The following is a 72089-nucleotide window of genomic DNA, read 5'->3' as shown; positions in this document are numbered from 1 at the left end:
GTGGGAAAAGCATGGTATCTGGGCCAGAGTGCAGGAAACAGTCCCTAATGGCTTCCCTTGGCTAGGAGAGGGAGTTCCCTGGCCCTTGCACTTCCCTAATGAGGTGATGCCCAGCCCTGCTTTGGCTCGCCCTCCTTGGGCTGCACCCACTGTCCAACCAGTCCCAATGAGATGAACCAGGTACCTGAGTTGGAAATGCGGAGATCACCAACCTTCTGTGTCAATCTCACTGGGATCTGTGCACTGGAGCTGTTTCTACTTGGCCATCTTGCCCAGGCCACTCACCACAATCTTGTTATAACTTAACCTCAAAAACTATATCCCATTATTTTCACTGCATTCTGTTTTTTAGAAGTTACTCAGTAAATGCAGCCCATACTCAAGGCAGGGTGCATAATACAAGAATGTGAACATCAGGAGGCAGAGATCACCAGGGACTATGTTAAAAACTGCCTACCACAGTGAGGTTATGCCATCTCGTCAAGAAGGACACACACACACACACACACACACACACACACACACACACACATAGTCTACTCCCAGAATCACAGCTTTGGGTGTTGAGAAAGATCAGGGTCATCACTGATAAGTTACTATAAATGTCAGAGTGGGAAAAGATCTTAGGCCTTATCTGAGTCAGCCCTCTCACCTTACATGTGAGAAAGCCTAAACCCAGAGTAGTTAGGGGGCCTGCCCAAGGTTGTGCATTAACTTGTCATCAGTCTCCAGGCGAAATCCAGGCTGACTCCTGATCCATTTCTCTTTTCCTTAATTTTCCACTTCATCATGAGCAAGGACATTACATTTTACAAAAGATAGAAATAAGTAGTGAATCATATCATTAGTAGTGAATCATATCATTAATGAATCATATCATTAGAGTTTAAAGACATTGTTTTTAAAAGGTGACAAATTGGTAAGTAGATATCCTTGGTTACTCTCCCTCTAATCATTGTTCTTCTACTGCCTTCTTTTCTTAACTGGATGAGAAAGTAGAACAAGAGTTTGCTTTACAGATAAACCAAGAAAGTTTCATACCCACCAATGTAAGTGAAGCATCATTTCTTACAAAAGCACACCACTTTTAAAATTATAATATGGAAAACTTGAGAATTTGTCTAGAATCCAGAGCATCATTTTTTAAGTGCCGATTTGCATGGTAGCAATTTACAAAAGTTTTGTAATTTGTGAGGCAAATTTTTTCATCCATGAGAATGCCTTGATTCATGAGCCATTCCAATTTAATTTCACCATCAACTATCTTTTAACCCCATGTGTATGGTTAACTGAGGGGTCAGTTGATCACATAACAGCTAACTGGCCCAAAAGTCATTCTTGGGTTTGGCTGATAGAAAATGAGCTATTGCTTTTTTTCTCTCTTGTGTGTTAAGTGCAGCACAAAGTATTCATGACACTGCTGGAAGGTGCAGTAAGTTAATAAATCATACGAATGGCTCAATTCTAGTTGCTCATACCCATGAAACCTGTACTGCTGTGGTTGATGGTAGGGCTAGAGAGAATAAAGTGAACTTGGTATCAGAAGCTGTGTGACTGCCTTGGAACCTTCCAGCTCTTATGGCTGTTTTTATTCTGATATATGACATTTCCTTTTCAACTATAATCCTGCTACTATGTTCTTTAGTGTAAAGGTGGAAGGATAATTAAACCTAAAACAAAATAGTCTTACTGTCAGCCAGTTGAGCACACACACACTCTTAGAGAACGTTCAGACTTTTTTTACTTCTAGTCCTATAAAAAGTTCCTAACTATGTCAAGTTAGGAACAGGTTGACATCTCTAGTCTGCTCAGTATGTTTCCAAGCTCTGTGCTTGGTACAGGATCTTGGTTCTAGTCTCTTGAGGAGACCCTTTCAGCTAACCTCCCATTCTAAGATTCTCCTTCCTCCCTCCCTCTCATAACCTCTACCTCCACTACAGCCCTTTTAACCACCTTTCCTTCACTTCCAAGTTCTGCCACTCCTGTGTCTTACCTTCATGTGAGTTAGAAGTCATCTGGTGTCTTTCTCTGGGACCCATCAGTGGATACACCGGGGAGGGGGTCAATTCATATCCTTACATATCCAATTCATAAAGGAGATGTGAGAAGCCCTCAGATGAAGTATCTGAATGACAACTAGCCCTTTTTAGCTATCATGGTTAAACCACAGCCAGAACACCCTATACAATTCATTTTAACAAGAATATCTCCTTCCTAGCACTGTGCTGCAGTCTAACAGTTCACCTATCACCATGGGCTTTGTAAGTGATGGTCTTTATTTGGGGACAAACAGAAGAGATTTTTAAAAAGTCTCCAAGATTCAAGGCTACTGATTCACTTATATCCTGATAAGCTACATTCAGTAAGAGAGGATTCGTTTTCAGGGAAGTACAGAGGGAAGGGTAATATTCAGGGGTGGATAGACAGGGGGAAAGAAATAGAAGCAGCTCCTGTCACATCTCTAGTTTTCTCAGCATCCCCTCCCCGCCATTGCCTTTATAAGCAAAGGGGAAAAGAAAGAAAATTAGACTACAAGCTACTCAAAGGATGAATCAAAATTGACCTCTCCAGTAAGGATAAAATTAATCAAAAGTTCTTCAAATGCCCAGAACACTGACCCCTCTCATTCCTGGTTTTGAAGAGAATGAGCACAAGAGAAAGATTATACTCACTACAGAAAATAAACTATATATTTTTTATATGTCTAAGGTTAATGAATAAATTCTAAATGAAAAGAATGCTGTATGAGGAGGAGGAGGCAGACTCTGTGACAATAAGGAGAGATTTCCCCAAGGAAACCTTTGGAATGACCTTTCAAAATAAAAGAAATTTTACAAATTAGCTGGGCATGATGGCATGTGCCTCTGGTCCGGCCCCCCCCCCCCCGCCCACCCAGCTACTTGGGAGACTGAGGCAGAAGGATTGCTGGAGTTCAGGAGGTTGAGGCTGCAGCAAGCCATGATCTTATCATTGCACTCCAGCCTGAGCAACACAGTGAGACCCCTTCTCAAAACACGATAAATGGATGTTATCTGTTCATAGACTCTAGACATAAAAGAACACGAACTGTATTAAGGATGTGTTACAGTCGTATATGCAATTCTGAGCCAGCAGAAGTACTTTCTCTTTAAAAAAAAAAAAAAAAGGGTTGCATTGAAATTTTCCTTAAACTACACTTAGGGCTATGCCTAATTGATATATCTATATGGCAGATAAAATTGAGTGGGAACTCTCCCTATCCTTCCAATACTACATTGCAATAAGCTTGAAACCAAGAAAGAAAATCTTCAGGTGCCATAAGTAATAAACTAAAAGTTAGAGGTGGAAAAAGAAGTTGGATCCAAACAGCTCATCAAGTATCAGATTGGCTCATAATATATTGGGCTGAAATCTTAAAACTCTGAGAAAGGGATTCCAGCCCCAGTTTCCACGTGTGCTTGGACCTAAAACTGCACTACCTGAATAAAGCTGGGAGTCACTAAGTGCGTACTCCATTCAGAAATGCCAAATGGAAATACTCTGTCCACTGATCCAAAGAAAATGGAAGGACTCTTTCCATTTACCTGGGACTCTGTGAATAAAATAAGAGTCACTATAAATATCGGAAACCCAAGTCTGAGTCTTACGAGTGAAGAATCTGAATTCATACTCCCTGTAAAATGCGAGCGTTCAAGGCCAATAAATTAGCATGAAAAGTGGTCCTGAGCTGGCGACAACTCACTGTTCCCCTGGTTAACCTTCTCCACAGAAACTAGAGACAATTCAATAAAAGGATGCTTCTATGGCCCAGCTGGGAATAACTGCTGCTGATTGTATACTCAAAAGTTATACACCACACCAGCAAGGAGGTACTGAGTCAGCAAATCGGAGAATTTGCAATTTAAAAAAAAAACCTCTCAATAAGGGAATAGTTTTTGAGAAATTCCAAAATAAAGACTTTCAAAATGTTCACAGAAAACTCAAGGAATAGAAGAAAACCATAAAGCAAAACAGTATGAAACAGTTTGAAAAACTGTGCTTTAAAAACAGAGGACAGGTTGAAGGGTTCAACCCAAGAAGCAGAACCAGTAGGAGATACAATTTTAAGAGCTTCTAAATACACACACATACACACACACACAGAATGGGCCTGGATTAGCAAGGCTGAAATCACAGGAAAGAAAGGGAAGATTGGGGTAGGCTGGAACCCATGCTCATGTGCAAAGTGGTTGCCCAGAAATGGCATTCTCTCCTCCTCTCTTCTGGTACCCCCTCCCTTTCCTCTCATTTTCTCTTTCTTTCTCTCACCCTCCCTCCTTCTCTCTTTCAGAAACCTCAACCCTGCTTTCAATGATTTCCAATTTCATATTTCTTCTACCTTAATTACATACTCTCAATATCCATTCTCACATATATTCTCCAGATTTCTACCTGTATAAATTGAAAAAAATCATATAGTTCTTTATGTGTATATTGCACCTCCAAATGAGAGGAGGATGGAAATAATAGTTAACTTTATACTTGGTAAATATGTACTAAAATGTTGAAGCACACAAATAAGGGGCCCTGAACTTCAGCTTCATTTGCATCATAGAAAAATGTACCTCTCTATCTTAGGAAAAAATAAGATTATGACAGTGACATGCTCTTTAGGGGTAGGGGCAGGGAATAATGGGATACTGAGAATCCAATTCAGGCAGGTGTATTTTCCTGTATCTAAGGCAAATAAAAGGTAAGGGAAACCATTAAATGAATATAAAAACTATGTACAACTTTCAAACCAGAAGAAAGGAAAAAAATAGAATGAATCCAGTCCTGTTTAGATAGAAAATAATAATGACTCGACATAGGTCATTCACTGATTCACACATTTACTCACTCAGCAGTTTTACTGAGTATCAGTTAGATCTCAGGCACAATGTCCCTGTTCATATTCATAGTGGAATATTCAGTAAATGCCTGTTTTCTTAGTCTAGGAATAATTAGAAATAATTTTCTCCTAGTTTTTAAGTCTCTTGGTCTATTTTGTCATCTTTTTATCAATTTGACATTTGCTCTTATCAAATGAACGGTATTTTTAACAGTTGACCTATTCTATAAACTCATAGCCCATTCTGGCCTTCTCCTTCCCAAAACTCTCATTTGTTCCAAGGTTTAATTGTGTAAAATAAAAATGAACCAAAAGGACCCACGCTCAATAGCTGTGTAGCACAAGGCAATGTATTTCTTCAACTCAAGCACAACTTCCCAAGGATGTCTGTTAAGAATCACTGCTGCTGCTGCTGCTTCTTTATGTAGGTGGGTTTAAACTGTAGAATTCAGAAAATGAGAAACTGGTACTGAAACTTAGAAAATATTTGGTCAAAGTACTTTTCCCATTTCCTGAACCAAGATTATATTAAAAAGTTACAGCATTTTGAAATAAGAGAAGCACAAGAGATTATCTTTTCTAATCTTCTCATCTCAGACATGAGAAAAGTAAAGCTCAAGGAGGTTAAAATGGTTCCCATCAGATTATAGAGCCAGTTCGTGGAAGAGGTTCATCCTCCTCATGAATGACTTGAATCCTACTGTATAGAAGTCTACAATGCAAGGTGAAAGACACATTCTTGCAGTGTTTGCACAAAGTGATATTGCTCAACTGAGTTTCACTTTTCATTTTCTTTGCTTTAAGATATAAATGAAGGCCAAGTGCAGCAGCTTATGCCTATAATCCCAGCACTTCGGGGGGTTGAAGCAAGTGGATCACTTGAGTCCAGGAGTTCAAGATTAGCCTGGGAAACATAGTGAGACCACATCTCTACAAAATTAGCTGGGCATGGTCACACATGAGTAGCTTGTAGTCCCAGCTACTCAGGAGGCTGAGATGGGAGGATTGCCTGAGCCTGGGAGGTGGAGGCTGCAGTGAGCTGAGATTGTGCCACTGCACTCCAGCCTGGGCAAGAGAAGGAGACCCTGTTCCAAAAAATAAATAATATAAATGAAGTAATACATCAATAAATGACTCATGGGGAATGTATTTCATTTGCATAGGGCTATTCAAGGACAGCAAATGATGTCTGCTCTGTAGTTAGGGGCTGAGCCCAGGAAGAATCAAGATAATAGTATAGAATACTAGGAAAACGCTGTTCTAACCTAAGGAACAGCAAACACACTCTTCTTTATGCTCCAAGCCAACCACAGGTGCTGTATGGAAAAGTGTTCTGGGAGCAGAACCAGAAGAACTAGGATATAGGCCATTTTTAACACCCCAAATATTGACTTCGTCTATGAACTCTACCATTATGTTGTCAAAAAGAAGAAAACATAATAAACAAGAAAACAGTGGTTGGGTGGCCCCTTTCATGTTGTTTTCTTTAGACAAGCCAATCATCTCACCTCTCTACACCTTATTTTCTTACCTAATTGAAGGTATTGAACTAGGTCAAGGAAGTAAACATAATTTTCCTCCAGAGCCTGGCAGATAAAAGGTGTAAGTGAAAGAGGGATAGCCTTGGTGGAAAGCAGTAGTTTCTTGGGGCCTATGGCACAATTGGGGAATGCAAGCTTTTGTAAAACAAACAAACAAACAAAAAATCCAAATTATAAATAAAAACACCTATGACAGCCGAATAGTGGCTCCTGGATGACACTCTCTCTAATGATTCATAAAAGGTACAGCCTCAAGTTTGCACCTACATTTAAGTTGCAGATGAAGATAACTCTCTACCAGACTCTTGTTTCTGAGAAAAATCATGTACTTCAAATACAGGGTTCGGAGAGCTAGTAAGAGTCAGAGGTGACATTCGGGGGATTGGTGCAGAGTGAAGACAGGAGAAAGACCCTGTGGAAGGATGGTGGTGGCTTAAGGCAGACAACTGGTAATAGTTAATCCAATCTACAAATGCCCCTCCAGAAGCTCATGAGTTCCTCTGGAAGTGACAGTGCAATCTAAGGAGACTCCTGAGAGATGGAGCACACTCAGAGACCCCAAGTCTTCTGCTCATGCCACTTTCTTGAATTACCAGTTCTTCCAGATATATTTTCCTTCTCCTTTTGCAGATTGATTCTAAAGAAGACCTGCTGCTTACTCGGTTGCAATGGGTCACGGCCACTACTTCTGCCAAGAGGACATTTTCTCTCTTCTTGAATCTTGGGGGGGTCCCAACCAAACACTGCATGTTTGCACTCATAAGTGGAAGTTGAACAATGGGAACACATGGACACAGGGAGGGGAACATCACACACCAGGGCCTGTCAGGGGGTGGGTGGCAAAGGAAGGGAGAGCATTAGGACAAACACGTAATGCATTTGGGGCTTAAAACCTAAATGACGGGTTGATAGGTACACAAAATCAGCATGGCACATGTATACTTATGTAACAAACCTGCACGTTCAGCACATGTGTCCCAGAACTTAGAGTAAAATGTTTTAAAAAGTGATACTGTATGGCTTCTAAGTGTAGGCCTTAAGAGGCCTTGTCACTTGCATGTTCACCTAAGCTGCCATGCTGGAGAGACAAGTCAAGGAGAGCTGAGATCCCCAGGCGATAGCTAGAATCTAGACCCCAGAACGTGAGTGCAGCTATCTTGAACATTCTAGACCCAACCAGCTTCCGGCTGAATATAGCCACGTTGAGTGGGCCCAGAGAAAGCAGAAAAACTGCCCAGCTGAACCCAGCCAACACAGAGTTGTGAGAAATATTAAATCCTGATTGTCTTAAGCCACTACTTTTCGGTTACGTAGTCGTAGATTACTAAAACCGAGATACAAAGTTATGGCCATTCAGAACCACAGGATTCTTAGGCTAAATCTCTGACTTTATAAAAGTCAGACTCTACAAGGCTGTGGAGAAAAAGAAATGCTTATACATTTTTGGTGGGAGTGTAGATTAGTTCAACCATTGTGGAAGACAGTGTGACAATTCCTCAAAGACCTAAAAACAAAGTTACCATTTGACCCAGCAATCCCATTATTGGATATATACCCGGAAGGATAAACATTGTTCTATTATAAAGACACATGTATATGTATGTTCATTGCAGTACTTCACAATAGCAAAGACATGGAATCAATCTAAACGCCCATCAGTGACAGACTGGATAAAGAAAATGTGGTACATATATACCATGGAATACCATGTAGCCTTCAAAAAGAATGTTATCGTGCCCTTTGCGGGGACATGGATGGAGCTAGAGGCCATTAACCTTAGCAAACTAACACGGGAACAAAAAGCCAAATATTGCATATTTTCACTTAGAAGTGGGAGCTAAGTGATGAGAACAAATGGACACATTGAGGGGAACAACACACACTGGGGACATCAGAGGGCCAAGCATGGGAGGAGGAAGCAGATCAGGAAAAATAACTAATGAAGACTGGGCTTAACACCTGGATGATGAAATAATCTATACAACCTCCACCCCTGCACCATGACACAAGTTTATCTATGTAACAAACCTGTACATGTATCCCTGAACTTAAAATAAATATTTAAAAAAAAGAAGAAGTAATAGTCAAGCCCCAGTGGAGCACTCAGAATTGGAGCTCGTTTTTTGGAAAGGCTGCCTTCAGTGGCACCTAATAGGCAGTCCCACCATCCTTATAGGATGGTATTCACCTGAGAGTTTGAGAGCTGAAAACAGTTATCAATAGCATTAAGTGGGAGCCCCTTGTTTAACAGAATCTAAGGCCAGAGAAGTTAAGGAGATAGCTCAGAGTCACACAGCCATCTAGTGGCCAAACTGGGACTTGAATTCAAGACTCGTGAGTTTTAATCTAGTGCAAAATAGTAGTCCCAGAAGAAATGGTTGACAAATATTTGGGCAAAATATAGTGTAATATGGCATAGAAAGCACAGGTTTTGGTGTCAAAATATCTGGATCTAAGTTTTGAATCCTACGTATATTTCTTTGATGACCTCTTTAAGCTGATTTCCCATCTGGTAGGCCTTCCCACGGCTGAATTATGCAAGTGCTTTACAAACTGCTAAAAGTACCCCACAGATATTAATTGGAACTGTTAATAGAAATGTAGCCTGTTCTTATGACTTTCACTGCTTCCTTTGACTCCAAGGAGAATTTTCTGAGTTGACTTGGATTTGAGATCCACCTCTATTGTGAAAATCAGACTAGAGATTACTTGAAAGCAAGCATGAGGCTGGATGCCTTACCTAGGAGCCTTTCCCTGGATTCCCATGGTAAATATTAGGACTGCTGAGGATGACCTGTGAGCTGGGAGAGGTAGGCAGTCCACGAGTCCTGAGTCAGTTCCATACAACTCAGTGCCACACTCTACCCCACACTGGGGCACTTTTTTTTTTTTTTTTTTTCTCAAGACATAGTATCCCTGTGTCGCCAGGCTGGAGTTAGTGGCACGATCTCGGCTCACTGCAACCTCCGCCTCCTGGGTTCAAGCGATTCTCCTGCCTCAGCCTCCCGAGTACCTGAGATTACAGTTGCCTGACACCACACCCAGCTAATTTTTTGTATTTTTAGTAAAGACGGGGTTTCACCGTGTTAGCCAGGATGGTCTCAATCTCCTGACCTTGTGATCCATCTGCCTCGGCCTCCCAAAGTGCTGGGATTACAGGGGTGAGCCACTGCGTCTGGTCTGGTGCACTCTTAAGGTAGTGTTAGCCCCTAATTGCCCCGGGTATCTAGGTTAGACAAGATCCAAGACATGATTCCAAGCTTCACAGCAGGTTCCAAAGATGTGGGCCATGTGCTGCTTCTAGACTGTGCAGACACACATACAGCCCCTGTCTATCACTGCCATGGGCCCTGGGACATGAGAAGAGTGGTTCCCACCAAGACATACATTTCAAAACCATGACTGAGCTTGCCTTTGTCCCAGGAACCAGAAAACATCAATTTCCCCAGGCAAGGAGAAAAGGGTGTTTGCTGTGTACCCTGACAATCACCCCTTATTTCCAAGTCAGAATTAATATCCAAATCTTATGGGATGAGACACACTAATTTCTCCAATGGAAAATATGTAACATCCATATCCAAATCATACCCCTGCCCTCACTCCAGTCTATTTCTGCAGCCATTCTGATTTCTACTTCCCAACTGTGCACGTTCTTTGTGCCCCAGCAACCTGACATGGTTTTTGTTTGAGTGAGATATTATTGCTTCACTTCATTCACCCTGAGGTTCACCCCACAGAAAATGTAAATTTGCAAGTCAGGATCAGAAGCAGTGGCTGTACCACCAGTGCTGTGTGCATGTGGGAGAGGCAGATGGGGTCTAGTGTCAGGAGGAGAGGTCCCAGGAATACAAGAGGCTGAAAGCTTAGGCCAAGAACACATCACAATCCACAGTCAACAAGGACAGCTTCGGGAGGCACTAGGAGTGAATCCCAGGCAAAACAAAAAAAAAAAAAAAAGGACTTATTTGCTAGAAATGCGGAGTTATGGGGAGCAGCAAAAGACAAGGCATGACCAGCAAGGTCGGGCAAGGCTGTGGCAAGCAAAGCCAGGTGCAGAAACATCTGATTTGGGGATTTGGGTTCCAGGCCTAATGCCCACTTCCAACAGCCCCTTGCCTTCATCTTCTAACCTACCATAACAACTAAATTACTTAATGTACAGTCTTCCCTTGTTAAAATTAAAATCTCCATAAGGCACATATTTTTGTCTATTTTATTTAGTAATAAATATCCTCCAGCTCCTAGACTAGTAGGTGACTATGAATATTTGTTAATAAATAAACAGATTCAATAACATGTAGCAGGTTGAAAGGGAAAATAACAACAATGTCCTTTTATCTCATTGATAGAGTCTTTAATTTTACTGTGAAAACTAACTGAAAAGCAACAAAACACCATTTCTTCTAAATGGTTGGACATTGCATTCCAATACGTTTGTAGATGGTAGCTATAACTTTAAAAATTGGAAAGGATGATGTCTGGTTTCTCTGAAACAGAGCTTGGGTTAAACATTTCGGTGGTTTGGTGATGAGGGATAAGAAGAGTGAGATGGCAAAGAGGGAAAGCTCTTATTAGGGGGCCACACCGAGGTCTCCACTGTCAACCATGAGGTCCCAATTCCATACGGCCCTTAGAGAATCATTCTGAATGCCTCCCAGAATAGTCTACCCCAAGAATAAGGAAACAGAGTTTACCCCCGACTTCTATCCCTATTAGTTGCCTGCCCTCAAGGGTGTTAACATGCCTCCCACCAACACATACACACATGCAGGACGTAGCACTTACAGGCTATGCTTGTACACTGACCCAGCAGACTCCCCTGGTAATGGAATCAGTGCAAGGTGACTCTGCAGTCACAGGAAACTGTTCACTGCAGTTGCCATCAAAATCAGATGTGACCAGGGGCTGCAATGGAGGGCATCCAGGTGTCTGCTACATCAGTTCATCATGTCCTTTGCTCTTTCCCTATCAATCAGCGCATTCTTTCTCTAAGCATAGCAGCCCAAAGGGATTTCTCCTAGCTTTATCTAGGATATTTCTGTATCCCTTATATTTTTATATTTGCATTCAGCTAAAAGTTAGATCACTGGTTCTCAATGTAGGAAGAGACGTAGTTTTACTCTCTAGTGAACATTTGGCAAAGCTTGGATCTACGATTTGGCTGTCACAATTGTGGGGAAGGCACTCCTGGCATCTAATAGAGAGCAGGAAGTTGCTAAACATCCACAATGCACAAGACGATCTCCCACAATGTAGTATTATCCAGCCCAAGAGATTAATAATAGTAAAGTTAAAAATCCTGAGTTAGATCAATCAAGGAGGGATCCAGGAAACCATGGAAAAAGAAGTTCCCATTCAAATGCTCCAGTCCTGTAACCCTGAGTAGCTTTGGGCAGCAAAACCACATAATCTTATGCTCTGGATGAGTTTGGTGTTGAGTTTGTCCATTGTGTCTGTTTGCCAGTGCCCTTCCCTAAGTTAATGAGAAGTTTCACTGCTGCCCCAAAGATGGAAACATTAAAATCATGCAGAATAGTTTAGATAGTTTATTCTAACTGGGAAAGCCATGGGCTGAAGAAATGATCTTCTTGAAAGGCAGAAATATTACTGAACCTGTTACTGGCTTAGGACTGAGCAAGAAAAACCCCAGATGTTGCCTAAGCAAATCCCTTAGACTGGTCTGAAAAGAAGTTTTCTATGTAAAATAATAAAGATGTTTCACAAATGTTTATCTATTTTGCCATTTAAAAGATTATCGTGTATTTTGATATGGCCTCCATTAATTTTAGCACTAGCAATGTTCTGTCTTTTATAAAATAATAGAAGGTTTTCATGATTCTCCACCCACCTCCTACCACCAATTTTAAAAATACATTACTGATCTGGAGAACCAAGAGTCTGATGATCACTGGCTATGTCAACTTGATCAGCTTGGGAACTACATTTCCCAAAATGCCCTTTCTTGTATGGCTTCAGTTCAGAGTTGGAAAAAAGAGAAATATATGTGAAATTCAGAAGGCAGAAGTAAAACTGCAGTCATTATTCTCTGAAAGTATTTTTTGGTCAGGTGTGTGTACAGACAGACACAGAGGTGCCAGCAGGTCCCCACCTGTCCTCGCTTTACACATCCTGTTATTCTTCCTGACTGATGGCTCTTCTGATCAATAGTGCCCCCAGACCCACTACTCCCAAATGCTTGGCTAAGACATACAGAGAGGATGCCTCCCACAGACCTCTCTGTGCACTTTCTCCTTTGGCAGCTGCAAGTATTTGACATCTCAGTGTTGCCTGGTTGGTGATCCTTCCCTGATCCTTCCAAACCTGCATTTCTGTATCTCCGCCATAATTATGTAAGGTCTAATTCCTGTAATAAATCACTTGTCCCAACATTTTCAAGGAGCTCTATTCTCCTGCCTAAATCTTGACTGAAAGTTATTGACACCAGAAATGGTTCCAGGAGAACAGAATGGTGAGGACAGGAATCTGGAACTGGTTATCGAATCTGGTAAGATTTAAAGGTATCAGTGGTCATGTTTCCATTGGTAAAAGGTACACATATAATCCATGGAATGCAGTGACAAAATACTTATCTAAATTTCTGTCTCTAGTCACCTGAAGTCAAAGTCAAGTCTCTACAGGAAAGGAGACTTCTGGTGGCCAAGTAGTTGCTGCTATTAAACATTTCAGTGGAAATCTAGTCTAAGGACTACAGCATTGGTTGATTGCTTCTAAGATAGCTAGCAAGCTCAGAGAAAAAAAGAAAATGATGAGCTTAGGGCTTTACATTGCCAGCTAAAGATCTGTACAGATTATCAGAAAACTCCTATAACTGCTCTGAAAGACACCATATATCCTATAGCCCAGGGGTGAGACTTCTGAGAGCCAAGCCTAGAGGCTAATACTGCAGGTAGGGTGCCTTCCTAAATGCACTAACCTAGACACCAATAAATAGCGTCATCTTGGCCAGGTGCGATGGCTCACGCCTATCATCCCAGCACTTTGGGAGGCAGAGATGGGTGGATCACAAGGTCAAGAGATCGAGACCATCTTGATCAACATGGTGAAACCCCGTCTCTACTAAAAATACAAAAAAATTAGCTGAGTGTGGTGGCGCGTGCCTGTAGTCCCAGCTACTCGGGAGGCTGAGGCAGGAGAATTGCTTGAACCCAGGAGGTGGAGGTTGTGGTGAGCCGGAATTGCACCATTGCACTCCAGCCTGGGTAACAAGAGCGAAACTCTGTCTCAAAAAAAAAAAAAAAAAAAATAGCATCATCTTCTCATAGAGAGGATGTTCCTTATCTGGGAAGCAGGAGGTGAAAGTGGGAGCAGCTATTCTCACTATTAGATTTAAATAACCCACATAAGGAATTTTTGCTGCTTATGTTAATGCTGCAACTTTAGACTTAATGGTTCTGTAAGACATCCTGCCCCAGAGCAAAATAGTTTCACCAGTAAACACAGTAAATATTTCATAAAATTGGATGCTGAGCTTTCCCTTTAGTCAATTTGGGTTCCTCATGCCAATGAGCCAACAGTCAGCTCTGAGAGGCTGATCTTTATGGGTCACATTAGATGGGTCTCCTTGCCATTCGGCTTCCAGGTGAGTTTGGCTAATGGGAGGCACTGACAGAGTCAAAGGATAGAGAGAGAGACCGAGATATTTGTTCCCCTATCACCCCGCTCCCTGCTGGGTCATGGGTTGCCAGTGGTTGTATTCCTCTGCCAAAGACTGAAAAAGCTCCTGTCAGGTGGACCTCTCCTATAGGAGAGATCTATATCTATTCCTCTGATCCTTCAGGCCCAGAAGTAGTAATGGCTTCCCGCCATTAACCTGACCAACACATACAAGAAAGTTGAGGATTTCCAAGGAAAATGGTTGCTAGGAGGCAGGACTAACTTGCAGCTCCCACTCGGACAGATGGAACAGTGTGTGGAGGCTCACATCATGAACTTTTGCTCCAAGAACTACCACAAAAACGGACCAGAAAAACCAAAATAATTCACACACCCTTTGAAAAAAAGTGGTTTGGTGCTGCAAGCTCCATGAAACAGCTGAAAAACGGAGTGCCTAAGAGTGAATGGGGAAGGTCTGCCTCCAAACACATCCTCACTGGGAAACCTGAAATTTCCCTATCATGCGAGGAGGATCTAACCTTACCTAGAGCTGAAATTAATTTAGAAAGCCAAGCAAAATAGAAAGGTAGAAGCAGCAGCAGGAAGAGCCCCATGGGCACTACCAGTCCCCAGGGAAGCCATTTCCGACTTTGTCTCACAAAGGTCCTTGGGGAGGGCTGCCAGTGGAATTAGGGGAGGACCAAAGGGAGAACGAAACTTCCAGCTGAACTTTGTAATACTTTCCCCCAAATGCAGTCTTCCCTCAGCAGAATTCTAGGGTGGGGTGAGAGTCCACCCAGGAAAGAATGGGGAGTGCAGATACCAGCACAGAAGCTGCAGCAGACAGGGAAGGGTGGGGCCTGAAATCCCAGCTTGCTTTCTCAGTGGTGAGGCTTGTAGCCTGGGACAAGATTTCAGCCGTGCCCACTGGCTGCCTGGATATAAACGTGATGCTGGTGATGGAGTAAGACTAGCCTTTACTCTCTTGGGAGCTCTATGACCCCACCCATCACCTTAGAAACCCAAATACTTGTCCAGAAGACTTTAAGGCAAGCTTGTATCCCCTCTGCTATACTACTGCTACTGATGCTCTCTTGAAAGCACCACCCCCTGGCTAAAGGCCAACTAACTCAAGTCACTATAGCAACTCATAACAGAACAACACTTCTCCAAGAAAAGAGAAAACAACAGCTAATCCCACTGCCTGTAACATCTTGGCTAACCAGAGGTCCTGAATCCCTCCACATAACAACTTCACTGCTAATACAACCAGCATTAAAAAAAAAAAAACCAGTGCACCAAACACAACTACAACCAAGGATCCTTACAGAGTTCATTTCACTGCCCTGCTACCTCCACTAGAGCAGGTGCTAGTATCCACAGCTAAGAGACCTGAAGATGAATCACGTCACAGGACTCTTTAGACACTCCTCAGTACCAGTCTGGAGCCCAGTAGCTTCACTGGGAGACTAGACCCAGAAGAGCAATAACAATCACTGCAGTCTGGCTCTCAGGAAGCCCCATCCTTAGGGGAAGGGAAAGAGCACCATATCAAGGGATTAACCCATGGGACAAAAGAATCTTAACAGCAGTTGTTGAATCCCAAATCTTTCCTCTGACTGAGTTTACTGAAATGAGAAGGAACCAATTCTAGTAATGGCAAAACATGGCTCTTTAATACCCCAAAAAGATAATAGCTCACGAGCAATTGATCCAAACCAAGAAGAAATCTCTGAATTGCAAGAAAAATAATTCAGAAGGTCAACCTATGGAAATACAAAGAATTCACAAGGTCGATTATTAATCTACTCATGGAGGCACCAGAGAAAGGTAAAAAACAATTTAAAGAAATTTTAAAAATAATACAGGAGATGGACAAAAAAATCTCCAGAGAAATAGACAGCATCAATAAAAAACAATCAAAACTTCTGGAAATAAAAAAACATATAGAAATGCAAAATACACTGAAAAGTTTCAACAATAGAATCAAACAAGTAGAAGAAAGAACTTCAGAGCCCTAAGACAAGGCTTTGGAATTAACCCAATCCAACAAGGACAAAATAATAGTAATTTTTCAAAATGAATGAAGCCTCCAAGAAGTTTGGGATTATGTTAAGTGACCAAACCTAAGAATAATTGCTGTTCCCAAGGAAGAAGAGAAATCTAAAGGTTTGGAAAACCTATTTGAGTTAATAATCGAGGAAAACTTCCCTGGCCTTGCTAGAGATCTAGACATCCAAACACAAGAAACACAAAAAACACCTTGGAAATTCATAGCAAAAAGATCATCACCTAGACACATAGTAATCAGGTTATCTAAAGTAAAGATGAAGAAAAGAATCTTAAGAGTTGTGAGACAAAAGCATTGGGTAACCTATGAAGGGAAACCTACCAGATTAACAGCAGATTTCCCAGCAGATACCCTACAACCTAGAAGGGAGTGGGGTCCTATCTTTTGCCTCACTAAAGAAAACAATCATTAACCAAAAATCTTATATCCAGTGAAACTAAGCCTCATAAATGAAGCAAAGTTGAAGCCTTTTTCAGACAAATAAATGCTGAGAGAATTCACCACTACCAAACCAGCACTACAAGAACTGCCCAAATGAGTTCTAAACCTTAAAATAAAACCTTAAAATACACCAAAATAAAACCTCCTTAAAGCATAAATCCCACAGGGCCTATAAAACATTAACACAATGAAAAAAAAATACACAAAGGAGTTAGGCAACAACTAGCAAGATGAACAGAACAGTACCCCACATCTCAGTATGAACATTGAATGTATATGACTTAAATGTTCTACTTTAAACACACAGAATGGCAGAATGGGTAAGAATTCACCAAGAAACTATCTGCTGTCTTCAAGAGACTCACCTAATACATAAGGACTCATATAAACTTAACATAAAGTAGTGGGGGAAAAAAAGTCCATGCAAATAGAAAAAAGTGAGCAGGAGTAGCTATTCTTATATGAGACAAAACAGACTTTAAAGCAACAGCAGCAAAAAAAAAAAAAAAAAAAAAAAAAAGAAGACAAAGATGGACATTATATAATGATTAAAGGACTAGTCCAGCAGAAAAATATCACAATCTTAAGTATATATGCACCTAACACTGGAGCTCCCAAATATATAGAACAATTACTACTAGACATAAGAAATGAGATAGACAGCAACACAACAATAGTGGGGGACTTCAATATTCCACTGACAGCACCAGACAGTTCATCAAGACACAACGTTAACAAAGAAACAATGAACTTAAACTATGTCCTAGAAAAAATGGACTTTACAGATATTTACAGAACATTTTACCCAACAACTGCAGAATATACATTCTATTCATCAACATATGGAACATTCTCCAAGATAGACCATACAATAAGCCACAAAACAGGCCTTAACATATTTTTAAAAATTGAAATTATATTAAGTACTCTCTTAGACAATAGTGAAATAAAATTGGAAATCAACTCCAAAAGGAACTCTCAAAACCATGCAAATACATGGAAATTACATAATCTACTCCTGAATGACCATTGGGTCAACAATGAAATCCAGAGGAAAATTTCACAACTGTTTGAACTGAGTAACAGTGACAGAACCTACCAAAACCTCTGGGATACAGCAAAAGTGGTGCTAAGAATAAAGTTCACTGCATTAAATACCTACATCAAAAAGTCTGAAAGAACACAAAGAGACAATTTAAGGTCATACCTCAAGGGACTAGAGAAGAACAAACCAAACCCAAACCCAGCAAAATAAAAGAAACAACAAAGATCAGAGCAGAACTAAATGAAATTGAAACACACTAAAGAGACATAGGAAAAATGAAACAAAAAGCTAGTTATTGGAAAAGATAAACAAAATTGACAGGCTAGTAGCAAGATTAACCAAGAAAAGACAGAAGATCCAAATAAGCCCAATTAGAAACAAAACAGGAGGTATCACAACCAATACTACAGAAATACAAAGGATCATTCAAGGCTACTATGAACACCTTTACATGCACAAAGTAGCAAATCTAGAGGAGACTGACAAATTCCTCGAAATACACAACCCTACCAGATTATACCAAGAAGAAATAGAAACTGAACAGATGAATAACAAGCAGCAAGACTGAAATGGTAATTTTAAAATTGCCACCCCCTAAAAAATCCAGGAGCGTATGGATTCACAGCCAAAGTCTATCAGACATTCAAAAAAGAATTGGTATCAGTCCTATTGAAACTATTCCAAAAGATAGAGAAAAATGAAATCCTCCCTAAATAATTCTATGAAACCAGTATCACACTAATACCCAAACCAGGAAAAGGCACAACAACAAAAAAAAGAAACCTACAGAACAATATCCCCAGTGAACATAAATGCAAAAACCCTCAACAAAATACTAGCTAACTGAATCCAATAGCATATCAAAAAATAATCCACCATAATCAAGTAGGTTTTATACCAGGGATGTAGGGATGGTTTAACACATGCAAGTTGATAAATGTGATATACCATGTAAACAGAATCAAAAATAAAAATCACATGATCATCTGAATAGATGCAGAAAAAGCATTTAACAAAATCCAGCATCTCTTTATAATTAAAACCATCAGCAAAATCAGCATAGAAGGAACATATCTTAAGGTAGTAAAAGCCATCTATGACAAACCCACAAACAACATTACACTAAATAAGCAAAAGTTGAAAGCATTCCCCTTGACAACTGGGACAAGACAAGGAAGCCCACCCTCACCAATTTTATTCAGCGTAGTTCTAGAAGTCCTATCCAGAGCAATCAGACAAGAGAAGAAATAAAGGGCATCCAGATCAGTAAAGAGAAAGCCAAACTGTTAATGTTTGCTGATAATATGATTGCATACCTAGAAAACCTTAATAACTCATCTAAAATGCTCCTAGATCTGATCAATGAATTCAGTTAAGTTTCAGGATACAAAATCAGTGTACACAAGTCAGTACCTCTGCTGTACACCAACAATGACCAAGCCAGTACTCAGCCCCTTTTACAGTGGCTACAAATACATACATACCTACATACATACATACATACATACATACATACATACATAGGAATATACCTAACCAAAGAGGTGAAAGAAAGACAAAGAAAACTACAAAATACCACTGAAAGAAATCACAGATGACAAACAAATGGAAACACATTTTATGCTCATGGATGAGTAAAATATTGTGAAAATGACCATACTGCCAAATACAATCTACAAATTCAATGCAATTCCAATCAGAATATTTCCATCATTTTTCACAAAACTAGAAAAAATAATTCTAAAATTTATATGGTACCAGTACACAGCCAAATTGAGACTAAGCAAGAGAGCAAATCTGGAGACATCACATTATCCATCTTCAAACTATACCATAAGGCTATACTCACCAAAACAGCATGGTTCTGGTATAAAGATAGGCACATAGACCAACAAAACAGTGAATCCAGAAATAAACTCAAATAATTATAGCCAACTGATCTTCAACAAAGTAAACAAAAACAAAGTAGGGAAAAGACACCCTACCAAACAAAAGGTGCTGGGATGACTGCCAAGCATGTTGCAAAGATATGGAACCAGCTTAAATCAATGAATGGATAAAGAAAATGTGGTGTGTACCACATATCTACAACCATCTGGTCTTCGACAAACCTGACAAACACAAGCAATGGGGAAAGGATTCTCTATTTAATAAATGGTGCTGGAAAAACTGGCTAGCCATATGCAGAAAATAGAAACTGGACCCCTTAGCTATGCTTTATACAAAAATTAACTCGAGATTGATTAAAGACTTAAACATAAAACCTAAAACCATAAAAACCCTAGAAGAAACCTAGCCAATACCATTCAGGACACAGGCATAGGTGAAGACTTCATGACTAAAACACCAAAAGCAATTGCAACGAAACCTAAAATCAATGGGATCTAATGAAATCAAAGAGCTTCTGTTCAGCAAAAGAAACTGTCAATAGAGTGAAGAGGCACCTACAGAATGGGAGAAAATTTTTGTAGTCAATCTTACAAAGATCTAATATCCAAAATCTACAAAGAACTGAAACAAATTTACAAGAAAAAAAAAACCCATCAAAAAGTGTACAAAGGACATGAACAGACACTTCTCAAAAGAAGATATTTATGCAGCCAACAAACATAAGAAAAAAAGCTCATCATCACTGGTCATTAGAGAAATGCAAATCAAAACCACAATGAGATACCACTCATGCCAGCTAGAGAGTGATCATTAAAATGTCAACAACAGATGCTGGAGAGGATATGGAGAAATAGAATGCTTTTACACTGTTGGTGGGAGTGTAAATTAATCCAACCATTGTGGAAGACAGCATGGTGATTCCTCAAGGATCTAGAATCAGAAATGCCATTTGATTTTGCAATTTCATTACTGGGTATATACTCCAAGGATTATAAACCATTCTATTATAAAGACACATGCATACATATGTTTATTGTAGCACTGTTCACAACAGCAAAGACTTGGAAACAACCCAAATGCCTATCAGTAATACACTGGATAAAGAAAACATGGCACATATACACCATGGAATACAATGCAGCCATAAAAAAGAAAGAGTTCATGTCCTTTGCAGGGGCATGGATGAAGCTAGAAACCATCACCCTTAGCAAACTAACACAGGAACAGAAAACCAAATACCACATGTTCTTATTCATAAGTGGGAGTTGAACAATGAGAACACATGGACACAGGAAGGGGAACAACATACACTGGGACCTGTTGGGGGGTGGGAGAACATTAGGACAAATACCCTAATGCATGCAAGGCTTAAAACCTAGATGATGGGTTGATAGATGCAGAAAACCACCTTGCCACATGTATACCTATGTAACATACCTGCAAATTCAGCACATGTATCCCAGAATTTAAAGTAAAAGAAAAAAAGAAAATGTGACCATGGAACACTACTCAGCCATAAAAAGGAATGAAATAATGGCAATTGCAACAAACTGGATGGAGTGGGAGACCATTTTTCTTGGTGAAATCACGCAGGAATGGAAAATCAAACATTGCATGTTCTCACTTATAAGTGGAAGCTAAGCTATAAGGATGCAAATGCATAAGAATGATATAATGGACTTTGGGGACTCAGTAGGGTGAAGGGGGAAAGGGAGTGACTGCACATTGGGTATAAGACACACTTCTCAGGTGATGGGTGTACCAAAATCTCAGAAATCACCAACAAAAGAGCTTATCCATGTAACCAAACACCACTTGTTCCCCCAAAACACTATTGAAATACAATTAAAATAAAATAAAAATATATAAAGATGAGAATATGAGCAATCTCCCTGGCCAAGGATTAAAAAAAAAGGTCCAGATCTGAATCTCATTCTGGTCCCCTTATTTAATTTCCTCATTAGCTCTCCTAATTGTTGACTGCTCTGTTCTTTTTAGGTACCGAGTCATTTCAACTATGAATAATTCATTCTGATCAATAAAAGACTTTTGTGAAACAGGCAAATATTTCTCAGACTATCAAATACACACACACACACACACATATAAAAATTAGACTTCACCAAAGTTAAAAGCTAAGACCTGGCACCATAAAAACCCTAGAAGGAAATCTAGGCAAAACTATCCAGGACATAGGAGTAGGCAAGGACTTCATGAACAAAACACCAAGAGCATTGGCAACAAAAGCCAAAATAGACAAGTGGGACCTAATGAAACTCCACAGCTTCTGCACGGCAAAAGAAACAGTCACTAGAGTGGATCGGCAACCAACAGAATGGGAAAAAATTTTCGCAGTCTACCCATCTGACAAAGGGCTGATATCCAGAATTTACAAACAACTCAAGCAGATTTACAGGAAAAAAACAAACAAGCCCATTCAAAAGTGGGCAAAGGATATGAACAGATACTTTACGAAAGAAGACATATATGAGGCCAACAATCATATGAAAAAATGCTCATCGTCACTGGTCATCAGAGAGATGCAAATCAAAACCACATTGAGATACCATCTCACGCCAGTTAGAATGGCGATCATTAAAAAATCTGGAGACAACAGATGCTGGAGAGGATGTGGAGAAAAAGGAACACTTTTACACTGTTGGTGGGAGTGTAAATTAGTTCAACCATTGTGGAAGACAGTGTGGCGATTCCTCAAGGCCTTAGAAATAGAAATTCCATTTGACCCAGCAATCCCATTACTGGGTATATATCCAAAAGAATATAAATCGTTCTACTATAAGGACACATGTACACGAATGTTCATTGCAGCACTGTTTACAATAGCAAAGACCTGGAATCAACCCAAATGCCCATTGATAATAGACTGGATTGGAAAAATGTGGCACATATACACCATGGAATATTATGCAGCAATCAGAAATGATGAGTTCGTGTCGTTTGTAGGGACATGGATGAATCTGGAAAACATCATCCTCAGCAAACTGACACAAGAACAGAAAATGAAACACCGCATATTCTCACTCATAGGTGGGTGATGAAAAATGAGAACACATGGTCACAGAAAGGGGAGTACTAAACACTGGGGTCTATTGGGGGGAAAAGGGGAGGGCCAGTGGGAGGGGGAGGTGGGGAGGGATAGCCTGGGGAGAAATGCCAAATGTGGGTGAAGGGGAGAAGAAAAGCAAAGCACACTGCCATGTGTGTACCTACGCAACTGTCTTGCATGCTCTGCTCATGTAACCCAAAACCTATAATCCAATAAAAAATTTAAAAAAAAAAAAAAAAAAAAAAAAAAAAAAAAAAAAAAAGCTGTTGCTTTTCAAAGGATACTCTTAAGAAGATAAAAAGGCAAGCCACGGACTGGAGAAAATATTTGCCAAGTATACAGCTGGTTAAAGTCTTTTATCATCAAGAATACATAAAGAACACTTAGAACTCAACAGTAAGTCATGAGGTCAAGAGATAGAGACCATCCTGGTCAACATGGTCAAACCCCATCTCTACTAAAAATACAAAAAATTAGCTGGGCACGGTGGCGCGTGCCTGTAATCCCAGCTACTCAGGAGGCTGAGGCAGAATTGCCTGAACCCAGGAGGCGGAGGTTGTGGTGAGCCGAGATCACACCATTGCACTCAGCTTGGGTAACAAGAGCGAAACTCCGTCTCACAAAAAAAAAAAGAACTCAACAATAAGAAGAAAAAAACAATTTTAATGGGCAATATATTTGAAAAGATACATCACTAGAGAGGATAGATATAAAATAAGCAAATGGAAATGCAAATTAAAAATACAGTGAGATATCACTGTACACCCACTAGAATGACTAAAGTTTAAATGGCTGTAAATGCCAAGGTTGGCAAGGATGTAGAGCAATTGTAACTCTCATATATTGTTGGTGAGGATGAAAAATAGTACAACAAATGAAAAGCCAGTTGACATTTTCTTAAAAAGTTAAACATACACTCAACATATTACTCAACAATTCTTAGGCATTTACCCAAGAGAAATGAAACCTGTGTCCACACACCTTCGTGTACAGAAATGTTCATAGCAGCTCTAGTCACAGCAGCCCATGATCACAAACAACCCCAAATGACCACATTAACAGGTGAACAGATAAACAAATTATAGTATATTCATACAATGGAATGATTTAACACAAAAACCAAACAAACTACAACAAAACATGGATAAATTTCAAAAACCATTATGCTTAGCTATAGAAGAGAGACACAAAAGGATATGTACTATACGGTCCCATTTATAAGGGATGCTAGACATAACAAATCTAATCCATAGCTACAGAAAGCACATTGTCTAGGGGTGGATGTGATGGGGAGAATCATGGCTAGGATGGGGCACCGGGGTACTCTTTGGGGTGTTATAAATATTCTGTATATTGACTGAGGTGCCCATTACACAGGTGTATAAATTTGTCTAAACTTGTTGAAATGCACACTTAACATTTATAAATTTTGTTGTTTGTAAACTATGCCACAACAAAGTTGATTGGGGGAAGAAAAGCAGTAGAACAAATTGCTATAATCCTAGCATGCTCAGACACTCCTCACAAGTCATTCATTGATTGCAATTACAACTGTTCAGCAGCAGCCTCTGGAACGTGGTTATAACCAGTAAACATGCTCCCAGAAGCCAGGACATCAGTCATGCTGAAGAGATCATATTTCAACTCTTGTTTGGAGGATTTGATATATTCCCTGACCTTACATAGGCCAGTACCACTCACAACAAAGTACTTCATTCTACAGATAAAGAACTGGAGACTGATCTATTATCTTACTCTCATACAGCTTAACATCAATATAATTTTTCTTCTGTTATCAAAGTTCAAAACCCTGTGAAAGGTATTCAGGGCAAATATTACAAATGAGAAAAATCTGTTCAGATATACAAGTGGCTCATTTCCTCTAAGACAAATAATTCTAGAGAAACGACGTTCAAATTCCAGTAAATAGAGCTACAACTAAAGCTCTGTCTCTACCCGAACTTGACCAACACGTATAAGAAAAAACTTGGCAGTTCTCAAGACAGATCAGCTGCAAGAATTTCTACTTTCTGCTTGCTACATTTAGCAAATGAGCATAATCTTGAGCCAACAATTTGTCTTTAATTAAACAGGCTTTATTTTTCAGTTATTACCATTGTATCCTTATCGGGTAAAGTGATAAAGCAAAACCTCTGCTAAACAGACCATAAGGTTTGTCACTAGTCCAAGAGTGAGACACACCAACAACCTACACAACATTACCTAAGGTTTTTCTTTTTAATTTACATGGCATCTAGCTTAGGGCCAAGAAAATGTTGGTATTAAATCGGCACAGCGTGAAGGAGGATGCCATTTGAGAGAAATGGGTTGGCAGAGAAGGAGATTAAATGTATAGTGTAGACCTACTTTCCTAGCATCCAAACATCTTAAAATTCAAATAACAGATATTTTTTTTGCTTTATAATTCAGGGATATCTGATGTTCCCACTAAAAAGGCAAAGGCATTTCAAGATTATAAAGTGGTGTCTGAATCAAAGGAAAGCTTATATTCAGTATAATTTCACATCAAATATACTCTAATTCTTGGGAAAAAAATGTTTTATGACTTTTAATAAACCAGGATATTTAATTTACTAATCTAGGAGCTCCATATAAGCAGGAACTACATAATTTTCATTCTATCCCAGTAACTACCACAGTGCCAAGCACAAAATGTACATTCAATAAATTTTAGTTGAAATAAAATGAAAACATGTAATATGGTTCCATTTTTTAAAAAGAAAATGACCCCCACGTATATGTGCATATATGCATGTGAACATGAAAAAAAATGTGGCAAGATGCACACTGAACTGTCATCAAGGAATACCTCATGGATTCGAGGCAATGAGGAGAGTTTAAGTTTTTCTTTAATACATAGTACAATGATGAAGATAATAGGTTCTGAAGTCAGACTTGGTTCAAATGTCAACTCTACCCCTTCTCATGTGTGTCACCAGGCAAGTTACTTAACCTCTATACGCCTCATTCTCTCATCTGTAAATAAAGATCATATAGTTCCTCATAGTGTTAGGATGAAGATTGATACAATATACATCAAGCACTTCAGGGCGATTGACACTTAGCAAGCACTAATTGATTAATGTTAGCCATTATGAATGTTTTGATTTGTTACAGTGCTTTTGAAATAAAGGGAAAATGTTACATGACAAAAAAATATTAAAGGAACCACTTCATAAGAAGAAAAAACAAGAGAAGGGATAAAAAGAGGGGAAAGGAGAATAGGGAGGAGGAGGAAAGTAGCTATTAATTTCATCTTCAAGAAATCTCTCCTTGAGCCTTCTGAATTGGCTCTAGGTTTGAATTGGTTGCTCCATGCTTGGTACACAACTGTTATCTTGGGTTTTTCTTTCACCTTGGGAATTTCTTTTGTCTGTCTCTTATGTTAGGTTATGTTTTTCTGGGTTTCAGTTTTTTACCTTTCTTCATTTAATGTCTTATTTCAGTAGGACATATCTTCCATGACCTTCTTTAAAAGGGGTATATGAGCTATTGCATACCTAAAAATAACCTTGGTATATAGTCTCACACTAATTTATGCTAGTTTAGTTTGGTATAAAATTCTAGGTTGCAATTCCTATTCCTTTGAATTTTTAAAACATTGTTTCATTGTCTTTGGGCTTCCAACCATCCTGTAGAGAAGTTTGGTGCCTTATTTCTGTGTTTGAAACTTGAGTTTTCTCTTTGAAAGACTTTGAAATCTTTTCTTTGTCCCATATGCTCTGGAAGTTTATAGTAACTGGACTTAATGCTTTAATCTATCATGGCACTCAGTAGATCCTTTTAGTCTGGCAACTCATGTCCTTCAGTTCTGGGAAATTTTCAGTTTCTTTGATAAGTTCTTTCTCTCTATTTTTGGTACTCTCTTTTCTGGAATTGCCTATTTTCCATATTTTTCGGCTTTTTATTTTTTTTCAGAAATTTATTTCCTAAAATTTCTATTGGGCTTTTAAAAAATTCTCCTATATTATCTTTAATTTCTAAGAGCAGCTCTTTTATGTTTCTCCGTGTTCTTTTTTTAGCATAGCATCTGTATTCTTGTTTCATGGACCTAAAATATTCTCCTAAATCTTTAAGAATGTTAATAGAAGGTTGAGAATTTTTCCCCCAGTGTTGTTCTTCCTGCATGGCCTGTTTTTCCAAGCTTTTGTCTCTGGTATCAGCATCTCCTGGTCTGTTCTCTTAAGCTCGCCAGAGTCCGCAGACATTTCCTGCCACAAAGAATCTTGAGCTCTGGGGGATAGTTGGGAAAGAGAACCAAAGGTCTCAGCATGTAGTATACAAAATTACAATTGATCATATTTGGTAATCAGCGCCCACCTGAAACAGTTACTGATATTCCAAGGCCAGAAATCCACTGTTCTGGAGAATAAACCTCTAGTCGTTTTCTGGAGTGGGAAGGACTATGGATGGGTAACCAGGGTTCTAACTGCCTTTAAAAGACTTTCAAATTCTCTTTCTCATTAGCTCTTCCTTTGCTCTCACTTCTTAATGTACCCCACATAAGACTGTCTCCAGTGAGTTATTCAGAGATGTAAAAATTGGAATGCTCCTAAGATTTCTTTTGTCCTTGGCTTATGGTTTAACTTTTTCAAGTTTGCTAAATCAATTATTGCTCATTCATCTACTTTTCAACTTGTGGTTTTCTCCTTTCCCTTTTTTACATAATTTTTGCCTTTAAAAATATATCTTTACTGCCATCTTAGTGACTTTTCAGAAAGGAGCAGAGATAAAGGCATGTATACAATCTACTTTTCAACTAGAAGAAACCTATATTATTTGTAAAAGCAAAAAATTTAGCAAGATTCAGTGATGGATTTTATATAAGAGGTTAAAAAAGAAGAAGAAATCATTATATATTATTCCAAGATTTCTAGTCTGGGTCATTAGGAAAATGTAGTGTCACTTATAGAGACAGGGAAAGCTGGGAAGGGAACAGATGGGATGGGATGGTAGCAGATGGTTCTGTTGCATTTAGACATACTGAAGCTGAAGTGATTGGAAATATCCCAACAGACATTATGGAGACAATTGGAAATGCCGTGATGGAACACAAGGAATGGTGAAGGCTAGATATGTAGATTTGAAAATAAACTACATTGAGTCTATTATGGTAAGATTAGGTAAATATTGAAGAAGTGAGTGCTTAAAAAAAGCAGGGTAAAGACTCAGTGTTGAAGAATATCAAGGAATAAGAAAAAGAAATAGGAAGTGTTTCTACCAGGGAAAAATCCACATATATGGTTAGAGATGAAAAACAATCAGTACTGTGTGACAATATGGAACTCCCTAATAGTGAGTGAGCTTGGGCAGCCACCAGATCCCCAGACAGAACCTCACAATTAAGCAGGAAGCTTAAAATGGATCATTTTATGTTGCTGATCTCACATGTGGAGCTGGAGAATATGAACTCTAATGGGATCTGTGACACCAGTACACTAGAGTAAGGAAGGGCAGGTCAGAGCCTGTAACTCAAGGACAGAGCAGAGACCAAGAGCTGGTGGAGTCTATCCAGGTCAGTGTGTTGGGTAAAGAGAGGAGAGAAGTAATTGGAGGAGATTCCAATAGGTAGATACTGGATATCTCAGAGGTATAGGTACAAGATTCAGAGACACTGACACAGAGAAAATCAGGATAAATCAGAGGCAGGAAAGGAAACAAACAAAAGCAGAAGCTCAGGCAAATGAATTACTATGGTCAGAGGCAAAGCACCAGCAAAATTCACTTTTATAAATCATAAAGTGGGATCTAATAATTTCCCTATCTGGGAGGGTGCCTTAGTCTTGCATTTGAGCTAGGCTGAGCTAAAAGGTGAAAGTCCATCTCAGTATTTATCATAGGAAAACACTCATACCTTGTACAAGAAGTGTATGCAGGATGTTCACGGTGGCATTGTTTGCAATCAAAGAATTGAAAACAATGTCAATGTCCATCCATAGGGAAATAATTACATGTATCCATACTGAAATATTCCATAGCCATCCAAAAGAATGAGGTAGATTTCAATGACTGATATGGGAAGATCTCCAATATATAATGTTGAATCAAGCAGGAGAAGGGTCACAATATTATGAACTATATAAAACAGTTTATGTTTTTGAGAGAGAAAGAACAACAGGGAGAAAGAGACCTGCCAAATGCAGAAGTGTTCTGGAGAAGAGGAACCTGGAAGACCATTACACATCATTACATTTTGACATGTTGCATACTGCAAAGATACTAAGTCAGTCATCTGACCTTCAGGAGAGTGCTACCAGCTGAGCAGCAGAGGCAAGATGATGATGGGAGATTGGTGGGAGTGGTCTCTATACCTATAACTTGGACTTTAAAGATAGAAGAGGAATATCAAAGCTGGCAAGGCCTAAAGGTACAATGGACAATTCTTACGCTAAGGGAGATCTGGGTATATTTGAAGTTGAAAAAGACACTTGAAGTAAGTTATAGATGTTACGGAGAGGGCAGAGATGGCGGGCAGCTTGTAGAATGTTAGGATTTGAAAGGAACCTCAGAGCTCACTTTCTCCCCTTATTTTACACTTGAGGAAACTGAGGCCCATGGAAGTGTTGTGGGTAACATCATGGTTTTGAATCCAGACTCCATCTTTTAGTAGCTTAGAAACTGCTTTGAACCACTATTTCCACATCTTTGAAATAGGAGTGAAAGCTGACTACTTCATAGAGTTGTTAGGTTTTATTTTATTATTGTCATTGTTAAGGAACTCATAAACATCTACCATGCTAATCACTCTTCAAAGTTCTTGACACATATTAACTTAATCACTTAATTCTCAAAAAAACTGTATGGGTAAGAACTATTGTTAGTCCCTTTTTACAATCCAGAAACTGAGGCATGCAAAGACATAATTACATAGCTAGAAAGTCATGGAACCAGGATTCAAAGCAGACAGCTGGCTCCTGAGTCCAAGCTCTTCATTCTTCAGTCCACTACCTCTAATTTAGTCCATGTAAAGCATGTGCATGTGGCAAGAGGTGAAAAAAAGGGGGGAACTCATTACTAGTTACAGAAAGAGCAAAGCACTAGAATGCAGGCTTCCTGGTGACCAGGTTCATTCCTTTACACTATGCTGTATTAGTCACCTTGTTCTGAGCTATCCTGGAGAAGGAAAAATAACAAAAACAAGGCCACTGACATGGCGGAGTACATCAGGACCCAAAGTACTCAAAGTGAGGACTTCTCAAATGCAGGAACTTCACTGCCCATAGGTCAAACCCCATCCCAAGGCGTGTTCTGAGCTCTTTTGTTCTATTGGAATTAGGCTAACCCAAGTATTGCATAGGACAGGGGTATCATAAGTCAACATTTGGTAGCCTTTCTGGTCATATGGAGGTTTTTTCAATTCAATTTCCCAGTTGCAACACTATTGATTCATGCGTCTTATAGCAGCTCATGATGGGTATCCAAAAACAGAATACAACACGTCCAGGCCACGCTGGTGTTCCACTAGGTTCCATTTAGCTCAGAGCAGCTAGAAATCACCTTCATTTAATGGCTGTGAAATGTACTAGAGCACCCCTTCACCTTCTGAGGGGGTGTCCATCTTGTCAAAAGGATATCCTCATTAGCAGGCTCAGTACAAGGGCCGAAGATGGAAGTAAAGGTCACAGGGAGCAGAGGGGCTCGGGGTCAGCATAGCACAGACCAACCACGGGAAGGGTTCACCTTTCTGGGTAAGAGGCATGCTGTGTTCTTCACAACACAATTCCCCAGCACGTATTTTGAATTCTAAAGTGCAGCTTCTGCCTCCAAAGAGAATTTCTTCAAAGGTGGGGACTCAAATAGCTTCACTTGAATCTTTACAATGTATGCACCAATAAAGACATTATAGATTAACAGCTGTAAGATACAAAATGGCACTCCTCTTTGTTCTTATAATAAAACTCATGAGAAGCTTAATGAGAATTTAAGGATTTTTTTCTTTATGTTATTCTAAAGATCTAGCACTAATTAGGAACCCAGGGTTCTGTCCCTGAGCATGAGGTAGAAGAGAGGGGAGATAGGAGTAAGGTATCTATTCTTCCAATAAACACTTACAGAGGCCCATCTATGGACAGTTCTTCATTAAGTGTATGGAGGGTTGGGGTGAGAGAGAGTATAAAGATGAAAGTAGTGCATCATGCTGTTTCAGGAATTATGATTTACTACACAAGGAGGCGCAGATAGAGCTAGAGTTCTAGACTAGTCAGAGGGCCTGAGTTCATATCCTAGTGAATGCATGCTGTGTGCCTCTGGGCATATCGCTTAGTCTAAGCTTCCATTTCCTTATTGTTAAAATGGGGATAATGACAGGACTGCCATCATTGCACTGTTGAGGGAATGAAACAAAACCATGCATTAAAAAAGTTCTGCAGAGTGCCTAGTGCATAGTTTGAGCTCACTGAATGCTATTTGTTAATATTACTGTAAATAAGCACAAACAGATGAAAATCATGTTAATGGTTAATAAATAATATTAATAATGGTTAATAAAATAATCATGTTACTAAAGATACAAATTAATTCTTTGATTAGGTATACACTTTGAAGGGGTTTGGCCTCCCATAAGATTGGAAGTTTTATAAAACATTCTAAAAGAAAGGATAGCTATAAGTTCTCCAAAAATAAGGATTAATCTCCTCTTCCATGCTATCTAAACTGCAGCCCTGTTTCTGGACCACCACACATCCTGACCCCACTATGTCTTTGTGCTGATCACTCTCTCCACTCTGCATCTGACTTTATGGCCTTGTTTCCAAGGGCCTTGTATCTATCCAAATACAAAAGCAGCCTTCCTGGAGCTTCCCTTCTACCCTGACCACAGAGCTTCCCATGCCAGTTTTTCACTATTCACACTGAATTCTCCTTTTGCCTCAAAACTTTTAGGCAGAACTGGGCTTGCCCTTCAGGAAGAAATAAGATCTGGTATTTGACCAAAAGTCTAGAAAAGTGTTTCTCTCTTAGAGATGATTCCATGTGCCCTCTGATGACCCAGCAAGGTTTAGGGATGAGAGGGAAAAAATATTAGGAATCTCTTGGCCCAGCATTCATAAGCTTCAAACTCCTGCGCTTGCCATTTAGGGCAGCCACAATTATTATTATTATTGGTTGCATCTTTCTTTTTCAAATGAAGGGGTCCACAAACTGTTTCCTTAGACCTGGATGTCAAGGAAATGTAGTGATGGTGCAGAGAAGGTGACAGGCATTGCCTCAGTGCCCCCAGGGAGGCAGCTGCAACAATTTACTCCTGGGCCATCCCTGCATAGTTAAGACCCCAGGACACACCTGGATGTCATAGAGCAGCTCGCCAGGTCAGGCGAGGGTTAATAAGAACAGAGAGTGTGTGATTGTCATCAAATCACTTGGTGCTTTGGGGTCTATCTGGGGGTCAACCAGATCTGATTGCATAATAGGCTCATTTGACATAACTGGAAGTGGAAGCTGGCAGTTTCTTTGCTTGTTTGGGACCTGCAGCAGCTGGCATGAGAAAGAGGGACCCAGCATCATCTGGAGTAAATCTGAGTAAGTGCAGGAAAGGAGGGGCTGCATCTAGCACTTAGCAGGCCTTGGAAGGGAGGTGAGAGCAAAGGCCAGTGTCCCCAGGTAAAGAGCTCTGTGCCAACATCTCCTGTCTTGTCCTTGTGTTGCTCAACCTGTACAGTCAGCAAGGGCCTAACTGTTACCTCCACATGGAACCTGAAAAGATAAGGTCATAAGGCCTCTACCATGGCTAGGTCTAGGGAAATGTCAAGGGAGCATACCCAGGCTTTTTCTTCATGTCTTTGCAAAAGGTCAAGGCTGTCTGAGACCCTTTCGACTTGGGCTGGGCATCCTGATTGTATGACGCACACCTACTTTGAAACACTGATATTGAGATAGTTCTAGCATATTATGGTTAAGAGCACAGGCTTTGACACTATCACGCCATGGATTACTCACTGATTGTAAGGGGAAAAAGTGCAGTCTTACAATGGAAGGCTCAACTGTTACCACCTGGATCCACTGAGCAATCTTAGCACCTGGCCTCCCCACATCACGAAATATGATGCATACAGCACCAGCTGGGTGTGGTATTGCTAAATGACCACATCTAAGAAGTTTTTTTTTTTTCAGTCTCGCTTCTTCACCCAGGGTGGAGTGCAATGGCACAATTTTGGCTCACCGCAACCTCAGCCTCCCAGGTTCAAGCAATTCTCTTGCCTCAGCCTCCTCAGTAGCTGGGATTACAGGCATGTGCCACCACACCCAGCTAATATTTGTATTTTTAGTAGAGATGGTGTTTCACCATGTTGGCCACACTGGTCTTGAACCCCTGACCGCAACTGATCCACCTACCCCAGCCTCCCAAAGTGCTGGGATTACAGGTGTGAGCCACTGTGCCCGGTCAGAAGCCTTTTAGAGTTAGACTGCTTCCCAGTTTAAGAAAATCTAGGGACTGGAGACACAGATTAAAAAAAGAATGACACCAGGAGAAACTAATCAGACCCTATTTTAGTTTGTTTTCACACTGCATAAAAAACTGCCCGAGACTGGGTAATTTATAAAGAAAAGAAGTTCAATTGACTCACAGTTCCACATGGCTGGGGAGGCCTCAGGAAATACACAATTATGGCAGAAGGGGAAGAAGTCACATATTCTCTCACATGGTGGTAGGTCAGAAAGAGAGTGAAGGAGGAACCGCCAAACACTTATAAAACCACCAGATCTCGTGAGAACTTACATCACGAGAACAGCGTGGGAGAAACTGCTCCTGTGATGCAATCACCTTCCACCAGGTCACTCCCTTGACATGTGGGGATTATTATACAATTCAAGATGAGAGCCAAACCATTTCGGATGCCAAATCCACAAGATATTCCATCAGATAACCAGTTAGTGGCATGAAGAAGGTGGGAGGATTGCTTGAGATTGAAATATTTGACATTTCAGTATAACAACCCCCCTCCCCCCAAACAAACAAACAAAAAACCAGGCATGTGGCCTCAGGTTCATAACTTCTCTGAGCCTTATTTCCTTACCTGCAGAAAGAGAATTATGCATTCTACTTCAGGGAGCTGTTGTGAAGATCCACTGAGAAGTGCTTGAGAGCCTTCGGCACAGTACACAGTGCATACTAAGCACTCATCAATGGCAGCTATTGGTATGGCCCTAGAGATCCACTGCCTAACAAGCTGTGCATGTGGGATAAGCTGTACCTGTACCTGTACCTGCACCTGTCCCTAACAGCTTGGTCTGGTGCTGTCCTGGCCTTCCTGCTTACCACTACCAGCTTCTCTGCATCATGATACCTAAGCCATCCTATGGGAAATATCATCTCCCCAGCACACATCCCTGTCATGTACACCATTTTCCAGAGTTATGATTGGAGAAGCAGCCAGAGGCCTGCTTGCATAGGAAGATGTAAAAGCACACTTGGCTGATGCTGCCTGGTCTCCCGGGCCCTTCCCACTTCAGGGCACACTGCCAGCACTCACATTTCTCTGCCTTAGGACTTTGACTGTCAGAGTCTCCTCTGACCTAATGTTTCTGGGAAATGCATGGAAATTCGTACCCCTCTGCCCCCTCCCTTAACAGTTCTCAGCCAGGTACTGATAACTGGGGGACAGCTATCCCAGTTCCCTTACCCCTCTGGTGGGCTATCTTTGAAGTGTGTATTCTATACTGTTTCCCAGAATTTTTCAGCAGAATTAAATTATACTCACAGTGGAATAAGCTGAAAGACACCTCCTTTATCAGCTTTTTGTCTTTCCCCTGAATCACTTCCTCACCTGCTGCCTCTTTTAAGATGACCTCCCAAACAAACCAATTACACTTGAAGCTACATCTGAGGGAACCCAAACTGAGGTACTACATAAATGAGTTTAGATTTTGCCCTAAGGACGATGGGAAGCTGTTGACATGCCCGTTAAACAGTGGCTAATAATGTCATTCTAGAGATCCAAGCTCTGTCTTCCCCCTGTGCCTTCCTATCATCGGAGCTAGATTTTGAATCCAGTTAGAGAAGTAGGTACTGTGTCTCATTCACCTCAGCTTCTCCCCACATAGTGCCTGGCACCAGGGGCTGCCTTCAGCTTCTCCTCAACAGCAGCCTTCTCATCTCCTTCCCACCAGGAGCTCAGGCAAGAAGGCTGGAAGTACCCACCGAGACCTTGGTAATACACATTCTAAGCATTGTACCCACATTGGCTGCAAATAATTAAATAGAAAGTAACTGTTGCTTTCTGCTTGAAGATGTTTGAAGTCTAAGTGTAAAATCCTGTAGACAGCAAAATGCCAGTAATAGCAGGAGACATCTAGAAGGGATTAAGGTCTAAGGGAACATCTGGCCACTGTGAGTTCAGCACCGAGGAGACCTACCTCCCACAGGATAACAGAGAAACCTTTGAAAAAGACGCATGGAAGACTGCACTGCTCTAATACAGAGAATCCTAAGCCCTTTGTCTCTCTTCAATAGCCATGCCCATTAGCATGCTTGAGGGGACCCACACCATGCCAGGAAGAAGTAACATCAGACAACGGCCCAAACCATTGGCATGGCTTTGCATGCTGCACTTGCATATGTCAGAAAGGGCATGGGTCCAAGTGGATATTCTTGTGGAAGGTACTTGGGAAAAATCTCCCCAGTAATACCTAAGACCCCCTGACACTTCTCTCCGTTCTCCTGAGAAGTAGATGAAATAAAGAGACTGAGACCATTGTTCTACTATTCTATTGTTCTAAAGCTAGATACCTCAGGATCTGTGTCCTTCGCTAGGCTGCAAATTGGTAGCAAGAAGTAAGCCTAAGATTAGCAAATCTTTTGACTCTATCCTTTTGTTTAGCAATCATGCCGATTTGCTTTCTGTTTGTTTAAACAGCAAAAGCAAGCAGAAACTTGCCATACAGAGTTCCAAAAGAGATCATAGTTAGGATTGGATGTCATCATGGACATATAATTTCTGCCCCAAGGAAAGTAAGAAATGGGGCCAGAGCAGTCATCCAACTGGCCCTGCAGAAGCTCAGCCACAGGTAACAGGAAGGCTTCACTGCTTGGCCAAATGACCTGAGCCAGGTCTGGGGCCCTGGGTCACCTGGACAAACATGTAATGCCAGGAAAAGGGCCAGAGCAGTGAAAGTGATAACTTGATATTGCTTGGCATTGCATTTGATTGGAAATAAGAGGAATAAAGAAGGAAGGAAAAGAAAGGGAAACCTTTTGGATAGGTCTTTTTCTTTGGTGTCCTCTAAATTTCATCTCAATGCAATTTTTAAAAATCAGAGTACAGACTTTCCCAAAGCAGAGAGAGATCCTAATTTGAGCTAGACTCGGAGCTGCTGTGTTTTAAAACACATAACTTAAAATTGAGGTTTCTGGAGCTCAGGCTCTACTACTGGCCATGCTGGCATTTAGTTCAGGGAAACCAACTGAAGCTTCACTCTGGCCGCTTTGATCCTGACTGTTGGAACATCTGATTTACTATGTTCTTCTTCACCCTGGTTTTATGCTGCTTGGAAGCTAGAAGCTCAGATCTCCACTTCTGGGTCCATAATTTAAAGGTGTCAAAAAAAAAAAAAAAGACTAGTTTTTACTAAGCAAGGTATCAGTAAAAGTAGGTGTTTTGCCCTAGGAGAAAAATGCACATTATTCTATTTAGGCCTGAATCCTGAGTGACTGTTGTGACCAGACAGAGACCATGTACTAAAGATTAAATTTGGCCAGGTGCAGTGGCTCATGCCTGTAATCCCAGCACTTTGAGAGGCCAAGTGGGGCGGATCACTGGAGGTCAGGAGTTAGACATCAGTCTGACCAACATGGAGAAACCCTGTCTCTACTAAAAAATACAAAATTAGCTGGGCGTGGTGGCGCATGCCTGTAATCCCAGCTACTCGGGAGGCTGAGGCAGAAGAATTGTTTGAACATCAAAGGCAGAGATTGTGGTGAGCCGAGATTGCGGCATTGCACTCCAGCGTGGGCAACAAGAGCAAAACTCCATCTCAAAAAAAAAAAAAGATTAAATTTCATTGTGAATTCTTGACACAAACATTCATGGACTACCAGTTAAAACATAACCTTGTTTTAAGAAAGGGCAGGGAGGAAGGAAAATGATTTTCTAAAGATGTCTTTAAAAGGATTATCATTAATGTATTTTTAAAACACGGTGTATATATATATATACATAATGGAGTACCATTCAGCCTCTAAAAACAGGAAATTCTGTCATCTGTAACAATGTGGATGAATCTTGAGAACATTGTGTTAAGTGAAATAAGCCAGGCATAGAAAGGTAAATGCCGACTGGGTACAGTGGTTCATGCCTGTAATCCTAGCACTTTGGAAGGCCGAGGTGGGTGGATCACCTGAGGTCAGGAGCTCGAGACCAGCCTGGCCAACATGATTAAACCCCATCCCTACTAAAAATACCAAAAATTACTGGTCACGGTGGCAAGTGCCTGTAATCCCAGCTACTTGGGAGGTTGGAGCAGGAGAATTGCTTGAGTCGGGGAGGCAGAGGTTGCAGTGAGCCGAGATCGTGCCACTGCATTACAGCCTGGGCAATAAGAGCAAAACTTCATCGAAAGAAAGAAAGAAAGAAGAGGAAAGAAAGGAAGAGAAAGAAAAAGAAAGAGAGAAAGAAATAAAGGAAAGAGGTAAATTCCATATTATTTCACTTGTATGTGGAATCTAAAAAAGTCAAATTCGTAGACGTAGAGAGTAGAATGGTGGTTGCCAGAGGCTGGGGATGGGAGGTGGAGTTGGGGGATGAGGTGATAAGGGGTGGACAGGGAGAAATGAGACATCAGTCAATGAGTACAAAGTTACAGTTAGGCGGAATAAGTTCTGATGTTCTATTGCACAACAAGATGACTACAATTAATAATGTATATTTCAAAATATCTGAAAGAGAGGATTTTAAATGTTCTCACTAAGAAAACATGATAAATATTTGAGGTGATGGATATAATAACCTGATTTAATCATTTCCAAGGTATACATATATTGGAACATCACACTGTAGCCCATAAACATATACAAGTATTTGTCTATTAAAAATAAAATTAAAATTAAAAAAATAAAAAGGATTATGCTAACAAAAGGTTGATGTTCCTTTGAGATATACAATATACAAATATAATTTTATCTAGGTTAAATCCATTGGCAATACATTTTAAGAAACTCATGCACTGGCTGTCTTCAGAGTAGTATATTGTGTGAAGGCATGATTTTAGCATTTCATTTAATGATGCAGTTGCAGATTGCATTCAAAGGGTAAATATACAAATTGTATGCAACTGATCTCATGTAAAAGTTTATACAAGAAGCTTCAGTTCATATTTTTTCCATTTGTTTTCCTTGAGCACTTCCAAACCAAGTAGGTCTGATTATACTGTCACCTTTACATCAATATATAAATAGGGAGGAAAATAATCACTGGAAGGAAAATTAAAGTTTGAGTCATACATCAACTCTGCTTAGTGAGCACCCAAACCTATAATTCACACTGCTGCTGAAAAGCCTCCAGTGATTGTTTATCCATTACAGATCAATTGCAGAAAAGACTGCAACTTTATTAGAAGCATAATTTAGGAACCCTATAAGCATTTAGAATTTAAGCCCCACTGACTGAATTAAGTCCAACCATATGGAATATTTATATACACGTTGATTGAAATCCCTTCTGAAGCCTTCTCAAGAAAACTGTATTCCAAAGGATCAAAAGGCAATTTAACCAACCTGACCCAGACTACCACCATCTCATCCTAAGGAATAATCACCTTAGCCTTTGTCACTTGCTTAATATAAAACATCCAAACAAAATTACCCACAGCTCATTTTAAAAGGAAACTTGTTTATCCAATATTAGTTTGTTTAAACTTTAAGATTTACTATTCCTCAAGTGTTTGCATGGTTTTCTCTATGTAGCTGCTCAGAACTGCTACTGCAGTCACAATTTCCTGTTAACTGGTAAGCTATCTGCAGAAAATAGATGTCTTTGTTCATCCCACACGTTTTCCTTATCTCCAGGCAGTCATCTTACCAAGGTGTGGGGAAGGAGATTGTAGATGACTCTGGGAAATTCATCAAAACTAAGGCAAGAACTATCAAACCACAATCCAATGGAAAAACATAGGTAATGTTTCTACACAGGAAGAAAAGCTCCTCTCCTTTTGCTGGCTCTGAGTAGATATTACAGTGTAAATCAAACTGTAGGAGGTTGTAAGGAAACTCAGCACCTACTCTCTTAAGTATGATGCCAAACTCACACTTAAAGACCTGGATCTTACCTCCCATCATTCAAACGTAACTTTCTTTTACTAGAGAGCAGAAAAAACCAAGTATCTCATTATGAATATGTATTGAGTTTCTATATAACTTAAATCCACTAAACAAAATTGCTTAGTAATCTTGCTCCCAAGGCTTGTTAGGAATGAACTCAGAACAAAAGCTAAGACCTTTAACTTCAAAATGAATGTTTATTTTGAAATATACATTATATTTTGCCTTCTCATTTTTTGCTTGGTTCATTCTGTTTCTTGAAGGAAGGCATTTTCTAGAGAAGGCAAGAAAGGTCCAAGCACTCAGAGCTTGTACACAGCTGTTTCTTGGGAACTTCAAGGTCACATTGCCTGTGGAGCTGCTCCAGGCTGAGGGCTTTGATTCTTCCTGGGAGAAATAGCTCACTTGGCTATGAGTCTGCTCCTCTCCTTCTCCTCTGGGGCCTCACCACCTTCTCTTAATACATTTTTCTCTGGACACTATCTTCAGCTTTAGAAAAGTTTAGCTAATCCCTTCTGAGCTTCATCTTAAGAGTTTTATAAATTAATATTCTCAATCCATATTCATGAATTCTGACTGTTACAAATAACTGTATATTTTATCATTTTTACACACAATATTGTATAGTCATAGCCATTCTCGAACCAGAGAGTGGTTATATAAAGTATCACAAAGTGTTTGAGAAGTAGTCAAGGTTCTGGTTGAGTGAGAGCTTAATATTTTACAACCCTAATAATAAGAAATTACATATTATATCTAACTCTGTGAGTGAAATTAAACCTCCCTTTTCTCTTTTAATGAAATTAAAATGTTTCAGTATCATTTTAATGAAATCCTTTCAATGTATGAATGTTTTCTTATGATAATCCTGAGACATGGTGGTTTTCTCAGTTAAATTGGCCCCATTAATTTACCCTTTCCTTACCGGTCTTTTTTATACCTAGGGGCAAACTCCTTTAGACAGGAATATGTCTATTTTAACAGAGTCTGACCAATGGGCAGTAAAGGACTATCCTGTGTACATGCACATACGTAGCAATACTTCATCAGAGAAGGAGGACACTGGCTAATGATTACTGTGAGCTTACTACATGGCAGGCATTATACTACGAGCTATAAATGGAATCAAGTTCATTTCTCACAAAGTATTATTATTAACCTCATTTCACAGATCAGGAAATTGAGTAATCTGTGCAAGTAACAAAGCTCGATAGTCACTAGTAATGAAAAGAGAAGAAACAGAGAAATGCATCTTTATTTCTTTAATCATTTATTTAACAACTAACCAATTTCCTTAATGAAGGCTCATGTTCTCCACAAATATTGTCTGAAAATTAAGTAATAATAAAACAAAAAATAAGAATTGCTCTTACTCGTCCAGATCCATGAAGTCCACAGTTTTTGGTACAATGTCTAGTTCATTTGTTAGCTCGCAATACATTTCCCTGCCCTTAGAAATACTTAAATAGGTAGTACCCCAAAATGAATCTTACTAGATCTGGTTCAAGTATTTTTATCTTTCTAATTAAACTAGTCTGTAGTTACCAGAGGTGGTTTTGTTTGCAGATACTGTTAATATATTAGTCTTTACTTATAAATCTCTCTGCTGCAGAGAAAATGATATAGAAACTGCAAAGAGAGTAAGTAGGAAAAAACTAAACTCAGGCATCTTTTTAGATAAATGCTATTGTCTATCAAGACTTACCAAACGCCACATTAGTCCTTAGGAAATGGATTGTGCAAATATGAAAAATAAATTTTCTTTTAATTTCTCTATGGAGATGTAATGAAAACACAAGTAATCTGTGGTCATGAACAATTAGAACTTGAAAGTTAGTCCCCCTTCTAAGTATAAAGAAAGTATAAAATAAAAATCACCCACAATCCCACCATTCAAAAATCACTACTCAATATTTCAGCACATTTCCTTCCAATCTTTTTTTCTATTTTAAAAATCATAATAGGCCAGGCACGGTGACTCATGCCTGTGATCCCAGCACTTTGGGAGGCTAAAGTAGGCAGATCACTTGAGGTCAGGAGTTTGAGATCATCCTGGCTAACATGGTGAAACCCCTTCTCTACTAAAAATAGAAAAATTAGCCAGGTGTGGTGGTAGCAGGTGCCTGTAATCCCAGCTTGAGTGACTGACTCAGGAGAATCAATTGAACTGGAGAGGTGGAAGTTGAGGTGAGCTAATATTCTGCCACTGCTCTCCAGCCTGGGTGACGGAGAGAGACTCTGTCTCAAAAATAAATCACTTAATTTAATTTAATTTAAAAACATAGTAAATAGGCTATCTTTAAAAACTCAAGGTTTACTTAGACCATTTATTAAAGAAGTTTGTCCCCTCATCCCCAGGAAAAAATTTTCTATTATCCTCCTGACCTGCAATGCATTCATCCCCTTCAAAGGCAACTCATCAACAGAAAAATCAAATGACACTTTAGCCACTCAGCTGCTTTCCTTCATATTTGAAGCATAAATCATTTAATTAAAATTAAAGATTAACAAAGCCTTGGTCATTGGCATGCATCCTCTTAATTCCAAAGATGGCTTAGCTATTCTTAGCTGTCAGTTTTTTACAAAGGTATTTGCAATGAAAGGGTCAACTTTAGACTTCTCTAAACCTCTGCTCTACCTCTCTCTCTCTCTCTCTCTCTCTCTCTCTCTCTCTCTCTCTCTTTCTTTCTCTGTTAATAACCTTCCTGGTGTTAGACTGGTGTTAGATATTTGTTTAATAATCAATAGTGGCTTCTTTTCCTATCATTGAGTATTTCAGAAAGTAGCATAACCAAGTCAATGTTTAACTGGATTCTTTGGGTCTGAAGTGGCAAAGTTGAAGGAAGTCTCCATGGAAACCAGCCTCCCAGGAAGTGGCCAGAAGGGTTAGTGTGCAGTGATATAGAGCTAGAAGGATGCCTGCTAGAAGGAAATGACTGCTTTGTAAAGCCAGGGTAAACTTCTGAAATGCCTTGATTAAAACAAGCTATATTAAAGACCCCAAAACCACTTCAGTCGCAGCTTTCCTCTGAATGTCTTTCACATGAAATGGGCCTGAGTCGCTCTAAGGCTCACCCTAGGGTGATCAAAGTAGCACCTTTGCAAAACAAAGAGGGAGAGACTCCCTCGGCTGGCCCTGTGGACTTTGCATTCAATCAGAATTTGGAAGAAAAGACTTCATATTTGCCGGCAAGACTGCAGGACCAGAATAAAGCTTCGGAAGGGCAGCTGCCACCTTTACAAGAAACCTCGTATGGAAGATATTCTGCAGGTAAACATAAAACCCAGCACGAGATGTGTGCATCTGGATCAAGGAGCATTATTAATAGATTTATCTGACTGTCTCCATGATCTCAAAAAGTTCCGAAATTACTGAAATGTAAAGGAATTTAGGCTATCTTTGAAAACTCAAACAGATCTTTCAATGAAGATTAAATGTCAATTGAAAGTATTCTGGGTACATTAGAGTGGGAGTATAAACTGCACAAAGGGCTTTTCACTGTTCTATATGAGAAGGAAAAATCATTTCCTTTCAGCTCAGTTTGTAATGCTTTCAATGTTTATACCTAGCTTTGCCAGACGATTAAAATTATATAGATACTAATGTGATAAACGATAGCAATCACGTTTCAGTTAGATTCTAAATTTAAATCATTCTCTCCAGTACAGTTTAATGCACCAGGCTTTGTGGTTTTCAAAACAGCACTTTAGGAGTGAAGTCATTCTAACGTGAATTTTGAAACCATCCTAAACAGAATTGATTTATTGCAGTCCAGAGGAGTGGATGAGTCACCCTTTCCCAGCCCCACATTCTTCATGGTCGTCTGCAGAACGAACAGAATTCTTTAACATTATGATTGGAAGCTCTAAGCCTGAAGTGGCTATAAATTATCCTGGGATATTTTATAAGCCATGTAAAATATTTTATGATGGCCACAATGATAATTAAACAGATATTCTCACTTAGAAAGAGAAATATATGTTTATAATATACACATACGTATACATGTATATTGTTTTCCCTTTTCTTCACCTTCTGGATCATTAACGCCAAGAAGTTTCCCTTATTGGAAGCCTTGTTCAGAAAGCCTCACTTTTTCTTTTGGTACCTAGTAAATCTTGCCTGGAATGATTTTTTATGGCTACTGTCTGGAGAACTGATAACCTTTGGTTGGTTCCATATGACCTATTTTTATGTTCTTTATACTCTCCAAGTTCTTAAGCACATGGATGGGAATTTTCCTCTTAAAATTTTTTAATGGTAGATAGATATATAGGTGATTAGACATGATTTTAAAAATGGAGCATGAATGTGTAATAAGAGTATGCAATGCTCCTCTTGAAGAATTCCTTTTTTATTCAAACTCCCTTCCAGAGTTTTAAGATTTTGGTAACAGAGACTCTTTTTAAAAAAAAAAAAAAAGATTTTGGTAACTGAATAAATGGTGAAAGCTGATTCATGTGCTTTAGAGTCCTAACTGGAAAATGTGCTTATGTTTGAAATGACAAAATCACATTAAATATAAATAACCAGGAGATCATGAGGATTCTGATAAGTATTTTCCATATTCTTACCCCAGCTCCATCAAATACCAAATCGTATGACCTTGGGCAAGTTACTTCATCAATTTTTTTCACTTGTAATCAAGGGTAAAAATAAATGCCTGACATAGCCTATGCCATTTGAGGAGAATCTAATTAAATAATGAAATAATATCACTAAGATCATAAAACAAAATAAGTAGTAGGAAGCTTCTGAAAAAAAAATAGCTGAAAATACTTACATTTTTAAATCCAATATGTTTGTTGTTCTTTCTGTCCTGCTCAGTACACTGGCATCTTTTCAAAAGAAAATAAGGACATGGTTTCCATCCCACTAAAAGTTAGAACAAAGTTCCTAAAATGGTCATTCACATGTCTTAAGGATAGAGATGCATAATTACTCAGGGATTTTTTCATTTTAAATGCAAAGTGGGACTGTAAAATAGTCTACGAAACAATCTAGAAATCAGACTGTGCCCAGATTGTTAAAAGGGAAGGACAAGAATTTCATTCATGCAGCGTTGGTCATGGTAGCACTCCCAAGAGCTCAGGATAATCAAGCTGGAAAATAAAATCCATATGGACCTGTTGAGCCTCTCTGTTTCCTAATAGAGGCTTAACTCTGTATTCCCGGCTTGTTTTATCAGGAAAGAATATTGCTATGTTGTATTATAGTAGCAACCTGTGGACATTTCTTTCCTAGTTAAAAGGACTATTTGATTGTGATTACACATAATCCATTTCTTTCTCATCTTTGTGTAATCACCTATCATCTATTTTATCTGAGAAGATTATTTTCATTTTTTAAAGTTACATGTTTTTTCTGATGTCTTATATTTTGGGGAGGAGATTTTATGGAATTAAAACAAGTCAGTAAATGTCTGTTTACCAGACCAAATTCTGTTTGAAAAATACTTGCAGTCAACATATTGGTAATTTTGTAACTCTTTCCCTGCATATGAACCTGAGTAGGAAGTTAAGAGAGCAGAAATTGAATCCTGGGTCTAGACTAAAATAGTGTCATTTGGACTAATGTGGGTTCCCTGCTTTCTGTGTTTCATCTCCACATTCAACCCATGTTAGATATAAATAACTGAAAAGGTACAAAATTGTGTTGACAAACTCTAGTAACCAATGATTGCCTGGTGTAATTGTAAATTATATTTAATGATTTACTCTTTTTTATTCTCCAATCCTTCAAGCTTCCAGAGATGTGTATTTTGACATCCCATTGGAACACAAAGAAACAAGTATTATTAAAAGGCATCCACCCCAAAGACTGCAAGTAAGATGAATTTAAAAGGCTTCATAAGGAATTTCTTGGATATAATGGTAACATCCCTTTTTAAACTGTAATCATCAAAGAGAGATATTGATAATGACCAGGCTATTAATGAGAATGTTCTTAAAGAAAATGTCATCATTTGCAAAGATGATGCTACTTTAAGATTTCCTTTAGCAATGATTGCGCTTTTTAAGACTGGCAACTGAAAGAAGCAAGTTTAGTAGCAAGGACATAGGTGTGATGGGACTCAAGGAGCTTGAATCTAGCACTGATTAGTTGGGTGACTTTGGGAAAATAACTTGTAATAAATAATAACAGCTACTACTATTTAATTACCCCACTACAAGTCAGACACTATACTAGGTGATCTAATCTATTGTCATTCCTTTAATCTTCTTAGCCACCTATAAAAAAGGAAGAATTCTCTTTGTTTTATAAATGCTAGTCAGAGAGTTCAGTCACTAGCCCAAAGACTCGCAGAGGCCAAATATCAACCAGATCTCCAAAGTCTGTATTCTTAACGGTCAGCATAAGTAATTTCTATAGCCCGTCTATCTTTAACCTTTTATTGTTCTAGATGTTAACTGGTTGTTTAAACTGGGGACACTGGATCCCAAGGAAGCAAAGCAAGAGCTTTAAATGCATTCACCTTAATAAATATTTAATGGGTTCTCTCTAAACAGCTATATATTTTAAGAGCTCTCAACCTAAAAAGGGAATGCATAGATTAAAGTGGTCCTTGAAAATGAGCATCATTGGAAGGAAGATTTGGGGCTTTCTTGTGAGCAGGATCTATCACTGACATTTGAAGCCAAATCCTACCTGCTACACAATTCACCCAGATGCCTGGACCAATCCCAGGCATGTTGGAGTTCATTTGCTGGGGATTAGTTCTGTCTCAGTTGGTTTTTATTTACCGGTCTTCTACAGAAGCTCACACCTATTATTTGAAGTGATTATATAATTTTGTCCCAAAAGAGTATCTTTTCCCCAAATATTAGAAACTATAAAATTATTCTTTAAAGAAAAATAAAATGAAATATAACAAATTAATATCTAATTTACAAGTTTTTACAAATCCTCTAAGTAAACAGGACAGTTTTAAAATGTGTTTTATTCCTAAATCAAATACTTCCTTTCAAAGGAGCGTGTTTAATAGTTTCTGTGAAGCCTCTAAACTGATTAGTTCAAATAGAAGATATTACTCTAGTGAAAAATATTTGTCTAGTACTTAAGAGTTCACAAAATACTTTTTATGTCTATCAATTCTAAACAAAGAAGGTTAGGCTAGGCTTTGATTCTCTCAATAGTCAAACAAGGTCAAAAAGAGCGCTTTGGTAATTCAAAGTCAAACACTGCACCTCCACCTCCATATGCACACACCCTAACTAACCATCTTAAAAACAAAGAATCGAGACATGAATTATTTCAATGCAAAAACCATGTCTTTTTCCTCTTCAACTTTTAAGTTCAGGGGTACATGTGCAGGATGTGAAGCTTGGTTACATGGGTAAACGTGTGCTATGGTGGTTTGCCGCACAGATCAGCCCATCACCTCAGTATTAAGCCAAGTACCCATTAGCTGTTTTTCCTGATGCTCTCTCCCCACCAACCCCGACAGGCCCCAGTGTGTGTTGTTCCCCTCCCTGTGTCCATTTGTTCTCATTGTTCAGCTCCCACTTATAAGTGAGAACATGTAGTGTTTAGTTTTCTGCTCCTGAGTTAGTTTTGCTGAGGATAATGGTTTCTAACTCCATCCACATCCTTGCAAAGGACATGAACTTGTTCCTTTTTATGGCTGCATAGAATTCCATGGTGTGTATGTACTACATTTTCTTCATCCAGTCTATCATTGATGGGCATTTACATTGATTCCATGTCTTTGCTGTTGTAAATAGTGCTGAAATTAATATACGCATGCATGTATCTTTATAATAGAATGATTAACATTCCTTTTGGTATATAACAAATAACAAGATTGCTGGGTCAAATGGTATGTCTGCCTTTGAGAAATCACCATACTGTCTTCCACAATGGTTGAACTACTTTACATTCCCACCAAAAGTATAAAAGCATTCCTTTTTCTCCACAACCTCACCAGCATCTGTTGTTTTTTGACTTTTTAATAATAGCCATTCTGATTGGTATGAGATTGTATCTCATTGTGGTTTTGATTTGCATTTCTCTAATGAACAGTGGTGTCCAGCTTTTTTTCATGTTTGTTGACTGCATATATGTCTTCTTTTGAAAAGTGTTTGTTCATGTCCTGTGCCCACTTTTTAATGGAGTTGTTTGTTTTTTTTTCTCATAAATTTAAGTTCCTTGCAGACTCTGGATATTAGACCTTTGTCAGATGGATGGATTGCAAAAATGTTCTTCTATTGTTAGGTTGCAAAGATTATGCCTTATTCAGTCTTATGTCTTCAGCCATTAATACTTAATATGAGCTCCACAAAAGTTTGTGAGTGAAATGAATGAGTGAGTGAATGACAATAAGACCCATCATCCTTGCTGGAAGAGGGAAAAAATACACTCAACGGGCACTTCCTGCTACTGCAGACCTATAATCACTGTATTAGAAGTGTGTAGCATCACTGTAACATCTCTGTATTAGAAGTCTCACTGACTAGCAAAAATAACTAGCATGATTAATTAGAAGGATATAGAAATGTTTTATTGAACCAAAGTTGTGGGAGACACTTAAACTTCAGGGAAGAATTGTGATTTGGAACCTGAAATGCAGAACTCTCTAAATGTCTGCCCTAATCTCGTCTCTGTGAATTTGCTATATTTTTCTCTCTAATGATCAGTTTTCTCTATTCCTCAGGCACAGGCACACAATGAAATATGGCCACCCTGAGCTTGTATCTTTTAGTTCCACTCAAATGGATAGATTGGCCTTCTTGACTCCAATTCCAGATTCCTAGAAGAAAGGATATTGGCTCAGCTTTGCTCATGATTCCAGCTCTGGTCCAATGAGCTATGTCCAGAGGATGTGCTCATGCAGTAGATACATGGGCAGAGGAGTCACCCCTGTAGACTCTGGAGTCAGCTCCCAAAGAGGAGGGAAATTGCTAGAAACTTGGCAGACACTCCCAAAGATATCAGCTATAATTATCTTCACAAATGAAGCTCAGCACGTTTTCCAGCACAAATGAGTTTTTGAGAGAATAATACATGCTGGGCCCTCATGACATGCTAATTAATAGCCTAATTTCTGCCAAAGAAAATTCTCAAAGCATTTTTAATTATTAAACCAAATCTAATTGTATGCTAAATTATTTGAGTTATATTTTTGGTACCTTCTACTTCCTAAACATCTACTCCTCAAATAAAGAGAAAGTCACGAACTAGCATTATCCAACCTGGAGCTGAGGGGCTCTGACAGTGTCCACCAGGGAACTCCAAATCAAATGTACCTTTTTATTGAAGAGTTGATTAGTACTGTCCCCTCTGGCCTGACCACCTTCTTATCCAACCATTTCAAGTCTAGCTTAAGTTGGAGGTGTTTTCCCCACACATATAGTGTGTCCTCAAATGATCTCCTTGAATAACTCCCTCATCTCAAAATATTTGTTCAAATCTCACTGTCCCTATAAGACCCATCCTAGCCAATCAATTGACATTGCAACTTTCATGTCAGCACTCTTGATTTCCCTGGCCCTTCACCAGATTCCCAAATCTCCTAGCACACGCTTCAACTGATTATGCTGACCATTTGTTTTGTTTGAGAAGTCAAATAATCCAGAAGTCTTAAGACAAATGATAACTTATATTGTAAAATGAAAATAAGATGTCGTTCTAACCGATTCTCCAATAGTTTCTTTCACTGTGTTCTCTTTGAAGATGATGAAGTGAGACATCCCGCTCCCTGGCCAGGGAAAAAGAACATGCATATAAACCCAGAATTCTGAGGCAATTTCATCTGACTGGTTTATTTAGCTGAAGCCAATTTCGCCAACAATTTTTTCTGCAGTGTTCAAATCAAGTGACAAATGATTTAATGAAGAGATCCCAGTTGCAATGTTAGTTGCTGCCATCTAGTGGCTTTTGTGAAGGAATAGCATGATTCCTTAAGGCTCTTTTCAAAAACCAGGAAGAAACTCAGCCTGGAGAGTTCTTGAAGATATACATCACTTAACCCTTGTTAGAATTAGAACTCAGGATTACGAAACTCACCCAAAACCACACAACTACATGGAAACTGAACATCAGCTCCTAAATGACTACTGGGTAAATAACAAAATTCAGGCAGAAATAAATAAATTCTTTGAAAAAAGTGAGAACAAAGACACAACATACCAGAATCTTTGGGACACAGCTAAAGCAGTGTTTAGAGGGAAATTTATAGCACAAAATGCCCACAAGAGAAAGCATAAAAGATCTAAAATCAACACCCTAATATCACAATTAGGCAAGAGCAAACAAATTCAAAAGCTAGCAGAAGATGAGAAACAACTAAGATCAGAGCAGAACTGAAGGAGATAGAGACACAAAAATCCCTTCAAAAAATCAGTGAATCCAGGAGCTTATTTTTTTAAAAGATTAACAAAATACATAGACCACTAGCCAGCCTACTAAAGAGGAAAAGAGAGAAGAATCGAATAGATGCAATAAAAAAATGATAAAGGGGATATCACCACTGATCCCACAGAAATACAAACTACCGTTAGAGAATACTATAAACACTTCCATGCAAATAAACTACAAAATCTAAAATAAATGGATAAATTCCCGAACACATATACCATCCCAAGACTAAAACCAGGAAGAAGTAGAATCCCTGAATAGATCAATAACATGTTCTAGAATTAAGGCAATAATTAATAGCCTACCAACAAAAAAAAGCCCAGGACCGGACAAATTCATAGCCAAATTCTACCACAGGTACAAAGAGGAGTGGGTACCATTCCTTCTGAAACTATTACAAACAACAAAAAAAGAAGGACACCTCCCTAACTCATTCTATGAGGCCAGCATTATTGCAATACCAAAGGCTGGCAGAGACACACACAAAAAAGAAAATTCCAGGCCAATATCCCTGATGAACATTGATGCAAAATCCTCAACGAAATACTGGTAAACCAAATTCACCACCGTACCAAAAAGCTTATCCACTATGATAAAGTCAGCTTCATCCCTGGGATGCAAGGCTGATTCAACATATGCAAACCAATAAACATAATCCATCACATAATCAGAACCAATGACAAAAACCACATGATTATGTCAATAGATGCAGAAAGACCTTCGATAATTCAACAACTCTTTATGGTAAAAACTCTTGATAAACTAGTTATTGATGCTACGTATCTCAGGATAATAAGAGCTATTTATGACTAACCCACAGCCAGTATCATACTGAGCAAAAGCTAGAAGCATTCCCTTTGGAAACCAGCACAAGACAAGGATGCCCTCTCTCACCACTCGTATTCAACATATTATTGGAAGTTCTGGCCAAGGCAACCGGCAAGAGAAATAAAGGGCAGAGGAAGTCAAATTGTCTCTGTTTGCAGATGACATAATTGTATATTTAGAAGACCCCACCATCTCAGCCCAAAATCTCCTTAAGCTGACAAGCAACTTCGGCAATGTCTCAGGATACAAAAACAATATGTAAAAATCACAAGCATTCCTATACACCAATAATAGACAAACAGAGCCAATCATGAATGAACTCCCATTCACAATTGCTACAAAGAGAATAAAAAACCTAGGAATACAACTGACAAGGGATGTGAAGGACCTCTTCAAGGAGAACTATAAGCCACTGCTCAACGAAATAAATGAGGACACAAACCCAAAATTAACTTAAGATGGATTAAAGACTTAAATGTAAGTCCTAAAACCATAAAAATCCTAGGAGAAAACCTAGGCAATACCATTCAGGACATAGGCATGGGCAAAGACTTCATGACTAAAACACCAAAAGCAATGGCAATAAAAGCCAAAATTGACAAATGGGGTCTAATTAAACAAAAGAGCTTCTGTACAGTAAAAGAAACTAGTATCAGAGTAAACAGGCAACCTATAGAATGGGAGAAAATTTTTGTAATCTATGCATCTGACAAAGGGCTAATATCCAGAATCTACAAAGAACTTAAACAAATTTACAAGAAAAAAACAACCCCATCAAAATGTGGGCAAGGGATAGGAACAGACACTTCTCTAAAGAAGACATTTATGAGGCCAACAAACATATGATTAAAAAGCTCATTGTCACTGGTCATTAGGGAAATGTAAATCAAAACCACAGTGAGATACCATCTCATGCCAGTTAGAACAGTGATCATTAAAAAGTCAGGAACCAACAGGATGTGGAGAAATAGGAATGCTTTTACACTGTTGGTGGGAGTGTAAATTAGTTCAACCATTGTGGAAGACAGTGTGGCAATTCCTCAAGGATCTAGAACTAGAAATATCATTTGACCCAGCAATCCCGTTACTAGGTGTATGCCCAAAGGATTATAAATTATTCTGCTATAAAGACACATGCACATGTATGTTTATTGCAGCACTGTTTACAATAGCAAAGACTTGGAAACAACCCAAATGCCCATCAATGATAGACTAGATAAAGAAAATGTGGCACATATACACCATGGAATACTATGCAGCCATAAAAAAGAATGAGTTTATGTCCTTTGCAGGGACATAGATGAAGCTAGAAACCATCATTCTCCACAAACTAACACAGGATCAGAAAACCAAATAGCGCATGTTCTCATTCATAAGTGGGAGTCGAACAATGAGAACACATGGACACAGGGAGGGGAACATCACACACTGGGGCCTGTCGGGGGTGGAGGGCTAGGGAGGGATAGCATTAGAAAAAATACCTAATGTAGATGATGTAGGTAAAAATACCTAATGTAGATCTATGATTAACTACATATTTTTACTATCACTCCTGACCTTGCCCATGACCTTGGCTTCACTCGTGCTCTACTCTGGGATTATTACTCAAAATCTCCTCCTTTCCCCTTCTTCTCCTTCCCCTTTTCCTGCAGTGTTCTGACTTGATAATTTAGATGTTGATGGGGGCAGTAAACCACCATGGCACATGTATACCTATGTAACAAACCTGCATGTTCTGCACATGTATCCCAGAACTTAAAGTATAATAATAAAAGAATTGTGTCTTTAAATAGAAAGGCTGAAGATAGAAGAAAGAAATCTGTTGTTAATTACATATTTATACTATCAAAGCAAACACTTGGTCTATGAACTTATGGATAAATGAGTTTATTAAAGCAAAAATTCTTGGCTTTTTCAGACTCAATTTTTCAATAATATTCCACAAAATATCCTCTGTAGTCTATTTTGATGTCATTCCTTTATTCACTGGAGGCAATGTGGAAGTCAATGGCCCCCAACCTAGAAAAAAATCATCAGAATCCCTGGGAGAGTATTGAAAATACGTATTTCCAGGACATATCCCAGACCTGTTGAATCTCAATCTCTAGTGAATGGGCCAGGAATTTCTTTTACTTTTTTTAATCCCTGAAAAGTCTGGTGATAAACCATTTTGGAGAACATATGGTGCAAAAAAGAGCTTTGGATTTGGAGCTGGACACACTTGCACTTGAATCCTGGAGATGCCACTTTCTAGCTGTGCAACCTTAGACAAGTCAGCAACCTGTCTGAAATGGGAACTCATCATAATTATCCACAAGGTTCACATGACGATTGAATGAGATGACATATTTATAACCCTGGACATGATGTGCAGTAATGGCTGCAAAGGCATGTAGGCCTAATGAGAAAGAACCGAATCCTGAACACTTTCCCTGTCCAGAGGATGGCACAAACACTTGTTCTCCCCGACTTCTAGAAATTCTGCTTTGATCATTGCTAATTCTTCCTCCCATAGGTGCCTTGAGAGGCCCCTCTCCTTTGGCCTCCCTTCCTTTTCTCTCCTCCTTTTCTTGCAGTGTTCTGACTTGACCAGCGGCTGCCTCTTCTGCCTGCAGGACCCATTTGCTTTGCATCTTCATGTCCTGCAGAGTTAAGCCAGGGGAACAGAGAAACTCCTCTTACTAGGACTGATCACCTCTCATTACATCTTTGCTAAGCTATGTTAAAAGACCCACTTCCTCCTCTGAGGTGAGAATGGAACCAAAAACCACTTCCCACCACAAATGCAAATTACTACCTGGAACAAGTCTAACATAAAGATGAGCTCTTCCCCTTGTTGTCTCTTCTCTGTCTCCATATCCTTTGCCCTTCTCTTCTTTACCAGGTGTACTTTGAGCTGCTCCAGCAGAAGGGACTGCTGGGTTCTCTCCAGTCCAGGACCAGGGACATAGAAATGGTTCTACAGGGAAGTAGTGGGGGACCCAGGTCATGCTCCCTATTACCAGTGCTGAATATCTAGTATCTATCTTCCACAGTTCCACTCTCTCTTTTTATCCTGGTCACCTTGAAGGCCAAGTTGACTTCCAAATCTGCCCCTTAGTAATATAACAGATCATACCAAAACAAAACCATTTTAAAGTAAATTAGCATGCGCCTTCAGCATTGGACTACAGTGGGAGTGGGGCTCACACTCTGCTGCAGCATCGTGTCCTCGTGGTTTTCCTCCTGCTTCTTGAGCCATCATTTTCCAGTCTCCTTGGCCACCAGCCTCACCACTGGAACTCCTGGAGTCTGCAGTTGTTGGCTCTTCTCTTCTCACTCCTGACCTTGCCCGTGACCTTGGCTTCACTCATGCTCTACCCTGGGATTATCCCTCCAAATCTCCAGCACAGATCTCTCCTTCCAAGCTCCCTATATAACTCAACATCTCTGCTGGCCTGTCTTTAAGGTGTCCCAAACTCAATCTGCTGCAAATCAAATTTGTATTTCCCTTCTACATCCTACCCAAACTAGGTCTTCCTCTGGATTGCCCTTCACAGTGAATGATAACACCCTCCCTCCCTTGCACTGAGGACTCTACTCCACTTCACTAACCATAATGAATCTTATTTGGTCAGCTTTAAATATTTGTAGAGCTCATCGATTTCCCTCCCTCAACCCCAGTCCATCATCTTTGTCCTCAGAACTGATCTCCCCACATTCATAATTACCCCTTTCTGGTTTCCACACTGTAGCCAGAGTGACCTTTTTTAAAAAAAGAAATGTAATCATGTCACTCCTTTGCTTAATGCATGCCAGTGGCTTCCCATTGCTCTTTAGGGACCACCATCTTGATGTCCTGCCAGGCTTCTACCTCACCTCCCCAGCTCATTCCAAGCTGCTGTTTCACTTACTCTAAACAGCAGCCAACCGACTTCTTTCCATTCTTTAACAGATCACGATCACTCTTCACTTCAGGGCTATAGCACACCTTAGCCCCCTTAAAACTCCCAATCTTGCCATTTCTACTGAAAAGGTACTACCTTAGGGCACTTTCTTGAATTGCCTCCCTAGCCCTTTCCCTCCTGCCTTAGTTTGCTAAGCCTTCTGTAACAGAGTACCACAAACTGGGTGGCGTAAACAACACAAACATTGCCTCCCAGCTCTGGAAGCTGGAAAGCTGAGATCAAGGTGTCCCTAGGGTTGGTTCACTCTGAGGCCTGGGAGGGAGAATCTGTTCCATGCCTCTCTCTTGGCTTTAGGTTGTTTTCTGGCACTCTTTGATATTATTCACTGGTTTGAAGAACCATCACTCCAGCATCTGTCTTCATCTTCACATTGTGACCTGCCTGTGTGTGTGTCTGTGTTCTGATTTCCCCTTTTTTATGAGAACATTATCATATTGAATTAGGGGCTTGCCCTACTCCACTATGACTTCATCTTAACTAATTATATCTGCAATGACCCTATTTCCAAATAAGTTCACATTCTGGAGTGCTAGGACTTCAACATGTGAATTTTGTGGGGAGGCACCATTCAACCCCTAACACCTCATTTTTCAGCTTGAGTCCTTCAGTTATGTAGTGTCATAGTTCTGCCCTGCAGATTTTTTCTTCAAAGCACTAACCACAGTTTGTAATTATCACTTGAATAATCACACAAGCAAAAGAATATCTATTATGCATAGATTGTAAGCTCCATGAGGGGCCATGTCCTTTTATGCTGACCATTGCATCCCCATGTCTGGCATGTAGTAGTCACTGAAGGAACAGATCAACTCCATGTTCCCCATTGCATGTCAGTGTAAGAAGACCAGCCTTTGTCTCCCAAACCTGCTTGGTCACTTCTCAGTACTCAGTTTTCTAAGGCACTAAGGGCTGGAGGCAGACCTGTTGATATGGATTGCTGCCCAGTCTTAGTGGCCCCCTGAAACTCCAACACGATCTCTATCAAGCCAAGCCCCTCCTAGAAAAAGACAGCTCTGAGATGTGTTAGACACTTTCATTTTAAATGTGTCTCGTAATCACCAGTAATCACTACCAAAAAGGTTCTCTACGGATCTTTAAAACAGATTGCTTCCCTAAGGGCTGGAATAGTTCAGCTGGGTACCTAAGGGATGTGTAAAATAAAATAACTTCCCAGTGTCTCTTTTATCGCTAATATTCTAAGATCCTGGTGGTTTGATAACTTTGGACATGGTCCCTCAATGCAGATGGAAGAGGATTCCTAGTCTTCTAACTCTCTGACCAACATTTAGATCAATAAGGCACTGGAGACAGTACACTAGAACAATAAAGAACACAGAGAGCTTGAAAAGCCTTTTCCACCAATATAACTATAATGCTGTTAGAATCACCTTTCCTGTATGCTCCCAGAAATAAGTGCTGTTTTTGCAAAGTGTTAAGATAGTTTAATGTCTGGCTTTTGTGTTTCATCATCTCATGGCATGAGGAATGCTGACTGCTCTAAACGTTGAACTTCTAGAAGCTTGAACCCATTGACTTGCCGCGAGTAATTACTTCGGGAAGACTCCTGAGCCAGCGAGAAGCCAGGACAATGCACAAAGCAAAGGTGAGCTGCAGCAGTAACCCGACAGGGAGGTGAACTGAAGGTGGGCGACGCGGGATTGGGGCACTGGAGCACGCTGATCCTTTCAAGCGCTCTCTGCACAGAAAAGTTCAAAGACAAATCAAACTGTTAAGTCGTTCAGAGTAAGAACTTTTCAAAGCTATTTATTCTCTTCTATGCATGCCTCCAACTGGCCGTGGCTTTTACCTCTTGCATGAATTCTGCGCCCTTTCCTGCTTTGTGTTAAAAATGGCATTGTGGATGAGACTTTTACTTACAAATTGTTGATTCTGAAAGTTTTCAAATCTGTGAAAAATTCAGCATAAGTCCTCCCTTTCATTCCTCCCCTCAGTTTAAAACTTGCCCTTTGTTCTCAGTTTGCAGGAGAAATCTTATCTGCAAGTTATTTCTAATTTATTTGCCACAACCTCACCAAAAAGTAATCCCAGGAAATGTCTTCTGTGTATCTTTTCCCTGTTATGCACTTGTAATGCTCTGTTGACTAGAACTCCCCTTACATAGAAATGAAAGCTGGGAGGTAGAAGCAGATTTTCACCACTTTCCACCTCTAATTTGTTTTGGAGCTAGCTAGGTGCTGCTGTGTGGCTGGCTGACTTGGTAAAGATGTCCCGGTACAGTCAGGTCCTCAAAGCCATGTTTGTGATGCCAACAGCATCTGCGGAGATGGCCCCTCCCTGAGTTCACATCAGCTGACAGTCACTATCCACACAGCAACACAAAAGGTGTCACCAAACACATCACCTTTCCTGGCGACAGCAAATGACAAATGAAGGTATGTTCACCTCTGGCTGCCCTCAATAACCGTCTGCACTGTCCCAAGGAGTCTATGATGCACTGGCAGGGAGACATTCAGAGTAACAAATAAGCTCAAATCCTCCCTAAACTGCAATATTCTCCAAGGCTTAGGCTGGCATATGGAAATGTACTCTATAGAAATAGATTCCATTTCACCATTCAGTGGATTCCCTCTCATTTCATAGCCAGCCAATTAGTCAATGGTAGAAGAGGCAGGGAGAAAAAGAAAGGTTTCCCCAAACCAGAACACATTTCTGGGGAGATAACATAAGTATCTGTTTACAAGGGAAGTGATATCTTATCAAAAATGAGATGTGGAAAGATATTCCCTTTTAAGCTTTGAAAAACTCTATAGCAATGTTAAAAACTACATGTATACACATCAAAGAGCCACTTCATTCATTGATGGTGACAGAAAGGACTTGTCAGGGACAGACAATGGTCCGCTTTTGCCATCACAAGATATCTCTCTGGGTTATGACTGATTAAGATCTCACTCTGTTTCAAAAAGGATCTAAGCTTACGAATTGCAGAGTCAGTAACAAATTGCCCCATACTAACAAGTGTGTTGTCTTTCATAGCAGGTGCTGGAAAAGAAAATGCAGGTTCCAATGTACACTTCTGAAAACAGACAATATTTGCATAAGATGCAAATGCTGGAAATGATCCGTAAAAGACAAGAGGTAAATATGAGAAGAGAAAAGTGTTATATTTACCAAATTTTCATCACATAATCACTGCCCTGACACGTGAATATATCAAGCATAGATAGCCAGTCTTTACTTAGCATTTTAAATGTAGTCATTGAGGCTGAAAGTTCAACTACTAAAGCTGAGAAGAATCAGGAAGATTCCTTCTGCTAATAATCTTGTTGAGTCTTTTCTAAGCTTTCAGTCCTATCAAGGATGTATCTGGGTGTCTCAAATCTCCATTTAAAAACAGCTCCTATGACATTCTGGACATAGGAAAATGGGCCTAGATCATTTTTCTTGGTTTAGTGAAAGGGGGAGGGGGTGAGTTGTTCTTCATTCTGTTACCTAGGCCTCTCTCTATAAATCATGCCATAGAATTACCTAATGAGAAAGACGTTTTTTAACAAAACTCCTTTACCAGTAATGCCTGTAACTGTCATATTCCAAATTCCTCCCTCTAGGAAATGAGTCTGTAGTTACTGCTCTCTGCAACTCCAGTCATATCAGCTAGCCTACAGAAACACATTTTATAAGGGTCCTCAAACGAACTGAGCCATACCTTTTTGAGACTGGGCACACTCACCTTTCTCCTAACAAGCCTGTGAATAAAGAAAGTTCCTATACCTTCTAACAGGAAAAGTTAGAAAGTTCCTATACCTTCTAACAGGAAAAGTTAGAAAGTTCCTATACCTTCTAACAGGAAAAGTTAGAAAGTTCCTATACCTTCTAACAGGAAAAGTTAGAAAGTTCCTATACCTTCTAACATGTTCTGGTTAGAAGACTGCAGATGTCTACTACTTGCAAAGTGGCTGATCTGTCGATTTATTCTGGTGAAAGTAGCTTGGGAAGAACATGACCATTTATGGTTGATGATTTTCAGGCCCAAATGGAGTTAAAGGAAAGTCTTCATGGGGAGGCAAGAATTAATAAGCAAAGTCCAAGGGACCACAGAGGCAAGAAAATCCTTCGAAGCACCCCAAGGAATGATGCCCATGACCTTCTAACCATGTTGCCTGATGAAATCTTGAGCAAAGGTCCTGGTGAGTCATGTACATTTTTTTAGTAGAATATTTCAAGTGTCTTTAAAACTTCATCAAATAAACTACCAAGGGAGGGAGCCTGGTGAGAAGACAGCAAACAGCTTTGAGTTCTTGCTGAGATTTTTACTTCCCAGAATATAGTGGGCATGTTGTCATGTAATTTTGGATGGCTGGGAGGAAAAGACAGAAGCTTAAGCTTGGTAATTAAATGTCTCTTTCTTTGTATGGGTTTAATATGCTTTGCATGCATCATTTCAAGCCTTGCCTTATCCCTAGAAGGAGAAAAGGCAAAATGGCCTCATCTTGTGGTTAAACTGAATGAATCACATACAGATACGTTGCCTGTAGTCACAGGGCAAATTTGCTTCAGCAGGTTGGGTACAGAGAAGTGCAGACACTTCTCTCCCCGACTCCACCATTTTCCCTGCAGGTCAACCCTCTTTGGCACATTCAGAACTTCTAGAATCAATCACTGGCCACCCTAAGCTTCCTCTTCCTGATGATCTGCTGGCTCAGTGGGCAAGGCCTCCAATGTCAGTCTTCCCTATCTCCCTACAGCTGGTCAGTCGCCAAGGCCTGCTGATGTCAACCAGCAGTAAAATCTGCCCTTTTTCTTCCACTCCCAGTAGTATTGCCTTAGATCCAGCCCTGGTCCTGTTACACCAAGACTCCAGCCATAGTCTCCTGACTGGGCCCCTCCCCTTGGGTCTTACTCTCCATCAATCAACCCTTCACTTCAATAGCTCTCCATGTGGAGAGCATCACCTGGGAACCTGTTAGGGCCCCAGCCAGAGTGACTGAATCAAAAACTGCAAAAGTTTTTGATTCTGGGTTTAACCACCCCTCCAGGTGATTGTGATGCCCTTAGAGTTTAAGAAACACTTAACTTTAAGTGATTCTTAACTCTATGCGATGATTAAAGTATCACCACAGACCAGCAGCATCAGTATCACCTGGGAGTTTATTAAGAAAGGCAGAATTGGAGATTGTACCCCCAACCTACTGAACGAGAACCTGAATTTTATCAAGATTGCCAGATGATTCTCATGCATGCCAAAGTTCTAGAAGCACTGCACTAACATCAGAGTAATCTTATGAAATTCAAATCTGACCGTTTCACTCTCCTGCTTAGAAAAACAATAATCCTCCATGATTCTTTGTCAGCCTGATGACAACATCTGCACTCCTTAACACGGAGCTAAGTGTGGTGACTTAAGCCTGTAGTCCCAGCTACTCAAAAGGCTGAGGTTAGAGGATAACTTGAGGCCCCAATTTTAAAACCTAGCCTGGGCAACATAGCAAGACCCCTGTCTCAAAAAAATAAAATAAAATAAAAAACTCAACATGGGACTCTAAACTTTTCAGGATCTAGTCATTGCCTACCTAGCCTTTCTAGCTGCATCTTCTGCTGCTCTCACACCCAGCCCCACATTTCAGCCGGGCCAAATCGTTCTATACTCTCAGATCGCTCTATGCTTTCTAATGGACAGGTTTGTCCACAACTTCTACGCTACATTGCCCCACCAATTAGAGCCCCATTAAGTTTCCCTTGTTTGTATTTCCCCAGGGCAAACCTACAGTTGAAATTTCCAGTATTGTTCACACACATAGATTACTGTGCTGTGGGCCAAATCCCCACATGAGCAGGACGGGCTGACCACTGAGAGAGCCATAGAAAAGCTGGCTACGTCTCTGGAGGTCTTGAGCTTCTAAAATGCAAAATGGCCTGCTGAAAGAGACACTGCTCCTGCTCAGAGAAACAAGATGCTTAATCAATATGTTAATTAAATAAGAAAGGGCTGAATAATTTAAAATCTACTTGGGGCATCTGTTTAACATATACTCCCAGGTCTCAGAATGAAATATGCTTTGTAGTCACATAAACAATTTTTACCATTTAAACAATACCTTAAAAAATACATGCAAAACAATCAAGAAAAAAAAGCCTCAGCTAAAGTTAGACACTTAAGAGTCATCACTTGAGAGCAGGCCAAGAAAATCCAGCACTGGCTAAGTCCTTGGAAGATGTCTCAGACCTGGAGGGGACCAAGGAGAAACTGGCATGTGGAGAAAGGAGTTTTCCTCTGCTCTCCTGATGCTTCTTAAAGCTGCTTCATTTTGTTCAAGCTAAGGTTTATTGAGTGTTTACTATCAGCCAGGTACTGTGGTTTGCCTTTAATATGCATTCTCTTTTAATTCTCACACAGCCTAGAAGGTAGGAGTTACTGTTTGCCCCAGTGTGATAGAGGCAGGATTCAAGGCCAGGTCTTTTTGACCTGCACTCTCACGCAGCCCCACCAGCACACCAAGGGCTAGAAACTCTGTCAAGGACAGCTTTGGAAAAGTTTGCAAATGTAGGGGTTATGACTGCTTGACCTTATTTTCAAGAGACGGCTGCACTCTGAGACTTCTGAAAGGAAAGTTAAAGAAACTGGCAGACTTTGGAGCTCATGTTCTCCTGGAAGTGACAGTGTAGAGAAGGGAGGATAGGCGGAGTAACTCAGGCAGGAACCAATTCAAGCGCCAGGCAGGGAGGCATAACTGTATCAATAGTGCATAAAAGCTCAGATCTAAACAGAACGACCTGAGGAGCTTCTCAAAAACACCCAGTGTTAGAGCCAGTCATGGTGGCTCACACCTGTAATCCCAGCACTTTGGGAGGCCAAGGTGGGCAGATCAGCCGAGGTCAGGAGTTCAAGACCAGTATGGCCAACATGGTGAAACCCCGTCTCTACTAAAAATACAAAAATTAGTTTGGCCTGGTGACAGGTGCCTGTAATCCCAGTTACTCGGGAAGCTGAGGCAAGAGAATCGCTTGAACCTGGGAAGCAGAGGTTGCAATGAGCCAAGTTCATGCCACTGCACTCCAGCCTGGGCGACAGAGCAAGACTTCATCTCAAAACAAACAAACAAACTAAAGAAACACCCAGTCCTGTCTCCATCTTCATCTTACTGAATCTGAATCTCTAGGTTGAAGGCGAAAGAATTTTACTTTTTAAAAGTTCCTCAAGTGATTTTGAACATTAGCCAGACTTAGACGAACTAGATAACCCTTAAGAGCTGTTTCAACACTTCAATTTTATGAGAACTTTTTCTTTGTAACAACTCATGTGCGTGTGTAGATATGTGTGTGTGTGTGCGTGTATAGATACACATGACAAAATGAGCCTAGAAAATGTGGATTTTACTAGCATGAGATAGAGAATGTTAACTCTTCCTGTTATAAGGATATCATAATTAACTAGACTCTCAGAATGACATGTCTGCATCAACTCACTTGCCTATTATTGAAGTTGTTGGAAAGAGAAGGCAAATATCACTGGAAATTTGTTTGATTATGGAGAAATTACAGTGCCTACAGAGGATATCATTCTGTTCTGTGCATCAGTTTTCACTGTGCATGTAAAAGTGTAGGATATCTGGATAACAATGGATACAGCTAGTATTTATCAAGTGCTTCTAAGAATTTTAAATGCATCATTTAATCCTCATATTAACTCTACAAGGTGAAAATTATTACCACCTCTCTTCTACAGATGAAGAGACTGGGTCCAGAGACGTCAAATCTCATGTGCAAGGTCATAGCAGCCAGTGAAGCTGCTCTGGGATGCACGTGACTCAAGAGACAGGGCACCTGACTCCTGAGCCGACAGGCTTCACCTCTATGCTTGGCATTTATCCTAGCGGTGATTCCTTTTTACTTATTCCCAGAGCATCTTTGATTTCTTTCCCTGCCTTCTAAAAGTAGTTCACTTTCTCCTACAAGTGAAGTGTAGCTAAGATCACACACTTACATAAGCATTCTACTATCAGCGTCTGGTCATTAAGGATTCTCTGCAGCAGTCTCCTCTTACTTAATGTCATATTCGCCCTTTCTCGTTCCCCTGTTGAAAGGTGAAATGAAGGTTGTGGCTCTCTTGTGAGACAAAAGTCAGTCGCTGCTTTCTACTGCATCTTTGAAATGAAATCACCTGTGTTTTACATGTATTTTACATACATTCATATAATAAATTACATATTCAGTCATACGACACAAATTATATATAACAAACACATAGTGAACGTCACTCTTCTTGGTGTGCAAGTCTATGAGCTTTAATGTGTTTATGTGGCTCCTACCCTTTGCTGAAAGCCGTGGTATGAAGGGACATAGTGGGTGGGAAGAGCACTGGCACTGACCTCAAAGCGTTTCCCTGAGCCCCAGTAGTGCATCTACTAAATGTAAGCTCCATGAAGGCAGGGACCTTTTCTTGTTTCTAGAATAGTACCTGACACATGATAGCCGCTCAATAAATATTAACTGTATATTTTTCTAAATAATGTTATTCTTGAGAAAGAATATAGCTAAATCCTAGTTATTTAACCTCCATGAATCTGTTTCCACATCTGTAAAATGGGAATAAAGCATTATATACCATGTAAGTTTTATGTAAAAATTAACATGAATGAAAGCACATATAAAATGTAATGTATGGCTGGGCTCTCTACAGGCCATGGCCATGCCTGTAATCCCAGCACTTTGGGAGGCTGAGGAGGGTGGATCACTTGAGGTCAGGAGTTCGAGGCCAGCCTGGCCAACATGGCGAAACTCTGTCTCTACAAAAAATACAAAAAATTAGCCAGGATTAGTGGCGCATGCCTGTAATCCCAACTACTGGGGAGGCTGAGGCAGGAGAATTACTTGCACCTGGGAAGCGGAGGTTGCAGTAAGCTGAGATCATGCAACTGTACTTCAGCCTGGTTGACAAAGAGAGAATCTGTCTCAAAAAAAAAAAAGTAAAGTGCCATACAAATGTAAGGGAATATAGACAAAACTGAAGAAGGATAGAATTGATGTCTTATAGTGAAAACACTCATGTGCTTCAGGGATGTGTCACTCTGAATCCATTATTTGAATGTCACCTTCAAAATTCTGGTCTTATCTGACCACCTGCACCGTCTTTCTATAAAGAATCTTGTTCTGTTTTTTGTTTTTTGGTTTTTTTTGTTTTGTTTTGTTTTTTTTTTTTGAGACGGAGTTTCGCTCTTGTTACCCAGGCTGGAGTGCAATGGCGCAATCTCGGCTCACCGCAACCTCCGCCTCCTGGGTTCAGGCAATTCTCCTGCCTCAGCCTCCCGAGTAGCTGGGATTACAGGCACGCGCCACCATGCCCAGCTAAGTTTTTGTATTTTTAGTAGAGACGGGGTTTCACCATGTTGACCAGGATGGTCTCGATCTGTTGACCTTGTGATCCACCCGCCTCGGCCTCCCAAAGTGCTGGGATTACAGGCTTGAGCCACCGCGCCCGGCCCTGTTTTATTTTTTAATATAGCTCTGAATATGAAATTCTGGGTTTGATATAGTAGTGATACATTTTTCTGAAACATATATTATAAAATATACAACCATCAAACAGTTTTCCTGCTTGATGTGATTCTTCTACTACCTACATCACTTCCTATTTTTCCCACTGACATCTGTTGCTTTCCTCTCTCCCTAAATTAATTTTGGAGTAGGATACACTTTCCTTTACTCGCTCACCTGAAACCCATTTAGGTTTTTAAAGACTGTGTTTTTATTTTTTAAAGTCTATAAACCACAGAGAAGTAAACAAGGATTTATAAAAATGTAACAAGCTATAAGAAATCTAGCTCAGCAGCTCTCAAATTTTAATGCTGTATTCACAAAACTATGTATGTGATACTTTATGAGTGACAATGGATTGATTGTCAAGGACGAAACTAAATATTTGAATTTTGTCTCATACATTAGACCTGAATTTTCATAACATCAAGGATATTGTGGGACTCCAGCTATCATTAATATTTCAGTAGATCCCACCACAAACAAACATGCTCTTTTGTTTCAGAGCTCCTGCCTATAGCTGGATGTTCTAGAAAATTCCTGTTCCCTGAGTGATGCCTCTGGTAGTTCTTGACTTATTTGCAGAGCAGAGATGATTGCACTCTGGAGCCCCAATGAACAGGGCCTTTCCTACGTCCAAGTTACTGACACTGCCCATCTCCCAAAATTCTCTGATTGGTCGGTTGTTTGTTCATTTATTCATCTATTTGTTCACCACGTATTTATTTAGCACATACCAAGAGCCAGGCATTGTGAGGTCGATTCATTGTATGGTGATGAGTCAGACAGATGTGGTTGCTGGTTTGTGGAGCTTGTATAGAGATGTTTAACAAAGATATGTTTAACAAGAGCATAACAGTTAGACCTAGTATCTGTGGAGTCAGGGAATGTTTCCATGAGGAAGGGATATCTACACTGAGATAAGAAGTAGCTGGATGAAGGGGGCAGGAAGGTATGTGAGTGTGAGGACCATGGGTGCTGGAATGTTCATAATGGTAATTAACCAGAGCACGTGCAAAAGCCCTGCAGTGGGAAGGAACACGGATGGACTCTAGGTGGATGAGAGATTCAGAGAATCACTGGAGATGGTCCTGAAAACATGGGCAGGGCCAAATCACACAGGGTCTTGTAAGCCATGTCAGAGAAAAATTTTAAACTCTATCTGAAGATCAATGGGAAGCCACTGATGAGGCAAGATAGTGGCATAAGCAGGTTCATATTTTTAAATTTCACTCTGTCTACACTGTGGAGAACGGGGGTGGAGAGGGGAAAGTAAGAGGATAAAGGAAGAACAATTATAAAGACACAGCAAAAGCGCAAGTGGGAGATGATGTTGGGACCGGGAGAGTAGGGTCATCATGAGGAAGGAGAGAAGCAGCCAGATATGAGATCTTTAGAAGACAGCATGATCAGAATTATCTGGTGACAGGTTAGATGTAAGTGGATGGAGACGGTAAGGAGGCCAGGTGGATTCCTGGGTTTCTCTTGAAGAATTAGGCAGATAATGGAGTAAAGGTAGTACCATTTGCTGAATTAGGGTATTTGGGATCAGAAGCACCTTTCTGAGAGAAAGTGGGGCTCTATTATTGCCAAGTAGACATCAAAGTGGAGGTGTCCGGTTTTACAAAATGTCCTTTGTAGCTTAGGAGAGTGACCAGGGCTGCAGACATAAATCAACGTGGTTATCTGCCAATGCTATCTAAAGAGGCAACTACAATCACTATAATAATATTCAAGGGGAAAAGCCGGTAGCCTCTCACTGAGGCCCAACAAATCACAAGGCATGAATTCTCACATTAAAATGCTTATTTCCAACTCATCAGGGTGTGTGCATTAAATATGCATAGCTTTTGTATGTCAATCATAGTTTAATAAAGTAGTTTTTAAAATATGATGCACAGCACAGGGCAAAAAGAAATGCTTGATTTTCTTATGTAACAGTACACAGCTTCAGATATCAAGGGCTTACATAAACTATGCTGAAAGATTTAGTAAACAATTATCATTAAGAAGACATCAAAAAGTTACAGTCGTTTCAACCATTCTAGTGGGAAACTCTGGGCTTTGACCTAGGATTATTGTTCTAGCTCCAAAGTGATTGGGAAGATTTTGTTTTCTTAAAAGCCAGCTTTCCTTGAACAAAGCTCCTGTTGCTTTCTGGAGTGCATTATAAAGAATGCTGGTCACTGCTTAAATAAAAAGCTAAGGTAAATACAGATGCACATAAATCAAATCCCAAACTAAAAATAAATAGCCTCTTTTAATAAAAAAAAAATAAAGTAAAATAGAATGCCTGATACAGTGAACTTCCCAGTATTATGGGTCTGGAGTACAGTTTAGACATCTGTTTCTAAAAGCCTGCATAGGTGATTCTGCTATGAAGCCAGAGTCGATGTGCATGTCAGAAGTACACATTATATGTCTCGCACATAGATGTTCAATAAAAAACACTAGGCAATGCCACCTGTGTGATATTCTTGCCCAAAATGTTTAACTTCAATTTAATCATAAGGAAACAATAAGGTAAGCTGAAATTTAGGATCATTCTGCAAAATAATTGACCTGGATTCTTTAAAATGTCAGCATTAGGAAAAATGAAAAAGACAATGAAGCTGGAAGAGGAGACAAAAGAGGAGAAACAGTGATGGGGTATAGAGACTGTGAGAGAGAGAGAGAAGAAAAGGGGAGAAGAGTATTCTTCAATTAAAGGAAACAGAGATGAGAAAATAAAATCCAATGTGTGATGCTAGATTGGCTCCTGGACCTAAAAAATAAAACTTAAACAGCAAATAAAAAGTAGCTGTAATGGGGATTATTGTGGACAACCATGGATATTTGAATATAGACCATATATTAGAAAATAGACCAAATATTAGAAAATTATATCAATGTTAAATTTCTTATGTGTAATAATTGTATTGTAGTTATGTAGAGAAAATTCCCTTGGTCTTAAGAGATTTGTAGTGCTATATTTAGGGGGGAGGTGACTGCAACTAATTGTGAAATGGTTCAGTTGAAAAGCATGTATATATATATATATAAAACATTTTTGATGCATATATATGATAAAAGCAATATGGTGGCAAAATGTTAATGTATTAGATATATTATTGTGACTTCTAGATTTAAATCTTTTAAAAAATAACTAAAACAATGTTTTATGCTTACAGAGACACCAGTTGAATTCATATATATGTAACTCAAGTTTATATATATAATTTTTCAAACTATGTATGTATAGTTTGAAAAACCACCAAGCAGATTGTTTATTAAGCTAGACACTTAATAAATAAATAAATCATTGCTAGGAAAAAATTAAATTAAATAAACTTTTTTTTTTGTAGGAAATTCACAGAATGCACAATTTTTTAAACATCAATCAGTGAATGACTACTGTCCCTGGAAAACTGGCAAAATGGAAACACGGCTTCATGAACAAGAGACCCAGGGACAGCTTCTCTGGGACAGTTCCAGCTCTGACTCAGATGAGTTGGGGAAAGATGAGAAGAAGCCACGAGCACTGGTGAGGACCAGGACAGAGAGAATCCCACTTTTTGATGAGTTTTTTGATCGAGAATAAGAATGCTATTCATTAACCTAGACACTGAGTGCATTGAAAGTTTGCTTTACTCTCAAAATCTTTCAAACTGATATATGAATTACTTTGAGGAAAGCAAATTACTTTGGTAAAAAGAAATGATATCTTTAGAGCCTTATGGTTAATAGGCCTGTTATATGTGCTATTAACTATTGCTGTATAACTAAGTGCCTCAAAACGTAGGGACTAACCAACAGCCATTTTATTGTCTCACTTTTCTGAGCGTTGCTGAGCTCAGCTAGATGGTTCTTCTGCTGTTCCCTTTTGAAATCTTTCATGTCATTGAAATTGAACTACATTTTGGACAACTAGGACTGGAGTAATCTGGAGTCCCCATTAGCTGGAGGTAGCTGGAGTAATCTGGAGTCCCCATTAGCTGGAGGTAACTGAGATAGCTGGACCTTGCTCCCTATTCATATAGTCTCCGAGCAGCTTCACATGATCTCTTCAGCAGGACACTGCAGAGATTTCTCTCATATGAGCCCAGGGCACCCAAAAGCAATTGTCCCAAGAGGAGGAAATGGAAGTTACCAGTCTTCTTAAAAGATACTCATAGATCTGGCTTTGCATCACTTTCAACAGGTTCTGTTGGTTAAAGTCATAGGCCAGCTTGGAGTTAATGAAGAAGAGGACTACACAAGGGCATGAATGTGGTCCTTTGGGCTCTATCTTTAAGACCTGCCACCTCACCATGGTTTTAAAAGGAAAATAAGATTTTGTAAAACAAATAGATGGACCGGGTGCAGTGACTCACACCTGTAATCCCAGCACTTTGGGAGGCCAAGGAGGGCAGATCACTTGAGGTCAGGAGTTAAAGATCAGCCTGGCCAACAGGGTGAGACCCCGTCTCTACTAAAAATACAAAAATTAGCCAGGCGGCCGGGCGCGGTGGCTCAAGCCTGTAATCCCAGCACTTTGGGAGGCCGAGGCGGGTGGATCACGAGGTCAGCAGATCGGGACCATCCTGGTCAACATGGTGAAACCCCGTCTCTACTAAAAAAATACAAAAAATTAGCTGGGCACGGTGGTGCGTGCCTGTAATCCCAGCTACTCGGGAGGCTGAGGCAGGAGAATTGCCTGAACCCAGGAGGCGGAGGTTGCGGTGAGCCGAGATTGCGCCATTGCACTCCAGCCTGGGTAACAAGAGCAAAACTCCGTCTCAAAAAAAAAAAAAAAAAATTAGCCAGGCATGGTGGTGCTTGTCTGTAATCCTAGCTACTCAGTGGGGAAGCTGAGGCACGAGAATTGCTTGAACCCAGGAGATAGAGGTTGCAGTGAACCAAGATCACTTCACTGAACTCCAGTCTGGGTGACAGAATGAGACTCTGTCTCAAAAGTAAAAAATGCTATTTACCAAAAAAAAAAAAAAAAAAAATAGACAAAAAAGTAGATTGGAGATAAATAAAAGTGAGTTTCTAAAGGAAAGTCACAGTAACGCTACATTAAACACTAAGCTTACTTAGGTCACTTTAATGTCAAGTGTGCAAGATCATTGTGAATTAAAGTTCAAAATTAAGACTTCTTAGATTATGATGTAGATTTTAGAACTCCTTAAAAATAAAAGGAATCTTATAAATGTTCAATCCAAAAGTTATCCCACTTATAAAAATTAGCTTTTGGGACAATTTTTAAGAACTTTTGTGTAAAATGCAGCTCCATGTTTAGCATAATCCAAAAAAAAGTTTTAAGCAATCCAGAAGCTCCCAAGAATGTAGTAAAGCTTTAAAACAAAGCAAAATAAAAACATTCTTTCTTTGCCCTCTATGGGAAGCTTCCAAAAAGAGAAAAACATAGGGAAAACACCCCTGAATTTGAAATGCAGTGCATTCACATCAGCAACTAAGAAGATAACAAGACCGAAATGTCAGGCAATAAAAATACGTGTTTCTTCCAAGGGCAGAAGGCTATTAGATTATCCCTGGCCATATCTACTCCCAGTTATTGTGAGAACTCTTCTTACTTTTTCTGTGGTAGGCAGGAAGCATATTTCAACCAAAAGAACACATACATTGTTTGACTAGCCAACCTTCTTGAAAAAATGAGATTCTTGAGACGATAAACAAATCCAACCCATTTTCATGGTGTCCTCACTTATTGTGGTCAATCTGGAAGGCTTAAAAAACAAAAAGTGGGATGTACAACTTGGAACACAAAAAATAGTGGAGCCAAAGGTACATCTTCACCGTTCTCCTCTGACTTGAAATTTAATTTCACGAAACCCCCTTCTATAAGCTCAATGAACTGTGAGCTGCATGAGGGCACAAAGCATGTCTTCTTCCTGCAGTGTTCCTGCTTCCTAGCATGGCAGCTGGCAAAGAGTTCATCATTAAATGTTTGCTGAATTAATTAATGTGTTGAGTTGACTAGTCAATTAGAGAGACACTTGTTTCTCTCCAGCTATGCAGTTGCTCACCCTCATTTCCATCATTTCCCAGGAGTCTTAGATAGACAAGGTTGATTATACAGTAAAGAAAATGACTTTTTTCCCCAAGAGCTGTTGGTATTCATATATCTAAATGAATGGCCTAAATTAAGCATTGCCTTGGGATACAGGAACTATGTGTATTTGCCAATGAGAATGCCATAGCTCAAAATATTTTTTGAAACTCTATCAGAGTGAGTTAGCTTCAAAAGATCAATCCTAATGCCTTCTTTGTTTATTTTGCCAGCTCCATGTAGAACTCTTATTGATGCAGTTATGAATTCAAGGATTTTTAAGGGGTAATAATTATAAAAAATAATTGCCAATGTGTATGGTCTGTTTATTGTGGGCCAGCCATTCTTTAAATGCTTTACACATTTAATCCTCACAGTGATTTTTTGGGTCAGTGTTAATATCATCCCCATCTTAAAGATGAGGAAATTGAGGCACGGAAGGTTAAGTAAGTTGCCAGAGTCACCTAGCAGAACTTCCCTTTGGAGTAGACCATTGTTTACCAAAAGTGACCTGATAGAAGCCAAGGACTCTTTCCTCCTTTCCTCAATTTTACTTCTAACTCACTGGCTACATTACACAGCATTCTGTATTTCTTTTGCAGTACATGGTGTGGTCCCTTTGGAAGGAGCGGGGAAGAGATAATAGTACACTAAAAAGGGTGAGAGCTTTGTGGAATTATTTTTTAGCAAGGAATAGCTTAACTGAGAGCCAAACTGCAGGCACAGAGAGGATAAAAGCACAGGAGAAAGGCAGGTAAGAGAGTAAAGGAAACCTTAACTGTCTTCCCAATTTGACCTAGGGAATCAGTCCCCAAACTTTTGGCACCAAGGACCAGTTTTGTGGAAGACAATCTTTCCACAGATGGGTGCGGGGGATGGTTTCAGGATAAAACTCTTCCACCTCAGATCATCTGGCATTAGATTCTCATAAAAAGTCTGTAGCTTAGATCCCTTGCCTGTGTAGTTCACAATAGGGTTCACATTCCCACAAGAATCAAATGCCTCTGCCAATCTGACAGGAGGTGGAGCTCAGACGGTAATGCTCCCTCGCCCACCACTCACCTCTTGTGTAAGGCCCAGATCCTAACAGGCCACGGACTGGACCAGCAACCGTCCACAGCCCAAGGGTTTGGAGACCCGGGCCTGGGGGCAGCACAGGTGAGTATCCCACCGGAAAGCCCCATCCAGGTGGATCCGTTGCACACCGTGACAAGGACTCAAGAGCCAAATGAGAACCACCTGTCAAATAATCAAAACCTAATAGCAATCAAGATTTCTGGGCCCCACCTTTGATTTACTGGGATTGGAGTAGAGCTCTGGCATTGGGTTGTTGGTTGGTTGGTTATTTTTTTTTTAAGCTTGCAGGTGAATCTATCACGCAGCTAAGGTTGAAAATTGCAGCTTTAGTAATATGAACATTCTATTTTACCAGATTATATCACCTTCTGTCTATAAAAGAAAGAACTTCTGAGGTAATTTTTTGCAGTTAAGGACATTAGGCCTGGAGCTGCACAAAACAGCAAGAGAAATGTTCATTTTGTAAGCAATTTTCTGAGAACACCAGTCCTACTGTTAATCTCAAATTTGTTCAGGGCAATGTACGGCCATCATAAACACAGCTGTTGCTGATAAAACTATAAAATTCAGCCTGGAAGCAAAGTTGTCAATTTTCTTCAGCTGAAAATCTTTCCAGCTTTGGAAAGAAAAAAGGCTTGTCTAGGACTAAATGCATACTTTCTGTTATGAAAATAATATTTTTCTTCTTGCTCTGAATTTCTCATAAGAAAGATAAATATCTTTTTTTCCTTAAATACTTTTGGAAATATATTTTTCTCAATTTTTTTTTCAGGCAGAGTGCTGTTTTTCATCATGTACTTATTTTGATGATAATTCTGAGTTACTGTACTGGGGTTTAACTAAAGATAGCTTTTGTAAAAACCACCTATGATAGCCTTGTAAACAAATGGACAATGTCTTCTGCTTACATAGAGCCTTTAAAAACAGAAAATAGAACCCCAGCTCTTTGGACCCTCCCTTTCTTACCACAGAAACGTAATGGTCATCGAATTATAATTAACATCAACTATTTCCTGTTTTGAATAAAAAATAAAAGCCTATTTCCACATATTACTGAAAAACCTCACCAATTTAGTATACTACAGGGAAGGCTTGGGAGGAAGTATGCTAATGGGCAGGCTTTAGAAGGTCAGACCAGCCTTGGAGCAGTGGCTCACACCTGTTATCCCAGCACTTTGGGAGTCCGAGGCAGGTGGATCACAAGGTCAGGAGTTCGAGACCAGCCTGGCCAAGATGGTGAAACCCCGTCTTTATAAACAAAACAAAACAAAAGGTCAGATCATTAAAAATCTGAATTACATCTCATTTTAAAAGAAATGCTGCCGGGCGCGGTGGCTCAAGCCTGTAATCCCAGCACTTTGGGAGGCCGAGGCGGGTGGATCATGAGGTCAAGAGATCGAGACCATCCTGGCCAACATGGTGAAACATCGTCTCTACTAAAAATACAAAAAATTGGCTGGGCATGGTGGCGCATGCCTATAATCCCAGCTACGCAGGAGGCTGAGGCAAGAGAATTGCCTGAACCCAGGAGGCGGAGGTTGCGGTGAGCCGAGATCACGCCATTGC

The 72089-nt window shown here is 39.8% G+C and overlaps 1 protein-coding gene across 1 annotated transcript; it reads left to right on the top strand.

Annotated features, from left to right (window-relative positions):
- The first annotated feature begins 41697 nt into the window (after positions 1 to 41697).
- CCDC198 (coiled-coil domain containing 198) lies at positions 41698 to 68469 on the top strand. Its single transcript, XM_054239974.2, has 7 exons — positions 41698 to 42059; positions 44533 to 44615; positions 55437 to 55523; positions 56921 to 57019; positions 57909 to 58068; positions 63081 to 63203; positions 66757 to 68469. The coding sequence occupies exons 1-7, from the start codon at positions 41837 to 41839 to the stop codon at positions 66990 to 66992; spliced, it is 1011 nt and encodes a 336-aa protein (XP_054095949.2). The 5' UTR covers positions 41698 to 41836; the 3' UTR covers positions 66993 to 68469.
- Positions 68470 to 72089: the final 3620 nt, after the last annotated feature.

The sequence above is a fragment of the Callithrix jacchus genome, chromosome 8 (assembly GCF_049354715.1).
Source record: "Callithrix jacchus isolate 240 chromosome 8, calJac240_pri, whole genome shotgun sequence".
Classification (NCBI taxonomy): Eukaryota; Metazoa; Chordata; class Mammalia; order Primates; family Cebidae; genus Callithrix; species Callithrix jacchus.
This window is presented reverse-complemented; position numbering and strand designations above follow the sequence as displayed.

Bases quoted from the DNA above. Each gene is read 5' to 3' on its own strand.
- CCDC198 (XM_054239974.2), top strand. From the start codon at position 41,837: ATGGGCCTGAGTCGCTCTAAGGCTCACCCTAGGGTGATCAAAGTAGCA. The intron at 57,020-57,908 runs GTAAATATGAGA...GATGATTTTCAG, and splicing joins TGATCCGTAAAAGACAAGAG to GCCCAAATGGAGTTAAAGGA. The intron at 58,069-63,080 runs GTGAGTCATGTA...TTTTTTTTTGAG, and splicing joins AATCTTGAGCAAAGGTCCTG to ACGGAGTTTCGCTCTTGTTA.